Source organism: Mya arenaria, chromosome 9 (assembly GCF_026914265.1).
Source record: "Mya arenaria isolate MELC-2E11 chromosome 9, ASM2691426v1".
Taxonomy (NCBI): domain Eukaryota; kingdom Metazoa; phylum Mollusca; class Bivalvia; order Myida; family Myidae; genus Mya; species Mya arenaria.
The window spans coordinates 38742075-38803022 of NC_069130.1; the positions used below are offsets into that span (position 1 = coordinate 38742075).

The 60948-nt window shown below is 35.5% G+C and overlaps 3 protein-coding genes and 1 long non-coding RNA gene across 4 annotated transcripts; 2 read left to right on the forward strand and 2 right to left on the reverse strand.

The window, feature by feature from the left end:
• Positions 1-6700: 6700 nt before the first annotated feature.
• LOC128245664 (uncharacterized) lies at positions 6701-8721 on the forward strand. Its single transcript, XM_052963877.1, has 2 exons — positions 6701-7335; positions 8276-8721. The coding sequence occupies exons 1-2, from the start codon at positions 6753-6755 to the stop codon at positions 8668-8670; spliced, it is 978 nt and encodes a 325-aa protein (XP_052819837.1). The 5' UTR covers positions 6701-6752; the 3' UTR covers positions 8671-8721.
• A 9777-nt stretch (positions 8722-18498) lies between these two features.
• On the forward strand, positions 18499-21385 carry LOC128203512 (D(2) dopamine receptor A-like). The gene is made up of 2 exons (XM_052904958.1): positions 18499-18587; positions 19572-21385. Exon 2 carries the CDS (start codon positions 19597-19599, stop codon positions 21070-21072), a length of 1476 nt encoding a protein of 491 aa, XP_052760918.1. The 5' UTR covers positions 18499-18587; positions 19572-19596; the 3' UTR covers positions 21073-21385.
• An 8882-nt stretch (positions 21386-30267) lies between these two features.
• On the reverse strand, positions 30268-32277 carry LOC128246456 (uncharacterized). Its single transcript, XR_008263254.1, has 4 exons — positions 32142-32277; positions 31386-31498; positions 31104-31162; positions 30268-30741 (listed from the first exon to the last, which is right to left on the reverse strand). It is a non-coding gene; the product is annotated as an uncharacterized LOC128246456 (long non-coding RNA).
• A 1275-nt stretch (positions 32278-33552) lies between these two features.
• Positions 33553-59436, reverse strand: LOC128246709 (vigilin-like). Its single transcript, XM_052965063.1, has 23 exons — positions 59363-59436; positions 53963-54153; positions 53065-53175; positions 52695-52808; positions 52180-52386; positions 51625-51840; positions 50945-51151; positions 50657-50764; positions 49890-50073; positions 48119-48258; positions 47610-47714; positions 46986-47099; positions 46691-46777; positions 43953-44084; positions 43384-43602; positions 42486-42707; positions 41866-42084; positions 40798-40966; positions 40004-40146; positions 38982-39134; positions 38096-38404; positions 37262-37477; positions 33553-37017 (listed from the first exon to the last, which is right to left on the reverse strand). Exons 2-23 carry the CDS (start codon positions 54104-54106, stop codon positions 36772-36774), a joined length of 3765 nt encoding a protein of 1254 aa, XP_052821023.1. The 5' UTR covers positions 54107-54153; positions 59363-59436; the 3' UTR covers positions 33553-36771.
• Between the last annotated feature and the right edge of the window lie 1512 nt (positions 59437-60948).

The following is a 60948-nucleotide window of genomic DNA, read 5'->3' on the forward strand; positions in this document are numbered from 1 at the left end:
GAGAACGCATTTCTTGGCTCACGAATAATAATAACAATGAATAGTAAGTCCTTTCAAAACGTCCACTTTGGTAAGCCATATGAGTTTATGTAAACCTGAGAGTCAAGTTTAGATACCATTATCACGAATCAGGGCAGGAAAAATTAGTCTTTAGTTTTTCAGGCATGTGTTTTAAAAAAGGAAAGAAAACATTCGATTATTATCGAAGGTAAAAATTGTTTCAATTTCAAGATTGAAGCCATTTATGCACCTTAAATAAGTGTAAATGCCATGGATAAAAAGTTACACAAACATACATATGTTACATATTTCAACAGGAATTTATTTAATCTCAAAATCATTTCTTGAAATCATTTCTCCAGAAAATTTTGGATAAGAAATGAAAAAAACAACAACATTTGTTTCAAAACAAAATGAATGCGGCTGTGCGTTTTTGGTGGATCATTGCCCTCTGTATACAGTGCATATGTTGGATACGATTAATTTGATTATTGTCTAAGGACGTAATGTTTTGTCATTCAATCATAACAAGGTAAGGTGGCAAAATAAAACTCTTCGAATGCCTAGTTCAAATTATACAATCACCATAAAACTTCACTTCAGGTATGAAATGATTTAGGATCTGAATTCTACTGCACTTACAATAAACATGTTTTTAAAATGTTATGATTCCTGTCAAAGTTTATTTTTTCTTAGTGAGTGTTTTCAAAAAAACATGTTTTCTATCGTATGTGTTATGTTTTAATTTATAACTGCTCACTAATTAAGGGTAAGATGTTCGATGGCAAATTAATGATGTTAACATTTTCATGAAATACACTTTGTTGAACACTGGAAAAAGTGTGACGCCTAAGATGTCATTCAGCGTTGTAACACGTCCACTCTTTCGCATCTCAATTGCTCTCGTGTCGGCTTTACGTTTCACCCACTGATTTATTAAGCTTTGAAGTAGCTTACTAACACATCACAGGGAATGCGGCGAGGTCACGCAAAAAACAATCGAATACGCTGTAAGACCTTGTTAAAATCTCGCCGGCAACATTGGCTAATATGCAGAAAGCTTGAAATGCATTTTAGAAAACATCGGGTTAAGACACGAGATAAAAAGGCAATTTCCTTTGGTGTCCAAAAAATGCGTAAGTCTATTTAAAGAATCCCACGAATTCGCAGATTTTTACTACCACATGAAATCAGTATGTTCAGATTTGTATGCCCCCCCTTCGGGTATAATGTTTTGCACATGTCGGTCGATCGGTCGGTAGGTCGGTCCGTCGGTAGACCAAAGCTTGTCCGAGTGATAACTCAACGATTCCTGAACCTTTGGTCATCAAACTTGACATGAAGGTTGGGCATGACCAGTAAATGACCCCTATTGATTTATGGGCTCAAAGGTCAAGGTCACTGTGACATTGAATGTGAAAAGGTTGCCCTAGTGATAACTCGCCAATGCTTGCACCCATGACACTCAAACTAGACTTGGGGGTTGGGCTTGACCAGTAGATGATTTAAGGGGTCATCATGTTAAAGGCCGAGGTCACGATGACCTTGAAGGCAAAAAGCTAGTCGGTGTTGGGGGTGACAGGTAGATGACCCATATTAGTCCAGTCATATCGTGACAAAATTTCACCAAATTGTGCACTTTGGGTTAAAATTATGAAGTTTTGCCAATTGATACATATGTGTGTTCAGGTTAAGAAAAGCTCAGGACCCTTCTCAATTTCGTCCAAGATAGCTGCCAAAATCCAAGATGGCCACCATGACCCTTAATATTGAAAACAGGAACTGTATTAGTAAATACATTGTGACAAGATCTCAGTAAATACATTATTTACGTAGTATTTACTTTTCCTTTAAATCTTGCAAACATTTTTTATAAAACAAAAAAAATATACAGAATTACTCATTAGGTTGCCATGGCAACCATTTTTCCCTAAATTTTAAATATGTGCGCCAGGGTAATCTACCTTAACCTTTAAACTTCTTGAAGTTCTTTATGCTTCTGTAAAAAACAGTTTGTAAATATGTGCATATAAATATATATATATATATATATATATATATATATATATATATATATATATATATATATATATATATATATATATATGATTTCAACATTCTTTTAAGTGTGTGTTGTTGAAAAGAATTCTAAAAATAGTCCATAGCAACAAAAAGCATTTTAATATCATGCTTATAATTATCATTTATGACTAATTATCAATGACTAGAAATGATAGTGACAATCGGGTCATTTATTTATTAGTTTAAGTGCATGAGACAAGCATATAAACCAAAATGTTAGGTTGTAGTGTATGCAAGTGATGGCAGAAATATTCAACGCGTGGTGCGGGCTAAGAAATCCAAGATGGCATTCAAAATGGCCACCATAAAATGTCAATTTAGTATAAATATAAGTATGAATATGGTAATTTTCTTTAATTAGATATTGTTAATATTTCTGTATCAGAGATAAAAGTATATAATAAAATTATATAATAAATATAGTAAATAATTTTGCTAAATAGCTATTATATAATATAAACTAAAGTAAATCCTCTCTAGTTATTAAAGCTGCACTCTCACAGATTAACCGTTTGAATTACTTTTTATTCTTTTGTTATGGAATCAGCCAGTTATTGCATAAGTGTTTCACAGTTTCTGTTTTTCATATTTCGAAAAATATGTTCTATACCGAAAAAACTCATTTTTCTTTAAGCGTAAGAAACGCTTTAAGCCATAAAACATAAAATTTGGAACACAAATATAAAAACTGCCCTCTGATTTGTTGTCAACAGTCTTATAACACAGATTTCCAGATATTTACGCAAAAATCGGTTCATTCAGACAAAAAAGTCAAAACGGTCAATCTGCGAGAGTGCAGCTATAACATCAGATTCTGAACCTTTTTTTCAAGTATCAAAAAGTTGTATCCCGTGATTATTATGTGAACTATTGAATGAGGCCCTGCCAGGGGTGCAATAAAGTTCGTAATCGTGACTCAGTGTAACAATTATATCTTATGAACAACATAGACTTTTTTTTATCTCCCGCCCTACTGTTCAAGTCACCACAGACAAAAACACAACCAAGACTATCATTTAAAACAGATCGTTTTATAAACTGTCAAATAATTCGACATTACCAGTATTATATATGAGCAAGTCCTCGTCCCAAATGTAGGTTTCACATGAATAAATATTTTCGAGGATGTTAAAAAAGGTGCGATCAAATTTTAGCCAAATCATTGTATTTAATTGATTTCTAATTATTTCAATTTCATCGGTTAAAATCTTTATAATATAATACTATTCTACCACTTTTTCGCTTAGCGTTCCTATGTCGAAATTTACGATTTTAAAAATGTGATTTATATCGCTTTAAATTACTAGATTACTAGAAGAATCAAACCATGATCAAATATTATATTTATCTCAAATATTTACAAAGTCTATATACTCTCTATCTTGCCCGTAGTTAAGTCCATGGACGTTCCATGATAAAACCGAGAGGTCATCTCACTCGTATCCTTGCTCCTCACCGGCTTTTCGTCTACGTACAGGGTGTCGTACACTATCCATGAATGCTTGCTCTCCTCTCTGGCGTACTTCAACCTGGTGCTTGTCCAGTACTTCCGGTGGAAGCTGCTCCTACATCTGATGACCCGTTCCCGCCTAATGCTTCCATCGCCTCCTAACTACCTCCGGTCCTTAAAAACGTGAATTTTGCAACGATGTCCTGGAGACTGGTGAACGCGCTCAAAGCGAATGGACTCGGCCGTCTCCTTCGCGAGCTTGAGGGTATATTAAGGGTTTAGACAAAGCTTGTCATCGGTGACCACAGCTGACTCTTTGCCGATGGAGTTGTCTTCGAGGCTTGGGTATAAGTCAACATAAATGACGCAACGCCAGTGGTCCAGGACTGGTCACCACGTGACCCCATATTTTTCCATATTCGGTCACCAAATTTGTATCGTACCAAAATGGCGTCTATTTTTCGATTCCGATTAATGTTCCGAAGAATAAGTGAAACATTTTAACATGTACATGTCACTCTCACCCAATATGGTTTCCTTTGCCCCTTTCCTAATAAATTGCGCAACATCGTCCAGAAGTTTCTCCCTCTGTTTTTTTTTAAAGTGGTCATCCTGTCCGCCATCTGTGCCGACTCAACGTCAACCAAATCAACTTTGTCCTCCAGATTGCCTACCCGCTCATCAGTACATTTAACTCGGTCTTCAAGAGTTACCCATATCTTTTTAAATCCTTTTCAGATCCATAACATTGTGCTAGAGTGTTTCAAAAGAGTTCAATTTCTCTTTCATAACTGATACCTTTTCGCCCATAGATTTCATACAATCCATCAAGTCAATTTTGGTGGGTTCGCGACCCCTTTCGCCATCTTGTCTCTGCCCGAAATCGCCACAAGGTTTTTGTTGAAAACTTCACTGGGGCTCACTCACGGTCTTCACTTTCAGAATCATTCGCGTCAGGAAACAACACAGCACTAAGTTTTCCCAGATTCTCACTTACCGATGTGTTTGTATCATCGGTCGGGCCTCTCTGTTTGGTCAATTTGCTTTTGTTTACATTGTCCGCTATTTATAACCTTTCGCTTTTGGTCATAATTATGTAATCCCATATTAAGTCCGTTACTGCAAAGTTATCTTAGTCCACAATTTTGTAAATAGATTCTGACTTTATCTATTGAAATATTTCTTAAAAATCCAATGTTTTTCTCTCCGAGTTAAACACGTCCACTACGCGCCACATCATGTGGCAATTTTGTGACAGCTCTTGTTGTGTATATGATACTCATTATTTACTGGAGGTCAACCGTCATGTGGTCTGGCAAATGCTTATAGTTTATGATAGCTCTTCCTGAATGTAGGCATATTAGTAGAGGCAAAATCCATTGAACTGGATGGCACTTCGGTGGCACTCGTCACTTACTGTGACTGCTGTTGGACAATATCAATACTGCCTTAGGTCGAGACAAGAAATCATTTCAGTAACATTCGAACAAGGTATAAAATTAAGCTTTATTAAAATATTAGGCATAATCATTTTTAGCTCAACTATTCGCAGAATAAGAAGAGCTATCTTAGTTACCGGAGCGTCGGCGTCGGCGTAACCACTTATGTTAAAGTTTGCGTACCACCTCAAATATTTTCAAAGTCCATTGACATCTGGCTTTGAAACTTCACACGCTTGTTCACCGTCATGCCCCCAACCTGTACACAGTAGGAGGTCACTTTTGCATTTTGAAGCATTTTGACAGAATTATGCTCCCTTTTTTACTTAAAATTTACGTTAAAGTTTGCGTACCACCTCAAATATGGTTAAAGTCCATTGACATCTGGCTTTTAAACTTTGCACGCTTGTTCACCATCATGCACTCAACATGTACACAGGAGGAGGTCACTGTATGAAGCATTTTGATCTTTTTTTTACTTGGAATTTACGTTTAAGTTTGCGTACCACCTCAAATATTTTTCAATTCAATTTATGTTAATATCTCAGCACATCATGTAATGCATTGAAATCTATTCATGACAGTGATCCATGCATGTTTCGTCAAATCTTTTCAATCCTTACACTGAAAAGCGTCGGAATAGTCAAGTGTCTCTGTGACAGCTCTTGTTAATATTATTGTTTGATTTGGCATTTTATTCCATTTCAGACAAAAACCATTTCACCTGCTTTTTCTGAAATGGTTTTGTATGATAGAAAAGGCAAAAGAGAAAAAGACATTCAGCAGCCTGAGGCTCCTCGTGGTAAGGCCCCACCAAATTGGTCATGGACTTGTTTCTCGGGGGAAATGAGCGCTGGAAATATATATGAAAAAAGACGCTTTTAAAGTCAATAATAAAAATTAACAGTTATGCATTTAAGTTAATATGCTATACGATATATACATATATTTCAATATGTTTCCAATGCATCAATATTTAATATCATTTTAAATAATGTTCCATTTCTTTCCATTAGATCTCATTACCAACATTTCATTCTTGAAAGTAAAGTGTATTATATACATTGATTGAATATTATACATTAAAAACAAGCGTTGCTAAACTTAAGTATTTGGCACAACTGTAACACATAAATTATACTGTGTAGATTTAGTTACCATTGTAAAATGTATATGAAAATGTCTTTTGGGGAATGGAAGTTCTCACTAAGTGCTTACTGCTTACTTTCTTTAAATTGCAAGTGTTGGAACTTCACGGAACACTGAAAACTATTGTCCTTGCTTATCAAATGAAATAAGGCCGTTTCGACAAAACATTTAAAAAAACGCGTGAGCGAAATATAGTTTTGAATAATCAATTTAAATACTAGTATTCCTTGTTTTTAACAGTAACGCGCACATGGAGAGACTGCTTACAAAGACGTGATGTATCAGCAGCAAAAGCCTTAATCCATCAAGGGCTTACGCCAGACTCGTATTCTACATTTGAGCAAGCAATTCAGTTGCTTTCTTCAGCGAAGGAAATTCAAAGAGATTTGTGCAAACTGGTGTGTGACGACATAAAGCAGAAATACGGAAAGGCTGAAAAACTTTATGCCGTTTTTGACCATATGTCCCAAAAGCCTTTGCTTGTAGCTTCACCACTTTCCGACACCGAGAGTTTGATGGGATACCCATTGCTTTCAAAAGATAAGTGCGCCGTTAGTGATGAAAATCGAAGAGTAAGAGAGGAAGAAACAAAAAATAAAAAGAAGTTCCTAACCAGAGAGTCTGAAAATAGAATGAACGCTGCTGTACGAAATGCTCAAAGACTCTTTCACAAGTGGCCAAACTTTTTGAGAATATCGCACAGTTTTTACAGATGCAAAGGAAATAAAACTCATGAAATTAAACTGGAAGACAAGGAATGCATTGTCGTGTATGTTTTGGTCAAGGGATTGATTCCGATAGGGTGGGATCCTTTTCCTAGAAAATTTGAAGGATATGAGGTGGATGTCAGAGAGTGTATGCCAATAAAAATGTTCTTTAGGTCAGTCGGTTCTGGAATGTTAAATATATGGAGCCCTGTAGGAACGCTTCAAAGTCCAGTTCCTGGGCAATCAAATGACCTTCTTGCGTTGACTGCAGGGCACGTCTTTCTTTCTAAAGATGAGACAGACAAAAACTCAAAGGACAACAACTCAGATGCGTTTCATGAAAGGAAAACGAGTAAAGGATATCAGCAAATTAAGGAGGATTCAGATATTGAAATCGTGTTTGGAAATCTTACGATAAATGGGGGAGAAGATATTGCACATGCGGATGTTGCAGTTGTTCAATTAGAATCGCCTTTAACATCCTTTGAAACACTTTGGAATGAACTAGGTTTGCTTATTCTCTTTCACGTTCATCAGCACATGTTCTTGAAAGGACAAAATATATTGTTTAAACTCTGCGAAAGAGATTAAACTACTGATGACATAATAAAGAATCATTCGTGTTTTAGTAGTTAATAATAAAATAAACCCTTATTAAACAAAATACTAAAACGTGTAACAATAACATTATAAACATTTACCGGTAACATTATTCATAATTTTTTGTAACAACATTAGTTTACACTCTTTCATATGCATTAGATTTCCCAAAAGATTAACACAATGGGATAAAAAATTAAATTGTCACAAGCCAATAACATCAATAGGATTGGGTGCAAAAAGGGTCAATTTCGGAAACCGAAAACAAACTCGTTAATATTAACCTTTTGATGACATATCGCTGTAATAGATTGACAGCGATCTTTTTTTACTGAGATATCATCAAAGGTTATAATTTAAGACTGAAATGTCGAAACCGTTTTTAATAGATTGTTAGAGTTAAAAATGGGGAAGATATTGTTAACACCTTAAAAGTATGACATTCGTTTTTCATTCAATTGGATCGCTTATCGGTGCTTGTATATATATACTGTTCTTTCAATTTATTTCATAATTGGCAGTAAAAAAAGGACACAAAAATCCTTTTTCGTGTGTCTTAGACTAAATAGAAACCCAAAACGATAGGCTTTTTCACTTTTTAACGTCCAGTAATTACGTAAAATAGCTCGCCAAAGGCTCGGAACCTAATATATTTGCTGAGGTCGTCAATTAGATTTGTGTTTTATATGACGACTCCTACATCATGTTATGAACAAAAACAAATGATGCAGTTAAAAGTCGTTTAAATTGAATCAAATCTGAATTTTCCTTTTTAAAACTGGCACACACGTTCAGGCTTGGAGTGAGTTTGTTTTTAATTTTAAAATAAATTTGAAACTTTGTTTTAGGTTTGACAAGAGAACCGACATTCGACGTCCATGCAGAACAATGCGACGATGTACGTAACGGAGACATTGTTATGAAATATGGTGAAACTACAAAAATCACTCTAGGAAGAGTAAAAGCTCTCGAGGGTGCATATGACAATAGACTCGGTTTTATTGAAATAGAATCATATAAGAATAGAGTGTTTTCTGAGCCAGGTGATTCAGGTGCGTATGTTTATGTTTTAAACAAGAACATGCTTCTGGAAGAAGAAAAAGAGGACGATTCACGTTTTACTGAAGGAAAAGATGCTTTTCTCATTGGAACTATCCATGGCGGAAACGAAGATACTATTTATTGCACAAAGATGATTGCAAATCTTGAGGGTTTGCGAAAGTTTACAAACTTAATGCGATGATGCTGCACAAGTCTAGTTTGGAGATTTAGGCTAGGATGGACGAGGCACAAATGTTGTATTAGGGCTATTACATATACATTTATTGTATATACCCACAAAGCTCTAGTTTAGTGACAATATAGCTAACAGTTTATTTTAAACTAAGATATCCATACTGATAGCAGAATGGTAACAGGGAACTAGTACCTTGCAATATATAGTGTATGGATAAATTACAACGAGAGATCAATAAACTATCATTCCTCATTCCTATTGCATGGTAGGCTTTATAATATGTTGCATACAACCCAACCCTTGTGATTGAAAATATCCATAACTCATGCTTCGTGCTCGATGTGTATAGTGTCAACAACTAGGGTAGTGGTCGGGAGTAACTTTTACAAACAGAAATATGAAAGTTGCAAAACCCTTGTTTAAGATGCACGTACAATCGAAACTCGTTATGTGTCGAACTCTGATATCTCGAATATATGCTTATGTCGAACTGTTTTCGAATGTTTTTGGGTTCGTTTACCATATTTTGTAATTCTGTTATATTGAATTCCCGTTTTCTCGAAGTTGTTCCTGAGGCCCCAACGACTTCGACAAAGCGAGTTTTGGTTGTATAAACAACTTTTACAACAGCTAGGTCATCCAGGTCTTTATATGGTGTTCAAGACTTATTTGTAGTGTCGATGGATAACACATTGTTTAAATTCTGACGCACGTATAAATAAATGAGTACGCTCGTGCCTTATGAACGGTAATGACATCATCAAAAAACAAGGAAAGCGTTATTTATAACAATCTGTCAGCCTATCGATACACGTGAAGCGAGAGAGTTCGCAAACTTGTTAGGGCCGACCGGAGGTACAAATAGTTATTCGCAATTGCCCCTTATTTATACTTTGATATTGTTTGACTGGCTTGAAATGTAAAGTTATTTATAGCTTATTTTATTCGGAAGTGAGTTTTATACAATCATGTACTTATGCTATTTGATACATGCATGACAGCATGTGTGCCATAAAGTATTTATATTTCAATTATTATTGTGCCGATGTGTCTTTAATTCGTGATGTATGTGTTTCTGCGATGGATGATGTTTTAGAAGTCTTTTTTTCCTCAGCTGTGATAAAATCCTCAAATCTTAAAGCTGCACTCTCACAGATTGAACGTTTTGACAACTTTTTTTATTTTTTGTCTTGAAACGAGCCAATTTTTGAGAAAATCCATGGAAACCAGTTATATAAGACTGCTGACAAAATATTAGATCCCAGATTTTTATATTTTAGTAAAAAAAAATGATGTTTTATGCATTGTTCTTCAACTGTTAGTAACGGTTTAAGCCATAAAACATTATTTTTTTAACAGAAATTAAAATCTACGATCTGATGTTTTGGCAGCAGTCTTATATCATTGGTTTGCAGATATTTCCGCTAAAGTTTGCTCTTTCTAAGACAAAAAAAAATAAAAAAAAAGTTGTAAAAATGGTATATCTGTGAGAGTGCAGCTTTAAGTCACTTATTACATGATCAAATTAAGTGCAAGTTTGTTTTCTTTCTTTTTTGTCTGTAATTGTTCACCTTTAAGGAAGTTTTAAGACCTTTTAAGAACTATTTTAAAGACAGTCCTGATAAAACCACGGTTTTCTTTTGTAACATCAGGTTAAGTTTTTTAGCAAAATTAATTAAGCCTGTAAAGTTATTAGATTTTTCGAGAATTTGGACCAGAAGTACGAAAAATTACTCATGTACATTGTTTAAATCTAGCACTGTTATATTAAAAAATAAGCTAATAATTCATATAAACATAAAGTGCTTGTTGTCATAAAGACTGAGAGACGTTAAAATTGCAATTCGAAAACGAAAAGGGTTTAGCCCAGTGAATTCCTTGTAAATCAAGTTTCATGAACATCCATGGCACTTAATTCATAAGGAATTTATTGGGCTAAGCATGTCTTCGGGCATATGAATATATAATTTCAAATGACATGTATTGTATTGTTATAATCTTGCTGCACTACACTTTGTGGTCAAAAATGAACAATACATATAATGGAGTTTCTGATTAAAGGGAAGTAATGCAATTTAACTCATTGTCTATGGTGGTGCTTGAGTAGTGTAGACAATACAACATCTCTCTCTTCATGAATTAGATTAAAGGAATCAATTTTAATACAATTCCACTTTAGAAAGCAAATCAAATTTCTTGAGTAGTGTATATAATACAACAATTACATTACTCTTTAACTTAATTGTATTTGTATATGCTTTAACATTGTTTGTTTTGAATGTTTGACTACCTTGAAACATATTAATATAATAATTATAATGCAAGTATTTTAGACTTCAATATTTTTAAATTATATCAATGTAACCAATATAATAGAACCGATTGTTCAGAACTTTGTTAAAGTTAACAACGTTGTTAACGTCGTTGTTGTTAACTTTGAAATATGTATTACTATAATTATGCTCTTATGTTCTACAGCATTCCTTACAAGATTTCAAACAACTTTTTAGCTATACTTGTTATATTGAAATTAATTTGCGCATCAAAAAATACTTCATCTTTAAAAGTTAACAACGCTGTCGTTAATCACATTGTTAACTGTAGCAAAGTTCTGAACAATCGGGCCATTGTGTGTTTATACAAAATTCTTAAACATTTAAGTGATGTCAGATGGGCTGAAGTGTATAAAATGTTATCACCCTTCATGTGGTAAACCGTTAGTCGATATTACTAGTGTTCAGCTGTTTGCAGGTATATGAAGATAGTGAGTTTCCCATTGTAAATTCAGCCTCCATTTTCTGCATTAAATATGAGAAATGATCATTTCTACAGAACAATCAACCAAATTCATCGAAACATTCATTTTATCTTTGTTAGGATAGTGAACGATAGGTAAATGTAGCTCTTTTAAATGAAATATGTTTCAATGTTTCTTAAATGTTGACTTTGCATCTAAAAAGCCCTATTAAAAAATCAACATGTGCACAAACATCCAGAATATACGATAAATCAGAAATCATTTGACTAATGCTTACAGTGTCAGATTTATATGAAATTCTAAAATATATCATTTATATAGGAACATCCAGATTATGTTGAAAAATCAGAGATTATAAAAGGAAAAAATGAGAAAAACTCTATAGTCTGTCAAGCACACACACTGATATATTTGTACATTTATATGCATTGTTGTATTTTGTTAATCTAAGTAATACAATATTTATTTGCCTTTTATTTTCTTTATGTTACCTTTGTGTGTTTATTTTCTCGATATGTTACTTTGAATATTCGTTAGAGATTTTAAATGTGCCATACCATCAGTTTTTAATTATATACATGTATCCAGGAATTGCGCTAATTCGTTTTAATATGCGAGGTCAAGCATTTATTTCCGATAGGATACATTTGTATTATTACCTTGTGATATTGCAAGTATAGATATATATGTGCTATTCAATCAATATTGAAGTAAAAAAATATTTATATATCGGTTTATAGTTTTACATGTGCCATACAATCAATGTGAAATTAAATTTGATTTCAAAACCGAGATTATCGTTGTTTTGTTTCAATATCCTTGGCAGTTTTTACTGAGTAGATAAAAGTCATTTTAAAGCGGACGCTATTCAAGAACGATTCTGAGAACATACAAGTTAATGCCAAGTACATGCAGGGCAATGCTGGGTGGATGCAAGGTAATACAATCCAATGCAAGGTAATACAAGTCAATGCAAGGTAATACAAGCCAATGCAAGGTAATACAATCCAATGCAAGGTAATACAATCCAATGCAAGGTAATACAATCCAATGCAAGGTAATACAATCCAATGCAAGGTAATACAATCCAATGCAAGGTAATACAATCCAATGCAAGGTAATACAAGTCAATGCAAGGTAATACAAGCCAATGCAAGGTAATACAATCCAATGCAAGGTAATACAATCCAATGCAAGGTAATACAATCCAATGCAAGGTAATACAATACAATGCAAGGTAATACAATCCAATGCAAGGTAATACAATCCAATGCAAGGTAATACAATCCAATGCAAGGTAATACAAGTCAATGCAAGGTAATACAAGCCAATGCAAGGTAATACAATCCAATGCAAGGTAATACAATCCAATGCAAGGTAATACAAGTCAATGCAAGGTAATACAAGCCAATGCAAGGTAATACAATCCAATGCAAGGTAATACAATCCAATGCAAGGTAATACAATACAATGCAAGGTAATACAAGCCAATGCAAGGTAATACAATCCAATGCAAGGTAATACAATCCAATGCAAGGTAATACAAGCCAATGCAAGGTAATACAATCCAATGCAAGGTAATACAAGTCAATGCAAGGTAATACAATCCAATGCAAGGTAATACAAGTCAATGCAAGGTAATACAAGCCAATGCAAGGTAATACAATCCAATGCAAGGTAATACAATCCAATGCAAGGTAATACAATACAATGCAAGGTAATACAAGCCAATGCAAGGTAATACAATCCAATGCAAGGTAATACAATCCAATGCAAGGTAATACAAGCCAATGCAAGGTAATACAATCCAATGCAAGGTAATACAAGTCAATGCAAGGTAATACAAGCCAATGCAAGGTAATACAATCCAATGCAAGGTAATACAATACAATGCAAGGTAATACAAGCCAATGCAAGTTAATACAATCCAATGCAAGGTAATACAAGCCAATGCAAGGTAATACAAGCCAATGCAAGGTAATACAATCCAATGCAAGGTAATACAATCCAATAATACAATCCAGTGCAAGGTAATACAAGACAATGCAAGGTAATACAATCCAATGGATGGTAATACAATCCAATGCAAGTTAATACAATCCAATGGAAGGTAATACAATCCAATGCAAGGTAATACAATCCAATGCAAGGTAATGCAAGCCAATGCAAGGTAATACAATCCAATGCAAGGTAATACAATCCAATGCAAGGTAATACAATCCAATGCAAGGTAATACAATCCAATGCAAGGTAATACAAGCCAATGCTAGGTAATACAAGCCAATGCAAGGTAATACAATCCAATGCCAAGTCGATGAAAGTTAATGTGAAGTAGATGCAGGGCAATGCTAGGTGGATGCAAGCCAATGCAAAGTCGAGCAGGCCAATGCCAAGTAGATTAAGTTAATGTCAAGTAGACGAAAATCAATGAAAAGATGATGCAAGCCAATGCCAAGTAGATAAAAGCGAATGCTAAGTAGTTGCTAGTCAATGCCAAGTAGATGCAAGTCTATTCCTAGGAGATGCAAGTCTTTGCAAAGTACATGCAGGTTAATGCCAAGAAGATGCAAGTCAATGCCAAGAAGATGCAAGTCTATGCCAAGGGTACGCAAGTCTATGCCAAGTGTACGCAAGTCAATGCCAAGAAGATGGAAGTGGATGCTATTCAGTGTCAAGTAGGTGCAAGCCAATGCCAATTAGATGCAAGTCAATGCAAAGTAGATCCAAGTCAATGCCAGGTAGATGCTATAAAATGCCAGGTAGATGCTAGTCAATGCTAAGTGGATGCTAATCAATGCAAAATAGATCCTAGTCAATAACAAAAAGATGCAAATCAATGCAAAGTCAACACAAGTAAAATCCTACTTTATGTGAAGGGCGTGCTACTCAATGCCAAATAGATGCAAGTCAATGCCAAATTGATCCGAGTCGATGACAAGTAGATGCTAGTCAATGCTATGTGGATGCTACTTGTTGTCAAGCATATCTTAATCAATGACATGTTGATGCACGTCAATGCTAAGTCGATACTAGTCAATGCAAAGTAGATGCAAGTCAAGACAAATTAGATGCTAGTCAATGCCAAGTAGATGCTAGTTATGCCAAGTAAATGCGACTCAGTGCCAAGTTCATCCCACTCAATGCCAAGAAGATGCAATTTAATTCCAGATAGATGCTAGTCTTTGCCAAGTAGATACTAGTCAATGACAAGCAATTTCAAGTCAATTGCAAGTCAATGCCAAGTGGATCACAAGTCAATGCCACGTATATGCAAGTTGATTTCAAGAAGATGCTAGTCAATGTCAAGTAGATGCAAGTCAAGGCCAAATAGAAGCTAGTCAATGCCAATTAAATGCAAATTAATGCCAAGTTGATGCAAGTAAATGCCAAATAGATGCTAGTAAATGCCAAGAAGATGTAAGTCAAGGCCAAGTTGATGCTAGACAATGTCAAGTTAATGAATGTCAATGCCAAGTATATGCATGCCAATGTCACGCAGATGCTAGTCAATACCAAGTAAACGCAAGTTAATAACAAGTTAATTCAAATTAATACCAAGTTAATGCAGATGCAAGACAATTCCAAGGAGATGCAAGTTAATGCCAAGTAGAAGATAATCAATATCAAGTAGATGATTCAATGCCAAGAAGATCTCAGGCAATGCCAAACAAATGCTAGTTAATGTGAAGGGCATGAAACTCATTGCCAAATACATCCTAGTCAAAACAAAATAGATGCAAGTCAATGCCAAGCAGATGCAAGTCAATCTCAGGAAAAAACAAGTAAATGCAAAATAGATGCTAGTAAATGCTAAGTAGATGCAAGTTAATGCTTAGTAGATCCAAGACAGTGCTAAGAACATGTAAGACAATGTCAATACAAATCAATCGAATGTCAAGTAGATGCAAGACAATGTCATTAACATGGAACTCAATGCTAAGTGCATGCAAGAAGATGCTACTTAATGTCAAGTGCATTTTACGCAATGCCTATAAGATGCTAACCAATGTCAAGATATTCAAGTCAATGTCAAACGGATGCTAGTCATCAACTTATAAATCTATACCAAATAACTGAAAGTAAATGCCAAGTAGATATACTTCCATATAAAAGATATTCAATTCAATGCTAATTATATGCTTATCAATGTCGAGTTAGTAAATTCCAAGTAGATGTTCGTTTATACCAAGTAGATTCAAGTCAAGGTCAAGTAGATGCTTATCAATATAAATAAGTTAGAATCAAGTAGATACTAGCCTATGCCAAGAAGATGCAAGTCAATGTTAAGTGGATGCAACTCGCTGTTAAATAGATCTTAGTCAATACCAGATGCAAGTCAATGCCAAATAGATGCAAGTCAAATCTAGATGCAAGTCAATGACAAGTAGATGCAAGTCAATGCTTAGCAGATGCTAGTCAATGCCAAGTAGTGCTAGTCAAATCCAAGTGGATGCAAGTCAAATCCAAGTAGATGCTAGTCAATGCTTAGCAGATGCTAGTCAATGCAAAGTAGATGCAAGTCAAATCCAAATGGATACAAGTCAATGCCAAGTAGATGCAAGTCAGTGCCAAGTAGATGCAAGTCAATGTCAAGTAGATGCAAATCAAATCCAAGTGCATGCAAGTCAATGCCAAGTAGATGCTAGTCAATGCTAAGTAGATGATAGTTAATGCAAGTCTATGCAAAGTAGATGCAACTCAAAGCAAAGTAGATGCAAGTCGGTGCCAAGTAGATGCTAGTCAATGCCAAGTAGATGCTAGTCAATGCCAAGTATAAAGTTATAAAGTATTTGACTATTTACGGGTTTTGTGTTATCGCTATTACTTCTTTAGGATGATTCGTGTATTTAATATTAATGATATGGTTTTAGTATTAAATGTCTAAACTTAGGTGTTCAATCATAAATTGATACAAAGAAAGTTATATTCTTTACTACTGGTTGACTTCATTTTTTAAAGATTGATAAACTTGACACCCTTTCTCTTTGTTAGGGTATAAAAGCAGCGAAAGGCTTTTGAATAGTTAGTGGCGGATCCGTGGTCTTGAGGTAGCACACTATCAATCCAGGGGTCGCAGGTTCGATCCCCCGTCGCATCACTAAAAAAAACTAATCGTCTTCCGGGAGGGATGTTAAATGGGGGTCCCGTGTGACTGTGCTATACACTGGTGCACGTTAAAGTACCAGGGTAGCTTTAACCAGGGTTACAATCTGTCTGTGCATTTTGCTCCAAAAACCTAAAATGACTAACAATCTTAACGGAGCACTCGCCGAATGGGCAAGGCCCAAGTGCGAGTATAAACAAGCTTACACACCCACCCGGAATAGTTAGTAATGTGGCGGATCCGTGGTCTAATGGTAACTCACTTGACTATCAATCCAGGTTTTCGCAGGTTCGATTCCCCGTCGCAAAAAGTACTAATCGTCTTCCGTGAGGGACGTTCAATGGGGGCCACGTGTGACAGTGGTTTACACGGGTTCACGTTAAAGAACCGGGGTAGGTCTAACAATGGTTATATTTTGTCTGTGCACTATGCTCCAACAACCTAAAATGACTAACAATCTTAACGGAGCACTCGCCGAATGGGCAAGGCCCGAGTGCGAGTGTAAATACATGTAGTCTTACACACACCGGAATAGTTAGTTTGTGTCTCGACGCCGGAAGGAGAACATCACGTTAATATAATGATAGGGATTCTTTGAAGTATCTTTTAGTATTGTTTAGGGCGGGTTCTGAACTATTGGAGACTAGGAGAATTTAAGTGAAGCATTGCGTTACAGATTCTAGTTTTCAGGTTCGGACATTCGTTGTTTTTTTGGGGGTTTTTTGGTCTCTTTTGGCGTTTTGTATGCTGGTCCTGTAAGGTAAAGCATAGGTGTTGTAGTGTTTCTGTTTGTACGTTCTTAGTTTTTAGGATAATTAAACATTTAACCATAATACTAATTTCTAATCATTTGGTTTTGTAAGCAATCATGCATTGTTAATCGCGTGTATGTATTACTGAGTTCTTATTTAATTTTTGGGACAATGCAGTCCGAGAATAGGTTTGTAGTATAATTTAAGGTAGCGTGGTCGAGCTAGCTAGGGAAGAAACGTTACACTATCTCCTCGCCGTCTGCTTAATTTCCCATCGCTTCTACTAGTTTCTCATTTGACACTTTTCTATCATTTGACACTTTTCTATCATTTGACACTTTTCTAGCTCCCTTTTCTTATCTAACTGTCTTCTTCATTTCTGGAGACTGCCGCTAAAAAGCTTTGGTAGTCAAGTATATTAATGTTTTATAGCAAACGCTATCTTATGCAAAAACAATATGAACCTGCACGTACATGTCAAACATGGGAGGAGGAACATTATACGAAGGGGTCACATCCCATCCAATCCTACCCACCAGACCCTGGATACGGCTTAATTTTGAACGGAATCAGGAATAACATTCAGTATAATATTGCTTATTTAAAGCTGCACTCTCACAGATTGAACGTTTTGACAACTTTTTTTTATTTTTTGTCTTGGAACGAGCCAATTTTTGCGAAAATGCATGGAAACCAGTTTTATAAGACTGCGGAAACCAGTTTTATAAGACTGCTGACAAAAAAATAGATCGCAGAGTTTTGTATTTAAGTTCAAAAATTGATGTTTTATGCATTTTTCTTAAACCGTTAGTAACGGTTTTAGCCATAAAACATTAATTTTCTAACGGAAAATGAAAATCTGCGATCTGATCTTTTGTCAACAATCTTTTATCATTGGTTATCAGATATTTACGCAAAAATTTGCTCTTTCCAAGACAAAAAATAAAAAAAGTTGTAAAAACGGTATATCTGTGAAAGTGCAGCTGAAATCCCAAATATTGCTTGATTATCAAATATCATCGGTTCCATATTCAAATTTGTAGTTGAAATAAATAAAGATACATTTCAAAATGTCTGTATAAAAAACATAATCAGCACAATGGATTTTTGGTTGTATTTATCAATGAAATAGCCTACATATAAGTTAGTAAAGTTGCGAATCTGCTATTTAATTGCGGGACGACTCGTAGGTGGAAATTATTTACGCAAAAACACAATTAAAAATATGACCGTCAAGGAAGATTTTGACGACAAAACCATCAATCAGTTAAACCGTTTCTTAAAGTTTAAACTGGATGACACAATAGAGGTAAGCCTGCTTTTCTACCTTTTTCATTTGATTTTAGCACTTTTTTACGTAACCTGCATAGTTTGAAATAAAGAGATTGGTAAAATATCATTACAATATTTTTGCATCTGCATTTTATATGCCTAACGTGGGCATGTCAAAATTGCACCGTCCGTCCGTTCATGCGCATTAACATTTATGGTTGATGGGGTTTACTGACAATAGGCGTAGGGGCATTTTTGTATAAACGCTCTTATAAGCTATTTTTCCAGTCTGTAATACACAGTGCGATTTTTGAACAAAAAGGTACATCTTTAAAGCAACCACGTCTTACCCCGAAGGTCACGGTCACACTAAGAAGGTAATTATTATGGAATGCTGCATATATGCATATATAGAGAATAGACGATTGTGTTCGGGTTGTAATTTGTCATGCACATGCGAATTTTTAAATGACCTGGAACATATATTTGGCGTATAAAGAAAGTGTCGCGTGCAATAATCAAATCTCTACCTCGAAGGTCAAGGTCACACTTAGATTTTCAAGTAGCGTGCCACATCTGTTCGGCCCAAAAAGTCGATGTTCCGCACTAACAGGTTAAACTATAATGGAATGCTGCATACGTGTTTATGCACGCACAGAATTAGTGGCCGTGGCCTGGCTCTAATCTTGTCTTGCATTGGGGGATATTGGAAATAGCATATCGCAAATCTGAGGTACAAACAGACGACAAATTATGTGGAAGACGCGGGTTATTCCCTCTGGTTGTGTCGCATGTCCATGGGTACCTACCTCTTACTCTTCGGTCACGCTCCCACATACATACTTAAGGTCCAGCATAAAAAAATATATACGCTTGTACTAGTAGTTTATGTTAGTTCAGCCTGAATGTAGACGTATTAGTAATTGTATGATTGTTAATTGTCCTCTCCATTTCGCTTCAAATACCACTTCGATGACATTTGTCATTTAAAGTGAAAGGTTCTTGATTTGTAACATTGCAGTTCTGCTAATGGTTGGGGATATAAAATGGAGAGCAATGCCACTATGCGTTTGGAGGTTAGCAGACAGGAAATCATGAGCCATTTGCTACCGGTAACCATCCTGATGGCTATTCTCGGAATTGTTGGGTTGCTAGGCAACATGGTTGCTGTGGCGTTCTACAGAAGCAGAAGCAATAGATCTTCGACTGTTCTGTTAATCATGTATTTGGCCTGTTTTGACATAACTGTGTGCATAATGATTATTCCAAACATCTTAGAAATGGTTTACAACGTGATGCATACGCAGAGCTTTTTATGCAAGCTCACACATTTTCTCGGACTATCAACTGTCGGCTCTTCTTGTTTCACACTGATGTTGATAGCCATAGATCGCCATCAGAAAATCTGCAAACCTTTCAAACGTATGCTAAATCAGAAAAATGCCAAATTCGCAACGATTGGATTCATAGTGTTTTCAGTTCTTGTTTCCATTCGGAACTTTTTCATCTTCGACACAATTGAAGTGCACCTAACGGCTGACGGTGGTACTAATGACACGATAAACGGTCACTATTGTACTTCAGATGATGATCCAAAATACAGCGTTGTTGTAACAGTGTTTAACGCCATTGATTTCCTCCTGCTGATGTCAATATGGATCACGATTTTGTACTGTTACTCACATGTGGTTTACAGAGTGGTGAAGCTTCGAAAGAAACGCGAAAGAATGAAACGGAGTCCAACACACGGCGGCGTTGAACCAACTCACGTTGATAAACCAACAAACGTCGATAATAACTCTGAGGAAATCGGTGTGAAACATGTTTCCATCATAGATACGTCTAATTTTGACAATCAATGTCATACAAACGTGATTGTTTTAGAACAAATAAATGACGAATCCTATGAAAGCAAGACAGATACGATCACTAACGAACCGTTTAAAAGTTCTAGTGAAGTTGGAAAGATGGCAAGGACAATTTTGAGAGATAGAATAACATCTGACGAAAATGTTCGCAGAAGTCTCCACGTACATTTTGAATCCTCAATCAGCGAATTAAACGATACATCTAGCGGAACTCACGACGACCTCGGTGAACATTCAGAAGTTGAAAGCGATGATACTTCTGGACAAAGCGATTTCTCCGAAACGTCGATAACTCAAACGTTCCCAAGTCGTAAACGTGTACGTCGAAATAAGCACCATATAAGCGGGAGGGAGCGTCGTTTGACGTATATGATGTTGGCGGTTTCTGCAGTTTTTATTGTGTGCTTTCTACCATTCTTTGCAGTGAGAATTGTAGCACGTATCGTATTGGAAACGGGTGAAGAATACGAGTTAGGCTTGATGAAGCAGATAGCTCTGCGCCTTCCATATCTGAATAGCGTTTTCAATCCGATTGTTTACTGTGTGTTTAATCAGGAGTTTCGCGAGTACGTATGGTCTTTGTTCCGCAGGATTGCCGACTTCATAATTATGTTCAAAAGAAAGATGTTTTCACGGAAAAACACTTGTTTTTAAAACTGCTTTAACGTGAAATCTACTTATATATGGCCGTGCACTATTTCGCTCTAGTTAACACTTTTTCTTCCGTGAACAGTATGGTCTGTTTATAGAAGATCGCAGCTAAGTTTACCAATCAAGCTTAGAGCTTCCTGGCTTTGGGTTAAGACGCAATGACCTACTTTGATGAACATGTACAGACCATTTGAATGTTAAATATGTCAGTTACCGGTTCTTGTGTATTTGCTCGATGTACAGTTAAATATGGTATTGATGTAAAATGTAAATACGGTTTTCTGTGTCGGTTCGTTTTTTCCCATGGTCATATTGAATTAGGGGTCGTATTGGGGGGGGGGGGCATCCTTCACCGTTGTGCTAATAAGCCCTATTGTAAATTATGGACCGTGTTGGTATGTTTAATGTTTATTTAAAGATTGATGTATTATGTGAATGTGATAACATGTATCGGTTGCGTTCGTTTTTCTCCCTGGTCATATTATGGCAATAAATCTTTTCACCGAACTCATCTTACGTACGACTTGAATTGTTTCTTTTTGGTCGTATTTATATTTTTTTAATGATGATTTCCGGAATATATCACACAAGTGTTTGGTAGAAGGCTCCTCATAAAGATGGCTAATCAAACCTGAAGTGTACCCTTAAAGGGACACTATGTAGGTTGATGTAATACGTGTAGTGTGTCTTTGTGTTTTTTTTGTACATATATAGTCGAACCCCGTTGGCTCGAACTCGCTTGGCTCGAAATCCTCGTTGGCTCGAACTGTATGTAAAGGACCGATTTCTTTATGCTGAATGTAAGCATTCCCGCTTGGCTCGAATTTTCCGAGGCTCGAGGTATTTTCGCCGTTCCCTTAGAGTTCTTTGAGCCAACCGGGTTCGACTTAATATATGTATATTGTAATTATATAAGAGAAGTTATATTTGTTGTAAGTTTTTGGAAACAGCATAATACGTAATTCCATTATAAATGGGACACGATAAAGGTTAATAAAAAATAGAATGTTTTATTAAGTTTAACTCATTTGACTGTAATAATCAAAACAAAAGGGTATTATTTGTGTACAGATTTAAAAAATAATGCGCTTTATTAACTGGGGAATTTTGGGTTATGGAGCTAAATATAAAATAAACATTTATAAATGCCTATGTTTTTAACTGTACCAAAAGTATACGCTTGTTTTTTTTGCTTTGAGCATTGAAGTCAAATACGATTAATAAAATTTAAAACGAAATGCATCAGCCTATATTGTGCTCTTTTAAGCGCCATGTGAAATATGTTTTTACTATACTTGGAATGGCGTTCGGAACAAGATATTTCATATTCATGATTCCAAATTCGTCGAAAATTCATTTGTCTTTTATAACAGGATCAAGCTCAGCTTTTGATAAACTCATTTGAACTTGAGAAATTGATTAATTTCCTTGTCTCATAATAAATAAAACAGTACAAACAAGAACAAGGATTAGGTGGAGATTTCAATCATTTGCCATTTTAATCTAATAAATGCATTGTCACTAACACGCAAAATCATGGTCAAAAACGTCCGTATGTCAGGAAAAGATCAGCAGGGGTCCAGTACAGAACAAATATAAATGCCGAGCGGTTTATGATCCATCCAGAGGTGTTCCGAAGAAGTCGCGGCCAAAGAAATAGAGCTGCTGACTGGTTGAAATCTCCAGAAGTGAAACTCTTTGATAAATGTTAGGACTAGTACGAGGTTATGGCCATATATCTACCAAGGGCGTCTCAAGGATTCGACGTTAGAGGGCTCGTACTTGAGGAGCGTATTCTTTTGACTTGTGCCTTCTCCGCAGAACCGTAATTGATTTGGTTGAAAATGTTGGCATGGGGTTTGGAGGTACTCCCCCAAGAACATGACATTTTTAACATTGTCTAGATCGAAATTGTGCATTTTGGGCCTATTTCATACTGTGTTTTTCCTATATTAAATAAAGTAATCTGGATTTTTTATATATATTATTTATTTTATTTTATTTTTGGGGGTTGCGGCGCCTGGTGCGCCCCCAACCCCTGGATCCGCTAGTAAATCCTTTTTAAAATGCCCATGATCAATTCAAATCATCAGTGGAATACTATTTAACATAAACAAAATCAAAAACACCTCAATCTGCCGAAATACCAGAAACAGTATTTCACTGGCACTACTTAATATTCCTAAAATGCTTCCTGCAAACAACAAAACAAGCCATATCAGGGGCTTCAAAATGACACGGAAATGAGTATCGTCCCACACGCCTACTTTTTGAATGCCCCTTTTAAACTTAGTGGGAGCTCCCCAAATCCCTAGTTTCAGCAATAATCCAGCTTCTTTCAAATTAAAATGAAACCGCTGCAAACACATCTCAACGGGAGAGGGATAGGAACTGGCGTGTTTTCCCTCTGAAACACCTCAAATAGTGCACCTCTTACGGGCCTTCCACAATGCAAGTTCATGTTAAAAGAAGTTTTGTGGTACAATCTTTTTCAGGAGTAGAAAAAACCTCATAAGCAACATTTTTGGGTGATAAGGAGTTGAGCAAATTTTACGAAAGAACATTTTATCAGAGTTTAGTTCAAAGGGCAATTGTATTTTTTTTATCTGTCGATAACTTAAATATTTCTGTGTGTCAAAATGATCCAGACTACCCAATCAACAATGCCTTGAGGGTTCTTGATCATATAAGTTCAAATTAGAAAGATATTCAAGAAAGTAATGCAAAATAGTGGATGAAATTCATTTCCTGGTTACAAAAATGAAAAAAAACTTTCTCAAAATACATGCTATCAACACAAAGCCGCAAGACATTGTTGATCGGGTAGTCCGGACTACATTGACACAAAAACATATTAATTTCGTATGAAGACATTTCCTTAAAAAAATGTAAATGCTTTTTTTTTAGATAAAATCTTATTCCATAAAAAGTTACATCTAAACATGTTGCAACGGATGTATTTAGCATGCTTGCTAAGTATTAAAGCTGCACTCTCACAGATTGAACGTTTTGACAACTTTTTTATTTTTTTATCTTGGAACGGGCCAATTTTTGCGAAAGTCCATGAAAACCAGTGATATAAGACTGCTGACAAAAATTGGATCGCAGATTTTTATATTTAAGTATAAAATTTCATGTTTTATGCATTTTTCTTAAACCGTTAGTAACGGTCTAAGCCATAAAACATTAATTTTCGATCGGAAATATGCAAATCTGCGCTCTGATCTTTTGACAGCAATCTTTTCTCATTAGTTTGCAGATATTTACGCAAAAAATTGCTCTTTCCAAGACAAAAAAAAAAGTTGTAAAAACTGTATATCTGTGGGAGTGCAGCTTTAATCAAAATAAAGGGAATATTTTATTATCTTAATCATTTAGTTCTTTGAAGGAAAGAGAGTGCAAAATGTGGTCTCAACTAAAACTAAGGTTTAAGCTAGAAGGCAATGGTAGGGTGCTGCACCTTGTCCCTTTTTGGAAGCACCTTTTTGCCCTTATGGAGGAAGAGGTGTTGAAGCTTTGATGTTCATGAACATATCATTAAAATAAGATTTTGAAATAATTATTGATGAATAAAGTTAATAGGTGATAATATCCAAAAAAGTAAGATATCCGTTTCACTTTTAAAATACATGTATATAAATATAGAGCAAAATAATTGTTTCAAATAATACCCTTACAAGTAAGACAACCTAATTTATGATCGGAGCGTAAAATTTAGTTTGCTGTCATAAAATGGTCAACCCAGATTTGCCAATTGAGAAATTTTACACTCATTTAATTAAAGATACTGACCGAGGTCCTTTATATTAAGTGACCGAGGTACTTTCAAAGTAAAGCAGCATAATATAATGCACCAGTCAATTGTAACCACGCCCCCAGGTCCGGGGGTATACCGGGGATAGTGGGGGAAATGGGCCGTGTTTTTCCCTTCCATGTTGACCTGCAGTGTCGAGTGAATGCGGTGGTTTCTTTTCGTTCCAAAAATAGCGGGGATTGAGCTTTACCTAAAATACCCCGGGGGTAAAAGGGCATTTGGCCGGGATTTTACCAGCAGTTTGCGCCCACAGGGCGATTTTTTTTTACCTGGGATTGGCTTGACCGAAAGCCAAAGTCCCCGCTATTCCTCGGACCTTGTGGGGGGGGGGGGGTACAATTGACTGGTGCATAATTACCCCAGTAGTAGTTGTATATAATTCTACCTATATAAGTTTTGAAACTAAGCCAAAATAGCCAAGTCAGTGTAAACAATGTCTTGCGGCGTTGTTATGATTGCATGTGTATATTTTTTTAACCAGGAAATTATTTCAAAGATAATCACAATACTCATGCTTTTAAATCAAGATATGTGGCGACATGAAATACGATACTTAAACCTGTTATGCTCGCTTTTGTCTTGTGGTGTAGTGTGTCTCTTCGAGTGACATGGGACTTTGTTTCTCATGTTTTTTCAAGAAGCTCAATAGTTGATCCATGCTTCATTTGTCCCTGGTTTCCACTGTTTTCCAAATATATGGTGTACACAAGTGGGCAACCAGGGGTGCGTTTCAGATAGATTTTACGATCTGCCATTATCGTAAATTTACGATCATAATAACGACCAACTTAACGATAATCATAAAGGCGTTTCAGAAACGTCTCGTAAACTCTCCGGTCGTACGTAAAAAATAACGATGAAGCACAGCGTTAAAGCGAGTGACCCAGTCTGAAGTGAAATGACGTTACGTCATATTAACCTGATGAGCACCTGTCTTTTTTAATAATAATAATAATAATAATAATGATAATCTCTTGAAGGGAATCAATTAATGTAACTCTCCTTTTTATAATGATTGACACAAATGATACAAACTCGTGGTCTCTATTCTGATTAACCATCTGCTTTTTATGTTACAATTGTATCTTAAGTACATCATCATCCGTGATTTTTTGTGATGGAGGCAGTGGCGGGTTCAGATCGACGTTCCCTTTAAAATTTGTATAATTATAATGAAAATTGGACAACAACAAAATACGTTTTTTTTTTCAGGCTGGTGATTTTACTTTGATAAGTAAAATATTATAGTATGCGTATTATGAATGTTCTGTAAAGTAAATGCAAACGTGCAGCATGGTGCTGATGATGATAGTCACGAAGATGCGACGACAACGACAATGATGATTTAATAATAATAATGCGACAACGACACTATAATCATAATAATGGTGATGCGATGACGACGATAGTGATAATGCGGCGACGACGATTAAGATGATGATGATAATAATAATGATGATGCGACGACGGCAATGATACTAATTATGATGTGACGATGACGACAATGACCATGACGAGATGATGATGCGTAGATGTTGCTGATGATTGATTTGGATGATGATGAAGGTGGTTAAGTTGGTGGTGGTGGTGGTTGTGTATGTGTGGTGGATGATGATGATGATGATGATGATGATGATGATGATGATGATGATGATTACTGATTCCAATCATCAACAACCGGCCTTAGTTCAGATAACGAGTAATGAAAACTATATCTCTCTATTAAAGGCTTTAAATTCACAGCGAGGCGGTCTGTTCATGTGCATTATTAATGTTTCAATGGTCTTTTAATTAAAATTATTTTTTCTATGGTCTTTTTTCTATGGTCTATTATTAATGTTTCTATGGTCGACAAAAATACGCCAGCTCGTTAACGTTTTCTGACAATGATCTTCAGAATTGGGTGCCTAAATGTCTTACGATATAGTATCGGCAATGTGATGCGTAAGTATGATAAACGTTTGAAAAGCTATTTTTTGTTATAAATGTATTCAGTGCTAACATTGTTCTATGTTACAAATATTCGTTCTGCATGTTCTGTTGCAATAAGGAAAATAACACAAACCATACAACGAACTGAACATAATGGAACATAAGACAGAGTTCGCATAACACAACTAACCTCTCGATTCTTTTATCCCTAATTTTTTGTAAGACAGTTTTTTTTCTTTTTTAAAGGCACTCACTCATATATTGTTTTACTGTTGAAATTTAGTCGTATTAATAACTTTTATGTACAACCACCAAACAGCAACTCGCAGATACCCGTTTGAGCAAAATATTCTAAATTCAAACATAAGACAATTCAATTTTAATAGGTTTAATAAGTTTAAAACAAATATATTTTCAGAGGTTATTAACATATTTCGGTCCAACATAACTTTTTTCTGTAACGTGATTCAATTAGTATTTACAGCAGAGCACTGTTTATCACGTTTGATGCATTCGGAGCACCTCGGCCAATTTTCATCGAAAACAACCTCGGATGTATTTGGACGGTTTACGATGTCAAAAACCTTTACATTTTACTACGCTGCAAGTAGATCGCGTAGTAATTTTAATTTAGCAATTCAACTTTGTGACTTTACTCTTAGGAATCTCAATTATGTATGCAACAATACACATCACTGGCAAGCATTTCAAACTAGGATTTAAACTACTATAAATGATTAATACTATTATCTAAAAAAATACTAACTACTTCTACTGATGTACCGGCATGTAACCTAGGTTGTTTTCGATGGAAAATGACCGGGGTGTTCCGAATAATGTGTTATCATTGTAACAAACGTTTTATTTACATTTTAACAAAATGATTTGTTTCGATGCCTGACTCGACGAACATAAACGAGTTCCTTTAAACCAAAAGCTTGTCTGTCAGAACAAGCAAGAAATAATGCTATTAAATGAATCATCCGATGACTTGGCTTATATTATATTACACAAAGCCAAACTAATGTGCATTTTATCAAACGAAATCTTTTTCGTCCATTGTTTTCACGTTATCACTCCTAGTCTTTTCAAGTGCTCACAAGGACAAGCAATACTGCCCTGAATTGGGATAGATTGAGGAAAAATGGAAAACCAGCACAGTGTAAGTGTTAAGTAAACGAACAAATTTTAAGTAAACAAACAAATTAGGTAAAAAAATAAGGAAAGTTGGAACGGGCGAGGCGAGCTAGTCGTACTAAGTTTCAAGATTTTACCCAACATGTTTAAAATATCTTATAGCTAAAAGGCGCGTAGCTGCCTATACTCGAGTACGCGGCGGAATACACATGATTCTGACAAAAAAACAGCCAAAATTGCAGTATGCGTACTTGACTACATGATTCTAAAACCGTCCATTTTCTAGTCCTAAGTAAAGCAACTCAGAACGCCCAGAATGCACAAGACTGCACCATGGTTTTCAAAATAATCCGAGGGGGCATGTCCCTGGACCCCCCCCCCCCCCTTGCATAATTATATGAATCCACATGAATAAAGGGCTAGCTACGCCCCTGGTGTATAACCTGTTTCGCTTTCTCCGCCCAGCTTGATCTTTGAGATTGTATCTTATATGTTGTAAATGTCTTAGACCCAATTTGAGAAGGCGGGGAACCAAATTAAATGTCATTTCTGTAAAATTGTTAAACTACAAATCTTAATAACGACTAGTCTTGGTACTAATCAAAGACTGAAAATGTAGGTTATAATTCAACAATAATCTCTGCTGCCTACCAAATGTTCGCATTTTAAATGATTGAAAATGTTCATGTTCATTGTACATGTATAGATTATGTTTGTATATTTTCTATATGTTCGAGAGGACCTAAATGCATTGTTAGAATAATCGGTAGTTGAGGAATGGCCACTTTAAATAATTTATAATTAAAAACAATATGCAACCACAGATATGGCACTTGAGTTGCTTTTGCCAACCGAGGGAGACAAGAACTAGTCTCACCCCGCCCCCCAATTTGAATTATTACCCGCCCCCCAATTTGAATTATTACCCGTCTTCGGGAAACTTCCCCCAGGCAAATCTACCACCAATAATGACCCTCATTGCCCTCCCTCTAAGAGTGCGGACTCTGCAGACCCCACCGGCGGTGTGACTACATCATCCTCTGAATTAGGCACCTAAACCTTCATATTTGCCCCATTTTCAGTTAGAGATACCATGACAACGAATGGTTGAACCTGTACCAGGCGTGGATCAGACACAGAAACAGCCTGTTTGGCCAAACGTTACCTGGGAGAATTCTCTGAACTTTATTTTGGGCCCGGAGACTGTTCAGCCTCGGCAAAAATGAAATCTCTACTCTTGTACGACAGATAAAGCACCCATCCCTTTTCCAAAAGGACGGACCCCCGAACGTGCCCCACCCCTCTCGAAGTTACTACCAGAGGAAGCATTTCTACCTCTCTGAGCTAACCATTTGACCGACAAATTGGCATTATTTGCACAAACAAACCTAGCTACCCGCCTCTCAGACTTCAAATACTTTCCAATTAGAGGACCATCAAACTTTACCCCCACGGTTTATCTTGGGCCTTCCTAACTTTCGCCCCCGGGGCTGCATGATTCAGGTTCAACCATCTTGTCATTATGAACCACGTCAAATCTCCCCCTTCGCGCGTACTCTTACGAATTCCTATTAGGGTTTAGCCACCTCCAATTCCCTTGGTCGGCCTCCTGGTGTTACCAGAAAATCCGATAAGTTCAAGTTCAACCCAGCCGGTAGAGTCGTAGGAATATAAGTAATCCCCTAACATGTGTCTTAACCACTACCTACAGGTGTGAAACTCAGATATCTCACCTCAGATTATATAAACCCATAGAACCATGCAATCACCCACAGGGGTCATATTCCCCCGCGTATTCCGCCCCATAGCTCGCGGTCCATTGTCGGAGTCAAGGTAAAAACCCTAAGTTAACACCCGATCCTGGACATGGCGAACCAATAGCAACATTTTAATGCCCAATTCTCTGCACTGCTGACCCGATTCCCCTGATGCGGTACATGACACATTGCCCTAACCGGTACTTGGGATCTGTATGACTGAGATAGATCCCGAGGATAATTCAGGTATTCACAAAATGACTAAAAGAAATACAGCTATTTTACAAGCTGGTCTCATCAAAACACATTATTCAACAAAAAGTATCTTAACTGGTGCCGATTGCCATAGTGGTTAAGTGTTCAGAGTTTCATGCAAATATTATCTATTATCTATTTCAATCATGTTATGATATACAAGTGAGTATACACTTTATATAGCATTCTGTGTTTAAACATGAGCCAGTAAAAGTAAAAATAAATGTATTTAGAAATATCAAAAGATTCACATAATTTCTATAAAAGATAGTATGAAGGTTTACATGATCAACAATGATAGTGTGTGTTTTATATTTTATCATAAGTTTGAATAAATGTATCATTTCAATTTTCCTATATAATTCAAAAGTGTTTTAATCCTTAGAGGAAACATGTACAACTCGATATACATCACAGTTGAAACTGTATAAAAATACATATATTTTTGAAAAATCTAATGCTAATGGCTTTTAAATGCAAAATCAAAAAAAAAAGGAAAAAGAAATTTCAAATATTAAATGAAGATTACACACAAATGCCTCACTGCCTTTTTAACCGTTTAAAGTATTATGCTGTATTGGGATATGCAATTAATTTCAGGTTCTGTTTAAATATATCTGTAGTTATCTGTTGGGTCTGGTATCTCCAGTGTATGTAGGTATAATGTACTGTTCTGACAAAGTCTCCTAAATCACACTGGAACTTTTAAGGTGAGTATCTTGAAGACTGACTCTGGGCATATTCTAGATGTTTGAAACATTGTGATTTCTCAGTGTCCTGAAAAAGACAAAAAGTTATAAAATATTGTTTAATACAGCACAATATAATACATTTATGAAAACGCCTTTTAATGGTTAAACTACAAGTAACACATAATTTACATTCCCATTTTTCAACTGAAATAGTTAGCATATTTTATGATAATTATTGTCTTTTGAAAAAAGAAATAAGTGGGGTATTTAAGAAAACATGTAAACACCATTCTGGTCACTTTTTATTTCTTGTTTAATGTTCATATAAGTTAAATAACAATTATGTTATACCAGTTAACTGCTCAAAGTAAGATGCCCAACATCATCTTATTGTATTATTCATAAAATTTGTTTATATCCTATTGCATTTTATCATTTCCTACCTACTTTTACACTGCCCTCCATTGCCATCTTGAAGCATTCCTGGTAGTTTTTTTATCATGAGCCTGAAATAATTAACTAAAACAAATATTTAACAAGCAAAAAAACTAAATAAATGAAAACATATTATATCAATAAGCATTTGTACATAGCTTGTACATTAACTGCAGATATATAATATGGTTTTGCAGTTCAGTTTCTACATTAGTCCTTATGTGTTCATATGTTGAATATACCTCTTATATTATTCATAAAACCAACATTAGAATTTAATTCCCTTTTCCATACCATTATTAAACAGAGGTCAATGAAGAGCACAGCATTTTCCACCAAGACCATGACACTTCTGCTGTCAATTTTCATTTCAGTTTTTATTGTACACTTGGCATCAAATGGTATGACTGAAAAGACAAGATTTAACCTTTGTCAGTTGAAAACTCACATATGTACTATACTACAGAGTTCTACATAAACCATAGGATACCTTACTAAAACAAGTTTCAATTACAAGTAAAGGTGAACTAAAATGATTACGTTGTCACCCGATAGTGTTCATGGTATTAAAGTAGCCAATAATCAACTTATTTGTTGTGACAGTGTTGTTTACATTACTGTACAGTATATTTATATATATTTAGCATCAGTTTTAGATTAGTTCTGGCTTCCATAACTTTAATGTTGATATTTATTTTTTTGATGTTTACAACCAAAAAGGTAATATATAACGTGTTCGTTGAAGTTCTTTAGCTAGTTTAAGATGTGCAAAAATAAGAAAAATAATAATGTTATATCCTGACATGATAAAATGGTAACACTGTTTAATAATTCACTGACTACATGCCACAAAGACCGGTAATATTACAACAAAATATGTACAGACATTTATTTATCCGAATTAAAAACCATCCGAAATAGAAAAATTTCAAGAAAATGTTTTACATAACATATAAAACAGCAATGGAACCAAATCAAATTCTACATCATATTCAATGTTTTAGATGTACACAATATCAGCACATTTACTAAATATAACAAAAAGCTTACATCTTCTACAGTTAAAATCCTTTTTTTGACAGAACGGCGAAAATAGAACATTGTCGTACTGTTTTCAGCTATTTTTAGACATAGTTTATAAATTCCACACCAGCGAACATGCTACACGCAATATTAAACTCTCAAATGTTGGTAAAAAGTAAAAGTATACTTTGATATGGCGAAAATCTTCATCCGCCATCTTGATCGTTAAGTTAACGAGTGCCTCTTACTGGTCGTAGGTTTACGAGCAAAATTAACGATAAAGCAGGTGCACGTTGCGTCTCTGAAACGGTGCCGATCGGTAATTTTGGTCGTACTACCAAAATCAGCTAACGATCGCCTTAACGATCGTCTCTGAAACGCGCCCCAGGTTCTGGGTTTCACATGTTATACAATATAGACATGACTCTGTTAGAAATACTCTTGCACACTTTTACAGGTAATCCTGTGCATATGTCATCAAAAGTGTTTAAAAAAAAATGTGTTATTAAATCATACCTGTATCATTAATATCTCAAGAAATTCATATTCAATAAGTATGATTATATTATTGTTACCTTTCTGTTATATTACTTTCTACCTATTCTACTACTATAAAAGGCAACCATCCAACAGTGCAATTCGATAAAGGGCGACCATTAAACAGGGCCCTTATTTATTTGACGAACCATCCAACAGCGCCATTCGATAAAGAGCAACCATCCAACAGCGTCCTTGGATGAAAGGCAACCATCCAACAGTGCCCTTCGATAAAAGGCAACCATCCAACAGCCCCCTTCGATAAAAAGCAACCATCCAACAGCGCCCTTCAATAAAGAGCAACCATCAAACAGTGCCCTTCGATAAAGAGCAACCATCAAACAGCGCCCTTCGATAAAGAGCAACCATCAAACAGCGCCATTCGATAAAGAGCAACCATCAAACAGCGCCCATCGATAAAGAGCAACCATCAAACAGCGCCCATCGATAAAGAGCAATAATCAAACAGCGCCCTTCGATAAAGAGCAACCATCAAACAGCGCCCTTCGATAAAGAGCAACCATCAAACAGCGCCCTTTAATAAAGAGCAACCATCAAACAGCGCCCTTCCAACAGCGCCCTTCGATAAAGAGCAACCATCAAACAGCGCCCTTCGATAAAAGGCAACCATCAAACAGCGCCCTTCGATAAAGGGCAACCATCCAACAGCGCCCTTCGATAAAAGGCAACCATCCAACAACACCTTTCGATAAAGGGCAACAATCCAACAGTGCCCTTCGATAAAGGGCAACAATCCAACAGCGCCTTTCTATTAAGGGCAACAATCCAACAGCGCCCTTCGATAAAGGGCAACAATCCAACAGCGCCTTTTGATAAAGGGCAACAATCCAAAAGAGAAACCATCCAACAGTGCCGAACAGATGGAATCAAAACAAGCATATTCTAATTTTCAAGTTTTAATTATTTATACTGTGGTATTCACATTATCGTTCATAGTACATCAGATAGAGCTCACTATCTCAACAAAATCCTTATTCCAAAATATAATGCAATTTACATAACATACAATTCATTTAGAATCATTTAAAATACATGGGTGAACAATGAAATGCATAAACCTGTGTTTCAATTTATTACCATAATATACTTTGCCGTTAATAAATACTTATTTTATCACATAAGCTAGAACCAAAGTTTCTTGGTAAATCACCCTAGACGTAAAGCTGGGTCAGAGTTTACCGTGGTAAAAAATTCCAAACTCAAGTAAAATAATGAACACAAAGAACATGCAATATGTGTTGAGGTTTCAGTTTAAAAGGGACGTAACTCCATATACTAATCCAGGGAGTTACGTCCCTTTAGCCCTGATCCCTCCATGAATGTCTTAACAATATGTGTCACATGTAATAACAAATGGTGCAGACCAATATGTGACTATGATCTCCCTCCAACCAATGTTCATGCATTAAAAATGGGTCATATTAGGTTTCAAAACCAGAGAACATTAAGACTACACAGTATGGGATGGGGTGGTGGGGGGAATACATTACATTTAACAAATTGTAGTAATTCGCTTTTGAAACTCTACAATACATGACATTGGTCATGTTGTATTAATTCACTATTCAAACAGTTGTTATTCAGAGGCATATATTTTTTTCATTCAACATCTATTGAGCAGAATCAAGCAGGTCTTTTCAATTAAGAATCACTGCATTTTGTGAACGTAAATTTTTGGGATATTTCGTGAATCCATGAATGACCAAGAAAAATATTCAATGTTCTGTACCATTGCATTCAGATGCTTCAATACTGTAAGTCACAGATTTAAAACTGTGTGAAATATACAAGAACAAAAATGTGAAAAAAGACCTTACGAAAATTTAAGTCATCTACAGTACCACTGACTTATATAATTTCATTTAAACGTCATTTATATAACTACAATTTAACTGATAAATCATGCGAGCGAAGTTTAAATAAAAAAAACAGTTACGATCAACTTGCTCTGAAAAACATAACATTAACAATATCTTGTTAAACTAAGGATAAACATATGACTAAAATACTCAACAGTTTATATTCTCATTAACAAATCATTTTTTGAGGAATCAAAGCAAGGTGGAGGTAACTCCTTATTTTTTTTATTCGGAGTCACAACCTTCTTCCATTGAGCCCTCTAATTCATTCACAAAAAACAGGCGAAAAAGAGCATTACAGGACATTTAACTGACATTTAGCAATTCATTGAATTTTAATACAAAAATCTAGTACAACCTTTTTGCTAATCTATACACAATTTGCACACAGAGAAATGCATATATCAGCTGTGCAGGGGTTCTAATGGCCGATAACTGCCAATCCTGACAAAAATAGCCGGGAGTTTGAGCGATTCATGCCCCAAAAAGCGTCAAGGGGCTTGGACCCTGTTTTGAAATTCTTTCCGAAGTTATTGGTGTTTGCTACTGTTTTTGACGTATCCGCAGAATGATCTTTATAAGTGTACAATAGTTTGAAGTAAAAAGCTCTAAATCTTGAAATTACTATCAATCCCGAGCTAATAAACCCCTGCAAATGTCAACGATTACTGGACAACAACAATGAATTTGAAATATTTGGTGTAAATATTTCATGCATAAATAAGTTCATAAAATCCAAAGTATTTCATTTTTGCTCTGACATTCATCCAATGTAACTACAGCAGTGTCGTACAATATTAGGCTGATTGATAATGATTAAAATCTATCATTAAAATAAAACAGAGGTCAAGCCTGAACTATACAATTATACAAACAAACTTCGTCAAATAGTTCATTCTTTTCGTGGTTTTAATATTTTTTTCTCAGACCAAAATAGAACTTCAAGGCCATAATTAATGAAAGTTTGCTTGGCTTTCCCCAACTGAATCACAAAAATATTGGCTACCTGAAAGTAGTTTGTTTCGCCTTTTCGTAGGTCATTTTTGTTTTACTTTTTTTTTAAACCGAATGAAGGGTTTGGGTCCTAGTAGTAAAAGAAACATACAAAAAAAACCTACCAACACATCAATATAAGGGTTAGACAGGTGAACGCCAAACAAACTATTCCTTTATGCTGGCCATATGCTGAATTTAGTGTTTCATACTGGTCATTATATAACACAGAATTATGTTTTAGAAAGCCCGGGTTAAACATGCCAAGCAGACCAGTTAAAGCTCAAAAATAAAGATTACTTTTATGACTAGCTTTAGGATAATTCTCTTTTTATTCTTAAAACAACCTCATTGAAATACAACTTCGGTAAACAATGAATACATACCAAACAAACACTAAAAATAAATCCTGATACCGGTAGGCATTTTTCAAAAAATGTATGCCACTAATTAACATCTTAAATAATTCTTAACATTTATATAAATCAAAAAGAAATGTGTGTTTTGCAATTTAAAGACAACATAATTGGTGTACTTGATTGTCTTTAGTTACAAACATACAACAGAAATAATGACTTTAAACTTCTAGCAAATTATGGCGTTATTTGATACTTCGCTAACCTGAAAATGAGTATAACCTGAAAGTTCTTAAGCGACCCATATTAACTGTAAATTAGCAAAGTTTATCCCGGCCTCTTAAAAATGAAATGAAAAATGTGCTTTAAAACACCGACACCAAAAATATTTGGCATAAAAACAGCATCTGTATGCACTGGGTAAACTCTTCGACATTCAAAATTATGCATTACTTTATTCTTAAATTATCGTCAGTATTTTTACCTGATCATTTGAAAATAATGATATACACTGAACAAAATTAATTAAGGGTCACTCATACTACTGATATATAATGTTAAAATATTGATATAGATCAGCAGACTTCTGCCTAAAGCCTGTTTGAAAGGTTACTGAATGTAAATAAAACAACTGTTTTAATACCAGTAGGTGGCCCTTTACTAATTTTGTTGAGTGTATTGTAAAATCTTGTTATCCTCTTTTAAATGCATTTAACCAAACACAAATCACTCGGCAACAACTGGTAAAAAGGAATATCATCAACAAAAGTAATAAAAATACCTCATAAACAAAACAGAGCAGCTAAATCCAAACCCTTGCAAACAGTTTCTGCATAAACAAATGAGGACTCTTAAGTTGATATAGCTGTATTAAAATTGCACAGATATTCCTCACTTTCTGCGCATGGGTCCCCAAGCAAAGGATGATTTCGGAGCAACAGCCGAGCCCCCTGTAGCACCAGGAAAGCTTGGAAATTCTGACGTGCTGCTGGTATCTGGGGCGGAGCCATCGTCCTTATCCCATGGGGCATTCTTAGTGTAGAAGCCCGGGTTCTCGGATCTCTTGGGTCTCTCGGGCTCAATCCTGCTGGGCTTCTGAAGGCTCTTCAGGTATTCATCATCGATGATATCTTGCAACTAAAAGCAAAACAATGAGGTTTTAATTCTGTAAAAACTGAACTTTCATCATGTTGTAATCACAGACATACCAGACTTTGCAAATGAGTGCGAGCTTCTACCAGATTGTAAACTAAATTTCCGTACCTTTTGCTATTAACTGTAATCATGTTGTTCTATTTTTACCAGATCCATCATGCAGATCTTACAAGACTGAGCTTTGGGCTAAGGCAAGTCTTTTGACAAAATGTCTTTGAAAACTTACAAATTCCTCCTCCATGTTGAGAAGATGGTCTTTACACTCGTAGACGTCATCCTCAGCACCGCTGATAACGAGTATGTCTTTGTCGTCGTTACCCCGAGGAAAGCGGAGATCCACCTTGAAGTCGTCCTGGATACGCCTCACACCGCGCCCTTTCTGCCCGATGATGCGGGAGTGTATGCGGTGGTCTACACGAACCTCAAGATGAACTTGGTCCTCCTGTAGTATGAATAAGGTTTACTGATAAAATTGGTGACAATTACGGGTATCCTTGGTGGCACCTCATTATATGAGAGCTGCAATTTACTCAGTGAGGAGTTATCAGAGCAACAGTGTTCTTATGGGTATATCATGGGCTTGTTTCAATGTTAAAACTATTTTATTAAAAAACTGAAAATATGTTTGCATCATATTTTCGTTAAATTGCTACATATCTTTGCAAATGTATTAGTAGCCAGTATTAAGAATGCACACACAGTTAAGAAAATGACAATTATCAACATGTTGCCATTTAATGGAGTTGAGAGTTTTAAGAAAGTTGTAATTTCGAGCATGTGTACAAAGTCTTGAATGATATTTAAATTATGAGAGATTTTGAAAATTATAAGAGATTTTGATGACAGCAAAGCTTTCGAAAAACAGAGAAGCTTACAACTGTATTTTGAGAAAGTTCCATACAAAAAAGATTTATTTCTCAGGAATGACTACCGGGTCAATATTCTCACATAGGAAATTTAGAACCTTAGATATTAATATGCCCATTAAGCTGGGTAAGTAATAATACCATAAATACTGATTTCAAACCCCTCAGAAAAATTGCTGTTTCTAGTCACTTACATAATCTTTCACCATACGAAGGATCTCATCACGTGCTGCTTCACAATTCCTCTCGTAGCCGATGATCCTAATCACGCTCTGGTCCTCGTCATTTCTCTCCGGCAGCTGAATGCGAACATCGTGGTCGCTGCGTATCTTGTTAATCACCTCCCCACGACGGCCGATGAGTTTTGGGTGATAGTCGGGACTCACTTCAACCTTGATCTCAAAGCTCTTCAGCAGCCGATCCTCCTTGTCAAGTTCAAGGTCGCTAACCTTGGCTGCAAGGGCTTCCTCGGCCCGTTGTACATTTGCTGGTGGACCTGTCACCTAAAATCAGTAAAATTCATTATTTATTTGCTTTGTATACAATTCAAAATTCTATTTCAGATGGATTTAGCCATAATGCATATACAGGACTTCTAAAATCCAACAATTTGCTGGTCTTGACCAATTTTGACCAAGCTGGACCGATTTCAGAAACAGAAAATGGTAAAAAATCAGTCTAAAATTTGTTCATTTAATGGGGGGGGGTCCTATTGTATGCTACCAAGGCTGATTGAAGTTTAAAACTTTTAGACACCCTGCCCATTGTTAACTCGACAAAAACTTAGAGGTTCAATCCCTGCCACAGGACTCTTACCCTCTTAGAATTGAAATAGAACTGTGGTGTCTGCCAAGGAAATGTAGTTAGAGTGATTCATATGAACTATAAAAGGGTTCTTTCATTTAAACTGTTAAATCTATATTTAATATTAGGTTATAATTCGAAATTAACCATCAGTCATTACTGATTTCAGCTTGACATTGACCATGATAAAGTCTTTCATCAAAATCATGACAATGATCAAGTTCTGTCTTTCATCAAAATCAAACGAGCAAATAAAACACATCAAAGCTTCCATACCTTAATGACGTCGCTCTGCTGCTGTTGCGGTGGTATGGAAATGTTCACGTTACACTCATCCATCAGTTTGCGCACGTCACGTCCCTTCTGGCCAATTATGTTCTTGTGGAAGTCAAACGGAACAATCACCTCCTTCGTGATTGGCACAAGGTCCTGCAAACAATAAAATAATGGTTATGAATTGCCATGATTAAAAAACATAATAGGTATCAAATGTCTTGTTTTCCAACATCATTCCTCCTAAAAATAGTTCTGCTAATAACAAAGTCCTCTATGTTTGCACATAACATGGTATTCCAAGGCCTACACAATATGCATTTTATCAAAAACACTAGGTATAGTTGTGGTTATTAAATTATATGAGAGGAAATCTTTTTCAGCATACAAAAGTAAATCTCGACTTCCTCATGGGGGCGAGTGCATCTGGTCAACTCTTGGTATATAAGGTCAGCCTCAGTGGACAGTATTTCCTCAGGTTGACAATACACATTTACCACTCAGGAAGTCAATACTTGCATGATATAATTTTTATCTTCAATAATTTAATAATTCACAATGATAGATTATAAGTTCTTAACTCCAAAGATTTCTTTGAATTGCATTTGTCGTCTGTCTTAAATGCCCAGTTTTTTTCTAGTAAACATGACCATGACCTTTAACCTATTGACCCACATAGACAATACCCAATGCAGATTTTAAGTGGTTCAAAAGCTATAGATAGAAACAAGTGTTTGTAATTTTTGTAGTAAAAGTCACCATAATGACCTTTGACCTATTAAATTGATGGGCGTATTCTATTGATCATGATCACTCTTTTACTTTTATAATGCCCTTCATAAGATTTTGTGTGGTATGCACAGCATGGCAGATGCTTAGGGATTGCTTTGTCTGGTGGCATTGTTGTCCGAATTTTTCTTTGATTTCTGCTTAAATACTTTTAATTAATTTGGTTTCGAGACTTCCAACTTGATATAAACAGTGATTCACTGTAAAAGTTATAAAAGTAAAAGTCAAGACCTTACCAGTAAAGCTTTCTTGGCCTGTTCACACGCATCCACCTTGCCAGTGATGGTGATAATGTTGTTCCTCTTCACCTCGCCGTTCACAGCTTCCCCATTAACCATCTCAGGTGCTTCACCTGCATCAGCAGCATCACCTGCATCGCCTGCAAAAATGAAACCGGTAATACAGAGTGAAAATAACGTGCCTGTTGACACAGAAAACGCATGATATGAACTATATTTGTACAGTCTTTCTGTGCCCTGAGATGATATTTCATCTTAGTGTTATAAAGGATGTTATGTTTAAAGATTGAATGATAATGACCGATAATTCCAATCCTGAAAATTTGCTTACTTTGAGTATGAAGGACCAAAAAATCTGTTCGCAGATTTTTATATTTAAGTTTAAAAATTGATAATAAAACATTACTTTTCGAACAGAAATATGAAAATATGCTCTTTGATCTTTTGTCAGCAGTCTTAAAGCAGTGGTTTGCAGATGTTTACATAAAAATTAGGTCATTCCTATACAAAAAATTAAAAAGTTGTCAAAATGGTAAATCTGTGAGAGTGCAGCTTTAACGGTCTTTTTATCATCATCACTGATTAAGGTTTACATTGTCCCTGATGAATGGAATCGGGCTCAGATAGCCCATTTTTTAACCCTGATCAAGGTACCCAGTATTAAGATGTACACATAGGAGAGCTCCTTCAATATTATAAAAATAAATTGCATTCTTTCTGTTCTTACTATAAATATAGCATAACACAACACCGAAATCTCATTAGAACTGCAAAATGTGTTCTGTCCATACCTGCATTGGTTGGTTTCTCTGCTGGTGGTTTGTCAGCAATGGGTCGGTCAGGGAACTTTATCTGCACATCAAAGGTTGATGTGATTTCCTGAACGTTAGATCCGCGGGCCCCCATCACGGTACGGTGGAACTGCTGTGGGATGTCGCACTCTATCATCACCTGGGCTTCCTGTTGGTAAAGATTTTTTTATTTGTTATTCAAATTGGACTTTAAATACTAGCAGAAGTTTTATACTAAGGTTTCAGCCAGGTTTTTGAAAAGGACAGGGTGCTGCAGAAAAGGGACAGGGTGCTGCAGAAAAGGGACAGGGTGCTGCAGAAAAGGGACAGGGTGCTGAAGAACAAAAGGGCACATTGTATCAGGCAGTGAATAATTAAAGAATTATGAATTTCATAGAAATGTTAGAAATTGCTCATTTTAAGTAATATTAGGTTTCATCTACTAAATAAGTAAAGTTTGTTTGAATTCATAATCATATTTCAAGTTGTAATCAAAACTTAAGAAAGATTTGACCATCTTAAACATTTGATTCTTTGAAGGCAGGAGGGTGCACATATTGGTCTCCATGAGGGCAGGAGGGTGCTTCCAAAAAAGGACAGGGCTGCAGCACCCTTTCAAAACCCTTTAGCAAGAACCAGATATACATATTGAAATGTTCTCCTTTAGCTCAAAATCTGGAGATGTTCGACAAACATCTTAAGTCATTTCTTAACTTAACAAATTATAACTAAAGTGTTTTTACATTCAAGTATGTATTTCTGAATAAAATCAATGAAAATAAAGTACTACAGATATTATAAGCTAATTATATCATATATCAGGTGAGATACTTAACACTTATAAAAGTGACTTCAGCTAGGAAATGACAAAAGCGTTAATTGAATACACCGAGGGAGTCATCGCCCCTAAGGGTCCTTGGGCTTTGAGAAGTTGTTAACCAGTATGTCTCCAGCAATGTTAATATAAGAGCAAAAATAAATAAAGGGTACAAAACAACAATAAAAAGTGCCAGAGTTATGGTTCTTGCTACATAATAAAGAAGAATAACTATCATCCACAGTACTGACCAGGTCAGCCACGATCTCAAGTATTCTCTTCTTGGCACCCTCCACACAGTCCTTGGCCCCTTTGATCACGACTTTGTCACTCTTCACCCCACTGCGGGGGAAACTGACGGTCACGCCCCCAAAGTCATCCCCTATCTGGCGTAGAACCTCACCCCGTCGAGCCACAAAGTGCTTGTGGTATTTGGGGTCCACGTTTACCTCTCCCTCCACGATGTTATCCTAGAATTGGAAGAAAACTGATGTCACTGAAGTGTTTAAAGGGCTGGACTCTGAAATTTGGGCCCAAAGACTCTCTGTACTTATACTTTTTTGTTGCAAAACTGAGAAATAAGCTTTAATCATTTTTTTTTCTCATTTATTTTTAAGGTTTAATCTTAGTGTATGATGATATAATGTTTTCATGACGAACAAATCAAGAATGAAAGTCACAAGCTTGAACAAATGTTAAGCGGTGTTTTGACCATGGTTTTGTAATGTGAATTGTAATGCGAGTTGACAGTGAACTGAATATCTTTAACATTTTAGTGTATAGATAACAATTTGAATTTCTACACAACATACTAACTTTCAAGTCATGACCTAAAACAAAACATTCAAATGGCAAGAGTCTGATAACTTACAAGGTCCTTGATAAGCCCCTGAATTTCCGCCTTGGCCTCTTTAACAGCCTCCTTGGTTCCGATGATTGTGATCAGTTCCTGGTCCTGATCATCCTGTCCCGGAAAGATAATTCGAGCGCCAGTATTTTCCCGTACTTTTCGGATTTTCGCACCTCCTCGACCGATCAGGAACTTGTGATACTCTGGCTTAGCACGGATCTCCTCAACATTGCTGGTGGTTTGCTGGAATGTTAAGGTTAGAGCTAAACCAGTAACCATAACCCATGGGGCGGGCGGGCAGGGGGGTGATTTTTATTTAAATAGTATATGGGTGGGTATCTTTTTTTTTTACCATGAAAGGGTAAATTTGCTTTTGTTGGGGTGGTTTATTTTAAAAGTGCCTTCCCACTGGGGGGTTTTATGTTTAAATGGAATAGCCCTTAACTCTTTGTACTATAGTACTTTTATAGAAAATTAAATTTGAAAAAGTTAGAGCCATAACATGACTATGCAAATAAAAGGTCAACATAACATGAATTGCCTGAACAATTAATACAATTTTAATTTAACTCAACCACATTTTAAACTAAGCCCATATTCATTAAGCATCTTCAGTCATTTCCTAACTTTTAAGTTGATTTCTTAAATTTTTGATAGCAAAATTTAAAGAAATGTGTAAGTGATTTAACATCCAAGATTTTTTTTTTTCAATTAGGCCAATAAAGATCCTTTATGTATTATTTCATATGACTAAAGAGATACTAAAATAAGGAAAGTGACTTAAGTTAGGAAAATTACTACAAGAAGTTTAATGAATACCGCCCCTGGTATTTAACTTTCCATACTTGTACCATCAATTCAAATAACAAAAATGATTGCATAAATCGGCAATAATCAACAGATAATACTCGCAACTCACAACTTGCTTGGAGAGCTCCTGCAGTTGAGTCTTAGCCTTGTCCACGTCCTCCGCTGGTCCCCGTATGGTCACCTTGTCGCTTGTGCTGCCCTCTGGAGGGAAACGGATGATCACACCACCACACTCGTCCATGATGGAGCGGATCAGACGGCCCTTCGCCCCGATGATGGAGTTGTGCAGCTTGTGCGGGACTTCCACAGACACTTCCTTGATGTTAGCCTGGCAAGTAAACAGTGTAAACAGCAAATATATCCACAACCCCCTGATCTACTGTATATAGAAAACATGAAAAATGTAATGACAATACACTCCTGTATTATATGGAGAAAAATTGACATTTATTTTGCATCAACCCTAAGGGGTATGACGACATCAGTATTTATATCAATACTATATCTGATTGAACTAGCTGACATGCTCTCAAATATTGTGATCAATTGATCAAGCACATCTATGACTGTTTTTACAATATCTTTGTTTGTCACGTTCATGAATCAGTGGCTTATTTCAAGCCAGTTATTAAAATGTGGCATACATAAACGCTGAGTTATCATTATAAGAACACCAACCAGCTCTTTTTGAATGTCTTCAATCCTCTTTTTGGCTGCCTCCACGTTAGCCTTCACCCCTGTAATGACAATTACGTCGGAGTCTGAGGGCTTGTTGGGTAAGTCGATACGCGTGTCAGTCTCTTCACGAATCTGAAAAAAGGAGGTCATAAGATTTATTCACATACAGTACGCAAACAGAGATACCATATCCGTGTACATAGATTGTGACGAAGCCGAAAGATTTAGCCCTATCGACTCATGATGGGGTCTGTTTCATGCATAGAAACCAGGGGTCGTATTCATGTAATGTCTTAAACCATTTAAACCAATAATGGCTTAATAATTTCTCAATTCCTTTATTGGCATTGCCGATTGAAAATACCTACTTTTATGTTAAAAACACATTTTTCATTTAATTTGATTTTGAAAATTTAAAAAAAATGACTTAAGTTAAGAAATTACTTGATGTTAAATGAATACCAGCCAAGAACTAGTGTCCATTTTGAAAAGTCCAGACAATTTGGAATAACATGAAACCATTCACCTGGTATCTTACAACTGCTTGAGTGAGAGGTGGACACCAGTAAACAACTTCACTTATTACATAATTGTAGTACATAGTCTGACTTATTTGGAAAAGATCCCAGAGTTTTTAATAAAATCTTTGGCAGAAATGTTGTCTTGTTAATATAGTCTTCTTTTTTTAAGATCCTTGTGTTTTTGACTCAACAAGATTCGAGTATAAAACCACAATACCAGGGCTCATCCTACCAGGCGACTTAGGTGATTAAGTCGCCCTGCCCGCGGCAACTTCGCTATTTTCTAAGATCAAAGCGAAGTCAACTTCGCCGACTTTTTCAAAGATCAAAAAGTCGATATCGCTAAGAACTAACGCTTGTCAAAACAGAGCGACTCCGCCTCCCGCCTGTCAGCTCGATTGACAAACAGCCAATCGTGTTAAACCTAGTAAATATGCTCCATTGACTTCAGCCAATGAGAACGCTTGTTTTATTCAATCGAGGCACGTGTTTGCACCATTGACTTTGTGTACATGTGCTACGTCATCGATGTAATAAAATTGTAAGGGATTAATTTTTACACTTGCCGATGTTTGTAAATGTCAATTAGTGCCAATTAGGATTTATACTTTATGACAATAGCGGTTTAAACGATGTGCACTGATGACAAATGAACTTAATTGGATGTGATTATCGCGAAGTTAGCGAGAAGGGCAAGCGCAAATCACAGTTCCAGGTTTGTTGTTTTTTTTTATTTCAGAAATGCTTCCATTATTTTTTTTTCTTCGAACGGTTCACATCAATATTCTATATACGAGATATTTTGGATTCTGTTGAATAGTAATCATGCTTTCTACGTGGCTTCTGCGGGATTCCCCAGGCCTGAAACGTAAAGCTGACGGTGTTGAAAGTGATGACATGATCGAAATTGGCACTGCGAAGTTTGTAGAGGTGCTAAGTTGGACAACGCCTACGCCCGTGGACATGACCAACCAGCAAAAACAACCAATCATCAGAGACATGGCTGGTGTAAGTATTTATTAAAACAATAGAAGCATTGCTTAGTCCGCAGATAAATCAATTCAAAGTGGTATTAATTTTAAGGTGTCTGGCTTAATATATTTTAAAACATGTTGTAATATATGCCCAAATTATTTTAAATGACAGCTGAAAATGATGAGATACTGTGAAATATTTTGTGTATTTTCAGCAAATCAGCACAAGGCCACCTTGGAAAAGACAGTTCTGAGTTCCCAGGAACCCATGAAGAAAATTGTACTGGCCAAACTGTCCAAGGATGACAAGCTTGGGGTCAAGCTCCTTAAGACTGCCTACCACCTGGCCAAGCGGGAGCTTCCCAAGGTGGAATTTCAGTACCACCTCCAGCTTGCTGGGGCCATAGGTGCTGATCTCGGCTGACCTTTAGACCTACATTGTGTAGACTGATCAAGTGTATAGTGCTTCTTGTTTTGAGAACTAGGATGTGATGATATATTGACTACTTTTTTGTTTTTTACAATTGATGTCATGTTGTTTGATTTCAGCTAGTTTTGTTTGTATTTATTAGCTTATTTTATTTATTTATCATGTATTTAAATTCAGATATATATTTATGTGTGCATGATAGGTTTGCATGTAATAAAATGTTTGAAACTTGACTTTTTTTTTTTAAAGATATATACAACAAATTAATCTAACTAAAAACCAGTATGACTATTTTAAAACAATTTAAACACCTATTTAATTGCATAGAAAAGTTGTCCAGGGCACACCAGAACCCACCATTTGACATTTAAAATCTCAAAATTTTCCGACCTGTAAGAGGGGGATACCCCCTCCCGCACCCTCCCCCTTTCTCACTTCTCCCTAAAATTTCTGTCTAGGATGAGCCCTGAATACTGTGTTCAATTAACACAGCTAATGAAAATTTCTCAGAGATAGAAATAAGGATATGCCCATAGGTATAGTATTATCAAATCACTGATTTACAGAACTCAAAAGTGTATTGTCAGACTGCATGAAATGCTCATACCTAAAAACCTGAGTTTTGTAAAATCTCTTGAATGCATGCTACACTGGACATAGGTCTTGAACTTTTTTCAACATTTTATATTCCAAACTGAATAAGTCATCTGATTTTTTCAAGCACATCGCAATTGTATTTTTGAGCAGACTGCAATGTTATGCAAGCTGTCAGAGCTTATTCCTGCCTATAATTATATATATTGATCCTCCTACCTTTCTGATGTTGGCTCCACCCTTGCCAATGATAACCTTGTGGAAATCCTTGAAGATGTGCACCTGGGCCTGGTAGTTGCTTGCAATCTGGATTTTGTGAAAGATAACAAGGTTAAATGAAAAGATTAGGTCAACATTTATCCAAGGATTTTTACTTACCAATCATACAGTTCAATGTACAAAGTAGTCTAATGATAGCCAGTGGACAACTTATGCAAGTTTCATATAGTACATAATATAGTATATTAGTACCAAATTTTTAATTTACAGAAGGACATCAAGCTATAGCACATACCAGATCCTGCGTCATCTTTGTGAGGTACTGGAAGCACTTGTCCACATCCGTCTTGGGCCCTCGCAAGGTCACCACATCGCTTTTCTTACCCTGGTCAGGGAACGTGATCTGTACCTGCAAGGAGAAAAAATTATGTGTGACATTGAATCATCCATTTATATGTCATTCGTTGTTCTTCCGCCATGAAAAAACCCTGTTTAAACCAAGTTATAAACAGTGCTCCAGCTAGGCAGGGTGGGGTACTTGCTGCCCTTTTCCAGCACCCTGCAGCCATTTTACTACACCCTGCTAAGCCCTTTTCTTTGACAAGAGTCAATTTTCAGAAATAAGTATAAAAATAATAAATATGCATAATTTTCACACTAAAAGTAAAGATAACATCTACGGTGTAATAACAAATAATTAATATTGAAAGTAGTTACATCACTTACACAATAAGAAATGAACATTGGCCATTGCATGTGTCCCATTAAGGCTCATTTAATGCGCATTACAAGTGGCCTTTCTGAATTAGCACCCTGCTCTTTTCGACTCAGCTGGAGCACTAATATGTATAACACCTATTTATGTGGTCCAAATGTGATTATCAAGTTTAATTTTATGAAGTTTAAGGCAAATCTTTACCTGGTTAAACTTGTCTCTTGTGGCTTTAATGCCTTCTCCCTTGGCCCCGATCAACATCCGGTGGAATCGCTGCTCGATCAGAATGTCCCGTGATTTCTCGTTTTCCTGGAAAAACAACAGAGAATACATGTACAATACTTTAACTTAAATCTGAAGAGTAATTCAAAAACCTAATTTTAAAATATGATTCCATATTTTTGGTAGCACCTGTCCCATTATAAGTGTTTTAATTTGATATTTTAAAAACATTTAAGGCCATATGCATCAGTGTGTATCAAACCATGGTTTTACAAATGCACATAATGGTTGATGTATATAAAGCATACAAAACTTTCAATGCAAGTGAATGGTATTGGGTCAGAAATCATTCAAAAATGAAGTATAATAACAAGTTTCATGACCAACTATTCTAAAACTGCAGACCGTTTCTTCTTTCAAGGACAATTTGAATACTACTAAATAATTGCTGTGCCAACCATATATAAACACAAATACAAATATGGACCCACCATTCTAGCAGCCATCTCCAGCAGTTCTTGTTTCGCCTGTTTGACGCCGTTTGGCTCTCCTTCTATTCTGATGGTGTTACTATTCTCCTGGTCTGAGGGGATCTTGATGGCAACATTTGTCTCATTCTTGATCTTTGTGACTGGAATACAGAGGTTTTTGTTCCTTAAAACCGTAGAATGATGGTCATTAGTGAAAACAGAGCTTTTCGTTCTTTTAAACATAAGTATGAAAGTCATTATTGAAAACAGAGTTTTACGTTCTTTAAAACTGTAGTACAACAGTCATTATTGTAAACGGAGGTTTTCGTTCTTTTAAACTTAAGTATACAGTCATTATTGTAAACGAAGGTTTTCGTCCTTTTAAACTTAAGTATGACAGTCATAATTGTAAACGAAAGTTTTCATTCTTTTAAACTTAAGTATGACAGTCATTATTGTAAACGGAGGTTTTTGTTCTTTTAAACTTAAGTATACAGTCATTATTGTAAACGAAGGTTTTCGTCCTTTTAAACTTAAGTATGACAGTCACTGTTGTAAACGAAGGTTTTCGTCCTTTTAAACTTAAGTATGACAGTCATAATTGTAAACAAAAGTTTTCATTCTTTTAAACCAAGTATGACAGTCACTATTGTAAACTGAGGTTTTGCGTGTTTTTAGACTTAAGTATGACAGTCATAATTGTAAACTGAGGTTTTCGTGTTTTTAAACTTAAGTATGACAGTCACTATTGTAAACTGAGGTTTTCGTGTTTTTAAACTTAAGTATGACAGTCATAATTGTAAATGAAGGTTTTCGTCCTTTTAAACTTTAGTATGACAGTCATTATTATAAAAGGAGGTTTTTGTTCTTTTAAACTGTAGTATGACAGTCATAATTGTAAATGAAGGTTTTCGTCCTTTTAAACTGTAGTATGACAGTCATTATTGAAAGTATTTAAACAATGCCTTACATCTGTTTATTGCCTCCCTTTAAAGCAACTGTGCACCAGATTTGTGACCAATTTGCAAGAAAATTGTCGAAAACTTGGTATTTATGTGTACAATGCATTGAAACTTACTATAAACTGAAGTACCACATAGTTTACAATTTTTTAAGTTTTGCAGTTTTTTGGGCTTTTTTCCATTAAAAAAGTTGACTGGGTATGTCTACCTAGTAGAATTCATTCCTTATGGGTGATTGGCTAGTCAATGTTATCACGTGATATTACCAAGTTAGGTATATTCATTACAGAAAAAAACTTTTTTTGGTGCCAATCTGGTGCAGTCCCTTTAACTCATGAAGTATTAGGCAAGATTATTCAAACCAACCTAGGACCCTTTTAAGCATAAAAGGAGTGTCAATATAAATGGTTCTAGGTTCAAATCACCAATGACTGAAATTAATTGAAATATGCAGCAAACTTTATTTACAAGCAAAACTCAATCCAAAGGCAATACTCTTACAATTACTTCATGAACAAAACACTGGGCCCTGTATTAATAAGGTATTTGTATTGTAAACATCACACTTCTTAGGAGTGCTTGGGTTAAACGTAAAGTTACAAGCAGAATTTATGGGATAAATGTCCTTATATTAAATATTTTAATTGAAATGCAGTGTACGTTAGAAATTGACTCTCTTAATCCTTATGCTCTTTATTGAGCCACGGCCCAGACTTTACAGTTAGATAACAATAGCTAAATTCAAATACTCAATGGAATTTTTTATACGGAGTAACGTCAATTTATCAGCTCAGCCCTCTGTTGGTTAAAACTGAACAACTTTTACTCACTGTTGGCTCCCCCTTTCCCGATGATGTGTTTGTGGAATCGCTGGTCAATCTCGATTTCTGCGAAGTCCATACGGCTCTGTAGATCCCTCAAGAAGTCCTGAAGTGCCTTCACAGCGTCGTCAACCTCCTCCGGTGGCCCCTCAACCTGGATCTTATTCTCCCCCTCGGTGAATTCTATGTGCACCTGCGATAGCAAAGAATTAACATGATACTTGTCGTCATTTTTTAACCATTGATTTGACCAATTAAAGGATTGCATTTCATCATTGGATAACAGCACATCGTTACATAATCCAATGTGTTACTACCAACAACTCTGAGGTTCAACTTCTTTCACAGTACATGGCACATCTAGCACCCATTGGTATCCTATCAATTCAAGAGCCAATAGTGAAAAGCTTTTCAACTTTTTTTGTTTCATATTTAATACCATAAACACAAGGCAGTGGGAATGGCAGGTACCCATATAATCCCTAACCCCATTAAAGAACATCACATCATCTTCAATTACTGACAACAACAAGGAATTTGTGAGCGGGGTAATAAACTACAGAGGCTGCCAAATACTCAAATTTACTATTCTGATCTGATTTCTATGTGCTAACTAACATATTTAGTATAAACACCATCTTGTAATAAGACGAAAGAACATCCGAAAACAAGAATATTCTATCAAAACAATTACATACCTATGGTAACTTCACTTCAAAGTTCATAAAATTGAACTCGATAAACCTTTTAAACTCATGTATAAACACTATGGGTACCTTAGGAAAGTTGGCGGTGATGTTGCGGATCGTGCTGCCCTTCTTGCCGATGATGTACTTGTGGAGCCAGTCAGGGGCGCTGATATCTGCAAACACCACGCTGTTGGCCTGCAAGTTATAAAACCCTTCTAAATAAGACTTCCAACAAACAGATGTTATCAGATTAACTAGTTTAAAACTTGACAATTTTATCAAGAAATGACTCGAATTACTTATATCAGCTTACGCTGTTATCACACTCAATCTTAAATAAATTTGTATCAAGAACGTTTTTAATCCTTTACTAACCTTGGAGTAGACCATGGTCAGTGCGGGCCCAAGTTTGTCCTGTTCTCCCCGGAGAGTGATTGTCTCGGAGGAGCTGTCTAGGGGCGGGACCTCAACAGACACACCAGTGTTGGCTAGGATCTCCTGCAGGTTTGAGCCGCGGGGTCCAATCACGTATTTGTGCTGTGATTTGCGAACCTCCACGGAAACTGTCTGGCACTTGCGGCACTGTGGGATGGAAAAACAAAATAAAGGTGAATGTTACTGAACTCATGAATGTTCATGACACAGAACATGACAAGAGCACTTCGGAGTGAGTGTCGCAACTTGACAATTATTAAAGCATGAATTATGGACCTTCCTGTACATGTGCATATAGTCTTTGGCAACATGTGCTCACAGTTTTATTGAATTTCTGGGTTTTTGTTAGATATGACCTAGGAACACTGACAACCCCAAAATTGACATCATTCATATCAAAATACCTTAACTTTTTTCTTCCAGAAATTAGTAAAGCGAAAAGGCACCGAATTCCAACATCATTCAACGAGTATCATTCGCGTAGCTTTATTGATCAATGAGGGATGCCTTCTAAAAACACAGAATTCCATCCTAACCAATAAAATTTATTTAAGAGTAAGCCATAATCCAAGAAACTAACATCTCTTCCCAAAACAGTAAAAATTAATCAAATCTCCCACCTTTTCCTCATAGATGGCCATAATAGTGGCCTTGCACTTCATGACCCCCTCTTTCTCGCCGGTGACCACGATCTCGTCCTTCATGACACTTGGTGGTGGAACGTTGATCTTCGCACCGGTCTCCTCCATCAGCTGCTTGATCGTCGAGTTGTTCGGTCCGCACACGAATGGATGGTACACTTTCTGTACTGGTAGCCGCTCATTAGCTAGCTTAGACTGGAAAAAAAGGGTTACTATATAGAACTCTTGAAATATTCCAAATTGCATAATATGTGTCAATGTATTTCATTTTCCATAAATATTTTATCAAATGCTGCGTAAGCAAATCCTTTTAGAACTTGTATGCCACAATTTTTTAATGATAAAGTACTATTTTTAAAGCAAAACTGCACCACTGAATAATTATGATATTCAAAATATGAAAGCAAAAATATATGTATGCCTGGCAGATCTATTTTTCGAAAGTTGATGCAATAACGAGCCAATGTACATATATAAACAGTCCATTGATTACAAGACCTAGTATGTAATCTTATAACAGTACGCGAACCCTACCTGAATGTCAGAGACGACCTGGATGTCATGCATAGCCTTGTCAATGCCCTCCTTGGTTCCCATGATACGGATGACATCAGAGTTTTCATTTTCGCGTGGGATCGTGATCTTGGTAGCAGTCACCAGTTCAAGTTCCTGCAGTTTAAGTCCCTTTGCCCCGAGGATGAAGCGGTGGTGCTCACGCGGAATACGGATGGTTTGGTTTGCCTGTGCATAGAAATATGTTATTATAAAATGAAACAGTTGGCACTTTTTTTTTATTAAACCGCTACTTTCATATGACATACTCAATAAGTTACCTGCTTTGAACCAAAAAAACTAATTCAATTTTCGTGAAGCACTAAATTATTGAAATAATCAATAAAAAATATCTCAATTACTCAGGACACCCAGGATAAAGCTGGCCGTCTTATAACGGCATGTCAAGTATATTAAACTTAAGCGCGATCCTAAATAATGCACCTAATTTTTTTTGGGGGGGGGGGATGCATTTTATATTTCACAGTATCCTGTACCTGTGTCTGTAGGCGGGTCATGACCTCCCGGCGGGCTTTCTTAACCTGATCCTCACGCCCAGATACCACCACAGTCAGCGTCTGGTCCCGTGACAAGCTCATCTCAATTGTTACCTTAAATCAGGGACAAATTTATATTTTATTTGAAACAAGACATTTGGTTTATAAAACAGGTAACAATTTATGGACAAATACAAAAATATCCCTAATATAGGGACAATTTTTTTAAACTTATCTTCACTTATGCGTTATTTTGCTTCTCAAGTCTTGGCAATTAAAACAGAAGCATTTTGCAATACTTTACAGTTTAAACCTTACAAAAATACATCATCCGGACCACTAGTCATAGAAATTAGAGCCAAACCCTTACCCCGGTGCGTGCCATGATGTCCTTGCAGACATCCGCCTGTTTGCCTTCATCACCAAAGCTGTTCTCCAAGTCATCCCTGAACTTACGCTCAGCCAATGGCACAGTGAACACCTGTGTATCGAAAACTTTTGATATTACTTTCAATACATTTAAACTGCCCTTCCTATTGATAACTACATAAGATCTTTGAACATATCTTATCAGTCATTTTACAAGTTTTACAACACCTGACTTTGGAACAATAAATTTAGAATAAAATATGTGTATTATTCTTGTATAGAAGTTAACAAAAGTTGTTTTTGTAACAGAAAGTAAAGATTGGTCATCCATTCAATATATCAATCAACTAAGTATTTGCTCCTGTATCAATAAATTAGCTCATTGACTATTTCCTGAACATGTGGATAAAACGTCATGTACCAGCTAATGAAAAAAACAAGAACTTTTCATTCATCTGATAACCGAGGGCAGATTTAAGGCCAAATCTATATCAAAACAATTAATTTTAATTATTGACAAAAATTTACAACAAACAATTATCCTTCACCTGTAATATCTGTAGTATTATGCTGTTATCTTTCAGAAAAAATCTGTATCAGATTCAGGTTTTTTATCTAGCATTTTATTTATTGTTTGTTAGTCACTGTACCCCTGTGGTAAAGTCATCTAAAAACATATTTGTGTCAGATTGATAACCATATTGTCTGTATTGATGTTTTTGCATGTCCATTGTATCATAATGTCACCATGACATCTACCAAAATGAATGTGTTCATGTGTGAGAACATTCTGCTGAATAGAAGTTTACAACAGGTACCACTAAAAATATTTGTAAGAAGTTGACTTAAATGAAAATGATGTTCTTTAATTATATGTAATACAATTTTTTAACACACACCTGGGTGCATTTTGATGACCTCACAGTAGGGATCTTGGGGAGGTTGGTCCACAAATTCGGAGGGCTGCTCATATCAGTTGGATTGGAATTCAGAACTGGGAAAGCGTTCCCGTAGTCTTCCATAACTCCCGGATTAGTAGCCATGTCTCTGAACTCGCGTCAATTTAACAGTTCCGAGTCGAACAGTACGTCTGAAGGTATGAAACAGTAATACGGTTTTTAGTCATGTTGGGAAAAGGACAGGGTGCTGCAATCCAGAGAAAAATTGCTATTGAAAAAACCAGCACAGTGTATCATGCTGGGAAGATTTTAATCCTTATGAACATGACAGAAAATGTGATTAATTAAAAGTAATATTAGGTTTCAACTGCCAAATATGTAAAGTTTGAATCAATGTATTTATATTCACATTCATTTTATTATATTAAAGTTTTAATCACAACGAAAGAAATATTTGACAAAGGTGCAGCACCTTTCATAACTCCAGCAACATTTAGGTGAAAATTAAAAAAATGAAGCCTTTCATTGATTTCCTTTTTACTGTTTGCTGAAATAGGAAACTGGTCATTTTTTTACTTCAGAATATGTGGTTTATAGTGGTTGATTGTTGTTTCAAGTGTACTGATTTTAGTGAGAAATTAAACTGAAATCATGTTTTCAACTTTAAATAACTTCGTAACCACCTATAAAATCAAAACAAGGTTTTCTTTATGCTGAAGTTTAATGTATTGGTTATTGCGTAAGCAAAGGTTTAACAAATATTAATGAATAATTATTCTACATGGCTTAATAGAAATTGAAAGGTGTCCAGTTTTAGTTTGCTCCAAAAACGGCCAATTGATTCTTTTCTACTTCCAGCTAGTGATGAAACAATAATCGAGTACAATCGATTAATCGTCGCTGACAATGCTATGTCGGCGACAATCGATAGTGGTTGTTCAAAATCGATGTCGCTAATGCTACTTCCGGTACCATCGTATTTTTTTTTGCTGTGATAAATGTCGAGTTAATGTCAATTTTTGTTACTGGTAAATTTCCGTTGAAGTCATTTTAACATGGGAGGTCACCCTCTTACACAAATGCGGTGCATGTAAACACTTTTGCGAAAAAACTCTCCCAAAATTACAAATTGTTTATATAAATCATAAAACCTTCTTCAATAACCTGTCTCTATGGTGTAGTGTGTCCGGTCTTACCCGTGATCCCGGCTCCATGCATTCTGTTTTTAAAACTTTTTTTAGTATCGTTTGTAATTCATTAATTTACTTTTTTGTGAAAGTTTTATGAAATTAAGATTTTCTAATGAAATTTTCAATATAACAGTTTATTGAATGTTAAGCTGGTTCACAAATATTTAATATGCTTTTACATGGATAATATGATAAGATAACTTACTTGATGCGGTGTGCATCATTTTGCAATTAATATGCAATTATTAGTTTTGTTGTGTTTTTATGTTTTTTCGTTGAGTTATAAAAGACAGAAAGGTTATGGAAATTTACTTATTGATGCAAGTGGCAAGACTATAGAATCACACGTACCAGGGTTCTCAATAAGTTTCAGTTGAACCGTCTCAAAGAGTAAAGTAACCGACCTGCTTCTACTTATTCTATTTAAAATTCATTTAGTTTTCCAAATTTTAACCGGCCCAATTGCCATTTGAACCGTCCATTTTGGCCGGCAGCCGGTTCTTATTGAGAACACTGCGTACTCAGGTTTAACCATTTAAATGATCATGATAATACTATGTATAAAGAATGTATTTCTTACTGATATTATGAACTTTCAATTATTGTTCGATAGTAAATCGAAATAATTGGTCCGATTCGATTCGATTATCGATAGCAAATGGAGTCCGATTTTCAAACACTACTTCCAGCATTGAAATGTATCAGTAAATAGATGAAGTCTTGTTTCTTTATTTAGTAGTGATGTTTGTTATATTTTTTTCAATATTTTTTCAAAAAATTCCATTCTGAACAACACATTATTTTTTATATGGAACAATGTGTTCAAAGGTGTCCCAAGTGTACGATTTAGCAAAAATGATGATTTTTTTTCTTGTTCACATGAAGTTTTGCTTTATTTGCACATTCTTAGTAAGAGGGGGACCATACAAATTAGTCCTAACACAGATTTGACAGAGTTATGCCATATGACTTTTTTTCCTGCAAATAATGTGTTGTCCCAAGTGTACATGGCTTTTGACATGTTTAATTAACAGGTGTCAATGCCAAAAAATATACATGACATGTCATCTAGATGCATGCAGCATTTAATATTTAGTGGCAGATGTCTTACAGAAATTTCTTTTCAGATGTTATAATGGTAAACTTGAAAAATATTATGGATAACTCAAAATTTTGATGGTAATAAAAAAGTAAAATAAGTGTCTATTTTTATTGACAAACTTCTTTTAATGTGTGTTACTATTCTTATAGCTTAAAAGAATGCATATTCTCTTGAAAACTGTTGATTTTGTAGGGTAAAATCCAGCGGGTTGAAGTTAATGCTATTTGTGTACACTTGGGACATACAAAATAACTTGTATATGATATTATACAAAATATAACAAGCAATAATTCTTCGCAAAATCAACTTAAGTGAAAAATGTCTTCTCCTCTGACAGGGAAATTCAATTCTAACACCGGAAGAACTCTTAAAAGTAAAAATAAATCAGAAATTGATTTTGGAAAGTCTGACAAAATATTAAGTAATATTTAACACAAAGCGCGCAAGCAGATCCATGAATATCTAAAACAGCTCAAGGGCTAAGAAATTACAGAAAAAGAAAAACCTTGAGAACAAAGTTTACAATGATAAAGAAAAGAATAGCCCGAAGTATAACAAAGAAATAAGAGTGAGAGATAGGTTGAGAAAGCAAAAGTACAGAATGAAAAAGCTGAAATAGCCCCAAAAGCCAAGACTGCAAAGGCAAAACCTGACCCAAAAATGAAAAAAAAGGCGCAGAATGAAAAGTTTGATAAAAAATGGTCTTTAGAAAATTATTCATCGTATTTAAGTATTCACACATCGTATTCCTCAGAATCTCCAGGTAATGACCCTCTTGCCTTTACCTGAAGATTCTGAGGAATACGATGTACGAATAATTCAATACGATGGATAGTTTTCTTCGAAATGCAACACAAAGGAAAAAGTTAATGGTCAATCTAAACAGAGATTCAAAACATGGAAGTAAGTAAGAATCCAACAGAATTGAAAGACATGTTCAGAGTAAACATATAGTGGGAAGACCGGGTTACTCAGGATCAGAATGCGTCATCTTGCATATTCTGATTTTAAGAATAATCTATATTAAGGGTATTAAAAGCTGCGACAAGATAAGAAATAGAACAAAGGTTGAAGACTTCAGAAATAAGTGGCAACACAGAATGGTATCATTCTTAGATGATAATTTAAAAATTTTGCCAAGCAAGAAGGACGTTTAAGTCTAAGAAGGAGTTCCAGAAGCTAAAAGACATCTACTGGTGCCAAGAAGGAAACTCTTAAAGCTGCACTCTCACAGATTTACCGTTTTTACAACTTTTTAATTTTTTGTCTTGGAAAGAGCAAATTTTTTGGTACATGTAAATATCTGCAAACCAATAATAAAAGATGGCTGACAAAACATCAGATCGCAGACTTTCATATTTTTGTTCAAAAATTAATGTTATATGGCTTAAAACGTTACTAACGGTTTAAGAAAAAGGCATAAAACATCAATTTTTGAAATTGAATATAAAAATCTGCGATCTAATTTTTTGTCGGCAGTCTTATATAACTTGTTTCCATGCATTTACGCAAAAACTGGCTCGTTCCAAGACAAAAAATAAAAAAGTTGTCAAAACGTTCAATCTGTGAGAGTGCAGCTTTAAAGTGATTCAAATAGAACAATCCATGTTACAAACAATCAAAAGCTCAACACATTCACAAGACAGATTTCCAAACATTATAGGACATTGAACTTGAATTATAAATAAGTGTGTATTTGTGTCCCAAGTGTATGCCAAATATCAAAATATGTTGAAAATGATGACTTCTATATATTTGACAGATGTAAATATATTGTTACAAAATTTGGCACACTTCATTCATACATCCTGAGGTTTTGAAAATGCAGAGATTAACCACTAGAAATGACACTGTAACTGATTTAATTAAACTTCAAGTGGTACAAGTATAAAAACAGACCCATAAAAGTACAAAAACTTTGTTTTTGACACTTTTTTGCTTTAATAAGTTGACTGTTTACTGTTAAAATGCTGTTTATACATTTTGTTTATGATAAAATTGAGCTTAAACAGCTTTAAACCTTTCATTTAAAAAAATAAAATGTATCAAATTAGGATATTCAATTTACAAAAAGTTAAATATTTTTTTCAAAAATAATAAGTTTGCAATATTTTCTTGTTTCTGAATCCACTTGCCCTTTCGGTATATGTAACTAGAACCTTCTTGCTATCTTATTCACTGTATAACTTACTCCTTGCATGTGGTATAAAATTTACCCCTTTTTCACGCTACGGCTTCATTTTTTTATTTTCACCCATTTGTGATTTTTTAAAGTGCATTTACTGTAATTACATAAATAATACTCTTAAAAAGTTAAAAAGAGCTTGAAAAATCATTTACAGAACTGTGTAAATTGTGAAAATATCTCTACTAAAGTTAAAGATATGGAATTTCAAAATGCTGAATACTGGATGTTTTGTCAGGAGTATTTTCTTGCATAAAGCACTTATTTACTCATTAGCTCAAATCATATAAGCAAGTGCAATGTTGGACGGACGTGACTGCAAGCTACCTTTTTGTACATGATATACCAAATACACTGCTGAAAATCACCCTCACACATCATTCATATCATTAGATATTTATATATTTATAAAATAACACAGAGATCTTACGTTTTTTAAAACATATATATCTAAATGCTTCGGTGTTACACTGGTAGATAAAAAACATTCACAAAAATGTTTTCAATAAATATTAGTGTTTTATTAAACGACAACATTAATATGTATACTGTATAAGAGATTAACTAAGCCTTTCTGATCTGGCTATGAAAGTCTTTTATGTAACAACAGTACTCATAGTGGTTGCAGCAAAAGAGAAACGTACTTATACTATAATTTAAGAATGAAGTAAATGAACGATTTCACAAAAAAACAATAATAAATGTCATATGATATAAGTGGGTGGGGCTCATTGATTGAGCATGAATTATCAGCAAATAATTACGAAACATGTGGTTGGCAACATAAGTGAATGACAAAACATTTTTGAATCAATAAGTTGAATAAATTGTAAGTAAATAAACCTAAAAAACACCGAAATAAAACTTATAAAATTAAAAACACATGTCCACGTCACAAACAATTTTGACAGCTATAAACTTACAGTACTGCGTCCAAAAGTCCGGCCTAAGTAGTTTCAACAAAAACGGTTGACTCCAATTTGGAAGTTCTCTCGTGCTGAAAAGTAACAATAACGCAGTGAAACAGTTCAAATTCAACATAAACGATACAAAATTCAGCGTCTCGAAAATCTAGAACCTGTTCCACCATACCTTGACAAGAGAGTGACCGAAGAACCTTTCAACGTGGTAAAGTATTCCTACGCCGAAACTCCTTTTCTTAACTTCTGACTGATTGGTTGTTAATAGGAAAATACCTCAATTGAGCGAATCACTGTCCAATCGTTACTTTTGTCTTAAAACGTATCGGAAAGAAAAACATATTGTCTTACGGGTAAAATACATATAGCAATTTCGATTTTTTTGGAAACGGTAATGACTTTTAACAATTATTTCAGAACTGTCAAAACAAATTTCGATACACGGTATTTTTTAAAGGACTATTTTTCTTACGCTATGAGTAGTATAGGTTAAAGTTCAAAACAACAAAGTACATGCCGCAATGTAGGTTACAAACAACCTAATTTATACTTGACTGTACTGTACATAAACCTTGATAGGTCCGTTCTCATTTATAAATGTTAAATGTTGAAATTTGTTTACATCCATAGTCAATTGAGCATTTCTAGGAAGAATCCCATTATCATTTTTTAATAAGAATATGATGTGGTTACTGTAACTTGTGATATTTGGCCAAAAAATACTAATATTAAGAAAATTATTATAATATTAAAAAAAATAAATATTTTGGCCAATTATCACAAGTTACAGTTACGGGCAGAGGCGTGGTGTGTCAAAACAACGCAACCTGCCCCTGTGTGTAACAATGCAAACAAATTCGTTCTTCACGTTGTGCATTGTAGTAAATGTCTGCCTAGTTTTACATTCTATTTATGATTAAAGCCTCTGAAGCGTGCCTGTGGTCGTCCCACTCTTAATTAAAGGGTATAGGTCGGTTGTTAACTATTTTCAGGAGTTAGCAGTGATTTAAAATATTTGTAAGTGTCACAGCATGAAGAGTTATGTATATCGTTGTGCCAATGTTTTGTCATGCAATCAGTTACCCGCTGATTAAAAGTATATACATGTATAAACATATGTATGTCCCCAACATTCTAAGCGACCCACATACCCAAAACCGTACTTAAAAAGCAGATCTTTAATTTACTGGGTACCTATGATGTAAGAAAATGCATCAATATTTGAAACATACCAGTATAGAATTGTATATAATGCAGAGCGGTAAACCGTCGGACCGCCGCTCCACAAACCAGGAGCCATACAAGTATTTAATTATGTGGAATTCTGTGAGTACCAAAAAAATATTGAAAATGTTAGTGCCTTCTGAGGAGGAAGAGAAATGCTTCAGATCATATAAACAATATATTGACTTTCGTAGGGCTTTCCATTAATATGGAATAGCCTTTTTAGGGATTATGTTGATGGTAACATATTGCGTTTTATATAACATCTCAATATATATGAAAAGGCTAAATAATGTGTTAAAGTTTAACTAAAAAATATAACATTCTACTCAAACTGTTTCCATTATATAATTGTAAGCAGAGGA

Excerpts from the sequence above, each read along its gene's own strand:
- LOC128245664 (XM_052963877.1), top strand. The coding sequence starts at position 6,753 with ATGAACGCTGCTGTACGAAATGCTCAAAGACTCTTTCACAAGTGGCCA. Across the intron at positions 7,336-8,275 it reads AACACTTTGGAATGAACTAG|GTTTGACAAGAGAACCGACA; the intron begins GTTTGCTTATTC and ends ACTTTGTTTTAG.
- LOC128203512 (XM_052904958.1), top strand. The coding sequence starts at position 19,597 with ATGGAGAGCAATGCCACTATGCGTTTGGAGGTTAGCAGACAGGAAATC.
- LOC128246709 (XM_052965063.1), bottom strand. The coding sequence starts at position 54,106 with ATGGCTACTAATCCGGGAGTTATGGAAGACTACGGGAACGCTTTCCCA. Across the intron at positions 51,841-52,179 it reads AGGTCGTCTCTGACATTCAG|TCTAAGCTAGCTAATGAGCG; the intron begins GTAGGGTTCGCG and ends CTTTTTTTCCAG. Across the intron at positions 47,100-47,609 it reads CAAGAGACAAGTTTAACCAG|GTACAGATCACGTTCCCTGA; the intron begins GTAAAGATTTGC and ends TTCTCCTTGCAG.